The sequence below is a fragment of the Zosterops lateralis genome (assembly GCF_965231275.1).
Source record: "Zosterops lateralis genome assembly, chromosome: 27".
In the NCBI taxonomy this organism is placed as follows: Eukaryota; Metazoa; Chordata; class Aves; order Passeriformes; family Zosteropidae; genus Zosterops; species Zosterops lateralis.
In genome coordinates this window covers 6387236-6454349 of record NC_139787.1, presented here as the reverse complement: position 1 = coordinate 6454349, position 67114 = coordinate 6387236, and the positions used below count along the sequence as shown (strand labels likewise).

Below are 67114 nucleotides of genomic sequence, written 5' to 3'. Positions count from 1 at the left end.
TGCTGCCCCCACTGCCTAAGGCCACCCACCCCCTGCACCAAAAATAGGGAACAAGGCTGAGAAGGTGGAAAAAATACACACATCACTTTGTGATCTTTATTCTCTTCAGTAAATCCCCACTCGGGGCTGCAGCTGAAGGGATCAAGTGGAACTGAAAAATACAAGATCTGGACTGCATAGAAAAAAAAAAAAAACCAACCAAAAAAAAAAACCAACCAAAAAAAAAAAAAAAAAAAAAAAAAAAAAAACAAAAAAACAAAAAAACAAAAACACCACAAAACAAAACAAAACAAGGAAATAAAAAATCCCCAACCCAAAAGCAGAAGATACTTACAGCGTGCAAAGCAGGGCAGGACCTGCACTCTGGGCCCGTGAGGATGCTGGGACGCAGATGGAGAACATAAAATACCAGGGGGGGACCCCTTGCCGGGGTGGGGGAGAAATGAGAGAACTAGAGGACAGCATGGGGTTTTTGTTTTTATATACAAGACACATTTATCCATTAAATTTAGAACACGGTACAAAAAAAACACTTCAACTAATTATTCTTACAATGCTGCTCATATCAATTACTGGTCTTAATCCTAATAATAAGGGGGTTTGCTGTAGGCGACTTGCAGCTTCCACTCCTTTGGATCTGAGAGATTCTGGGGCGGCTTGGATAGGAGAGGGGATAGAAAGGAGTAAAAACCAAAAAAGGCCCCTACGGCAAACGGTTCAGATCTGAATGCAGAGAGAGAGAAAAAAAAAAAAAAAGAAAAAAAAAGAAAAAAATACAAATTCTATATTACATACAACAGGAAAGTGGCTGAAGACAGACAACGCAGAATTGCCTGCGGCCTGCCCTGCTGAGCCCTGCTGGGGCTGGAAGCCCGGGCCCTCCCCACTGCAGGGCTCTCTCCTCCCTGGGATCCTTCCTCATCATCGGGGTCACTGGGATTCTCTTCTGGAAGCAAGTGGTGGTGAGGGGGCCCAGCCTCAGTTGGCACCCCAGCTGTAGCTGTTGTAGGCGGACTTGTTGGCCTGGGATTTCTGGGGGATGGAGCTGCCTTGGCTGCGCTGCCCGGAGCCGCTCTGTGGGAAAGGGCAGAAGGAGAAGCAGGTGTTGAGTGCAGGGGAACCACTCCCACCCTACTCCACAGGGCAACACTGACAACGCATCAGCCCCAGAAGAGGGCCCTGTCCAGGTGCTCTGGGCAACAGCTCCTCGGCAGCTGCTGATCCACCTTAGCCCAGCTGAGCTCCCTGGCACTGGGGCTGCCTCCAGCACCTCACAGCTACATCGTCTGTGCCCCAGCACCCTCCCTTGGCTCCACATCTTGCTCCAGGCCAGCAGTGCACAGGGCTGTGGGTGGCTTGCGTGGCCGCTGAGCAGTGGGGAGAGGGGAGACAGGGAAGGCTTGGTACAGGTTGTGTCTGCGCGCAGGTTTGTGTGTGTGTGTGTGTGTGTGTGTGTGTGTGTGTGTGTGCACGTACTGACTGAGGACTTCTCTCCTCGCCTTGTGGGGCCATGGGGGAGAAGGAAGGGGCTATATGATCCTGGGGAGCCTTAGGAGTGGGGGCAGAGCCCAGGGCAAGTGCAATGCATTTTCTGAGAATTCATTACCTGATCCTCCTGCTGGCGTTGACAGCACAGTATCATCTGCAAATATGGAAGCTGTTGCAGTACCAGGATATGTAAAATAAAGGGACAAACTATGACAATAGAAATCCATAGTTACACCTGAAAGCTCCTGCAGGGTCATGGCTCTGGCGAGTAAGCCCTTTGGTGGTGGCCTGTGGAGCTGCTGCTGAGGATGGGGGAGGTTGGGGTGCCACAGATGTGTCTGCGTGAGAGGGCACTACCTGGCCAAATCTGGTGCAGCCCAGCAGCAGGGGGGTTGTGCTAAGTACCCACCCTGCCAGAGTGCACCCCAGGCCTTCCTTCTCACCTCATCCTCTTACCAGCCCTGTGTGTATGTGCAGGTGTGAGCATGTGCATGTCATTCTGTGTGTCCGCCGCAGAGCATGAGGGAGGGAGGCAAGGAGAGAGGGACCAGCAAAGTAAAGGGGGAGCAAGAGCCCTAGGAGATACCCCAGTAAGGGGCTGAGGTGCCAAGAGCATTGCTTACCTGCCCATCCTGCTGCAGGTGATGGTGGAGGATCTGCGAGTGAGGCTGCTGATGCGGGGTCAGGATGTGCATGAAAGGGGTGGGGGGATATGCTGCTGCTGTTGCAGGGTTGATGGGGCCGCCGCTGCCCAGCGCTGAAGGCAGGTTGAAAGAGGCTGCTGGGGTTCCAGTGTGAAATCCCTGCTTCTCAAAGGATTGCTAAAAAGGAGATGCCAATGGCAGAATAAGGGCTGGGAGCCAGGCTGGCAGTCTGTCCCTCTCCATCTCTACACATCACAGTGCCAAAATCAGCATATGGTACAGAGAACAGAGTCCCTTCCTATGGCTCTTTCTGGGCTTTGAATTGCTGTAAGCTGGGAAAAGTCAAGCATTTCCCTTCTCCCTGACTGACTGATCCAAGGGGAAGAGACCTCATTGCCCAGGGAGGCTATCTCAGAGCTTGGCTTGTCCTCCCCAGCAATGCAGGAAGCACTCACAGACACTAACCTGAGTTTTGGAGTAGACAGAGCCCGAGATGTCTGGCACACCTGTATTACTGGATGTCACAGATACACCTGGGGAGAAGAGAGAGGTGGGTGTTAGGAAGCAGCCAGTGGGTCAGCAGGAACTGCTTGCTGCTAACAGCAGCAGCACCTGGTGGAGAGCTCCAGATGCCAGAGACGATCTGCAGACAGATTGGCCTGGGCAGCCAGGCCCTGGCATGAGCACATGCAAAGCACCCATATAAGTTATTTTGCTCTGGACACACACTGTTTTAAAATGCCTCCGGAAACCAGCTGAAAGGCTGGCTGCCACTCAAGAGAAACAGGGAAAAGAGCAGGTCTGAGGAGAGCTGGGGAACGCAATGGACAGATAGGGAAACAAACCCAGAGCACATGGCACAGCAGCAAGAAGAGTCCAAAAGCTCCTCGGGTGTAAAACAGGCAGTCCCATGTAAAGGCAACTCAGCTGTGGGCTGGGATGGCTGGTGCAGTGACTGACAACACAAGCCCCAGGCTGTTTATAAAAGAGGGTGGCCCAGAGGACACCCCAGCCATCATTTAATGCCTGGAAAAAGTGCTGAAACGAAAGCAGTTTGAAGGACTCAGCACCAGGTGGCCTGGTACAAAGCTGAAATACCTTCACAAAGAGAAAATACTGTCTTGAAGGGCTCTAATGCAGTGAAAAAAGTGACAAAAGGAATTTAAAGACTAGAAGAGGAAGCTAAATGCAGCCCTGTGTAAGTCAGCCAGACACCAAACAAGTACCAAAACAGGCAGCAGGTTCATGACCTTCCTGCATCTTTGAATCAAGGACACTTCCCTAGAAAGTGTCTGCCAAACACTGGTGGGAAACAAGTTCAAATCCAGAACAACTGCTGTTCTGTTAATCACATATAGGCAATTAAAAGAACAACAAACCAAACAATTCAGCAGCTTAAGCTTCTGCTAGTGGTCCAAGGGCCCAGACAGCTGACTGCAAGGCACAGAGGAGGGTGTGAAGTGATCTATAACCCCCAAATGTGTTCCAGACCTGGATGCAGAATAATCCTGGGCCTTTCTAAGGATAATCAAACTATTTGGGAGCAGCACCCCTGGCATTTTGCTCTATTACTGCTGTAAGACAGCAGTCCCCATCACAGCCAGTAAGACTGGGAGCAAGTCCTGCTGCTGTGGAAGGTGCTTTTGTGGGTCTCTTACCAGTGCTGTACCCATGAGAGCCATAGCCACTGGGCTGCTGGAAAGGGGTTGCTGATGCATTGACGCTGACATTCACACCATGCTGCTTGGAAGAGGTAGGAGCAACCTACAGAACAGAGAAGAACAGAATGAGAAGAGGCTTTGCTGTGCCACCCTTCTGTCCAAATCCCACACCTTGCCTCTGGGAAACTCACAGGGAACACAGCGGGCCCATACTGGAAGGTGCTGGGGAGCCCTGGTACCCCTGTGTAGTATGGCAGACTGGTGTAACTGTAGCCAGGAGGCAGCGCCGGGTTCAGGAACGTCTGCTGCGTGGTGTGGTGAGTCTGGGTCTGGCTCTGCTGAGGCTGTGCCAGAGTTGTTGCAGGAGCAGGGGAAGAGGCATCACCACGGCCAAATTTTGTTAAGTCACCTGAAATAGAGGAGGTGAGAGTGAAGAACAGATGCTAGATCCTGGCCCGTTCCAACTCAGCCCAAAGGTGACCCAGACTTCAATCACACCCCCCCCACACCACCTCCTGCCAGTGCTAAGGACTGTGGCCTTCAGACCTTTGCACATTGATAAGGTGAAGCTGTTAATTGCTCCTTGGCCCTAACAGCACTACAGATGCAAAGAGAAGCCACAATAGCCAAACCCACAATCTGGCACTGGTTAAACCTGCTAGCAGAGCCTGTACCTCATCCCTCTCCATGCACCACCAGCAGGACTGAATCAACCCAGATCTGTGCCTGGGCTGTGCAGGGATTGGCTAAAGGGCTGGGGGAAGATCCCTGAGCTGATCCTGATGAGCATCTGCTTGGCTCTTCCATGCAAACACTCTTCAAATTCAAAGCTCACGGAGTGCCATGCTCTGAGCTTGGCATTTCAGCCTCACCTGGGCAAAAGCACTTCCACGCAAACCAGCTCCTGCCAAGCTGAGGAGAAGTGGTGTTGGAAAAAGAGTGAACCTCCAAGTGCAACAATTCCTAAAGAATGTGAAACCTCAGCACAGTGACTGTCCACCGTGGTAGTGCATTAACGCACTTACCAAGGTCAGTGAGAGGTCATACGCCTACTGAGTGCTTGGATTGAGTTTGACAGCTCTCAGCTTTCTCACTTGCTTTCTCCATGAGACTGGCCCATAGGAAAAAAAAAACAATTCATAATTTCTTCATATTTTGTGGGGTTTTTCTACTTTTACTCTCATTGCTTGAGAAACACTGCTTACCACCTGCTTCACAAACACCTGGAAAGCAGTCCCCCAATTGCAGGCCTTGCAGAATCTTTCAACCCTTCCTGACTCCCTTTCCAACTGCCCCATTAACACCTACTTTGCCCATCTCTTCTCAGTATCAGACCTTAACACAACCATATGCTCAAAGCGAAGGCAAGAATTTAGCTGTGAGAGGCATACTCCAAACCAAAAGCAGTGCAGGAGGCACAGTGCAGGTGCAGATGTAGCTCCAGCAGACAAAGACACAGGACACTAGTAGAAGCAGCACAAACCCTGATGGGATGGGAATCAGAGCAATCTTTTTTCCCTACCAGAGTATGGATTGCTGCTCAGGCTGCCATCTCTTCCAGTCAGTGGTGTGGTGGGTGTAGGGAATGGGATGCTGTAATAATCCTGATGAATAAAAACAAAAAAAAAGACACTTATTTTATGAGCTCTGTCCAAAATGCAAAGCAGTATCTTTTGGGAGAGAGGAATTTCTGTACTGTAGCTGCAAGATGTGTCTGAGTACTGCAGTTCAACCAGCCACATCCAGGGCTGATCACAACCTACAGAAGCCCCAGCTTTTTGTAGCATGTACCATCCCCCTCATCTGGCTATTAGAAGAACCAGATAAGGTCTACTGGTATGCAGTTCTTAAACTGCCTAGACTTTTCCCCTCGCTTCACAAGAAAATGGCCATGTCCTATTGCTAAACAAAGCCCATTCTCATCAGATACTTAATGTCACTGGCTCCGTCATGGATCAGAGGTGAATCTCTCTATAACAGCCCTGATATTGTAACTCATGCTCCCTGGCTCCACAAGGAATACTGCTGTATGAGTAACGAAGGCTGCCAACTCCCAATGTGCCAAAGAGCAACTGATTAACTCCCCACTGCTGCTATGGAGAGGTGCACCCACTCAGCACCCCATTATGCCAGCTCTTCAGGACTGCTGCTCAGATAGAGACTGCCCTGTCCCTATCCAAGCAGCACCAGTGGAAGTGGCGTGTCTTTGTCATTCTGCAGCACTCACCAACGGGAATCTTGTCTGGAGCATTTGCAAGTCATCATATCCATACACCTGTGGCTAGAAAAAGAGCCAGAGATGATATTAGGGACATGGACTACATAAGGACACCTAATTTTAGATTAAATATTTAGATAAACATGAGATAAAGACAGAAGTAGCCCATCAGCAGTCACATGAGCCACCAGGTGCAGGCAGAGCTTCTACGTAGGTTGATGCTGCCAGAGGTTTCTGTGAGTTGCTCAGAGGAAAGTGCTCCAGACCATAAAGTCACTCAGTATTTCTCTGGAAATCATCCAAAACTGAAATCTATCCTCACCTTTAGGACAGGGTGTGACACACACTCCTAGACTTTGTGGCCCTTGCCCTGACTGTTTGCCTTTTGTCACATTGTGTTTCTAACACAGCTCTGTGCTTTCACACACTGTGCTCTGCCCAAGGACTCTTCAAAGGCTGGAGAGGCTCAGGGAACAGGCACATAGACTCTGCTCTGGGGTAATCACGACACACATTTACCTCCATGGGCACGTGGAAATCATGGAAAAAACAGCAGGTCCAAACTCTGCTTGCCCAAAGCAACCCTGCAGAGCTGCGTCATACATTTTAGTTTCCCCACTATGCTACATCCGTCACTGCTGCAGAGGGAGCTGGGAGAGGGACCTGGTGGCATGACACCACTGCAAAGTTCCACTCACCGGATAGGCATGTAGCAACCCTGGAGCCATGATGTATGGATTAGGCAACAATGGTGGGACTCCAGGAGGGAGATTGGGAGGGGCTTTTCCTGAAAAAGGAAGAGAAAGTTTCACAGTGAAGCAAACAGCAGAAGCTTGCTCTCTTAGCCCTCACACCCTTCTCTGGTACAGCAGTACCCAGGAAAGTACCTGATGTGGTTGCAACAGAGCTGCGAGTTGAGGCTGTCACTGTGGAGTTGCTGCTGAGGCTGAGGCCCAGGCTGCTGACACTGCTGAGGCTGGATGAAACGCTGACAACCGGTGGGGCAGCTGACACCGTGCTGGACGAGGTGGAGAAAGTACTAGCGGAAGAATGGAGGCTTGCTTCACTCTCCACACTCGTGTGCTAGGGAAAGAAGGGAGGAGAGTCAGGGGATCAGGCAGTTGAAACCAAGTGCACAGGTACCACAGGACACTCTCTATGCAGAACATTATGCACCTCTGTCTGCATCTGGATGTTTCTGCAGTAAGCCTGACTTAAGTCCAAAGTACTGACAGCAGCCAATCCCTAATGCTTACAAACATCTCTCATGGTTACATTCCAACACATCTATCTGATGATGAGCAGAGCAGGGCTCAACACCACATGTTCAGCAGCACGATTTATTCTGCTGCAGAAGCCAACACCCAGGAACTGTACTGCAAGAGCCCCAGCAGTAGAAATATTTATTTGGTTCCACTGCATTAGCTACCAGTTTATTCTGACACATGGCTGTGACTCTGCAGCACCTTCAAAGGGCTACTACAGGCTCAGAAGAAGGTGCTGCTCAGTCAGAAACAGGCAGGGTGTCAACAGCCTTGAGCCACAGGTGCACATACAGTATTCTGACATAACCCTCTGCCATCTCTCTCCACACAGCATCCGAACTCCAGCAGGACAGCCAGCAACCTGGCAGCTCCTGTCACAACCGCAGCCCCAAGGTCAGGCACCCCAGCAGACTCCGCCAAGCTGGGCAGAAATGGGGTACTCAGTGTGAGAGCATACCCAGACTCACCAAAAGAGTGGAAGTTGATGTTCTCCCAGAGGATGTGGATGATGACAGACTGTTCTGCTGGGTGGGTAATGCACTGATGGGAGAGAAATAAAATGTTGTCTGACTAAGGTGAGAGAGTCAATATTGGTAGCACCATCCCATTTTTCATCTGCTCAAATGGGATGAGTCACCTTAGTCATCCTCATTACATGAGACAGACTCTGATGTCTGCTATAGATTCCTGCTTCTAGTTCTGCTTCTTCAGAAATCCACCTCTCACCACTCACTCACCTGCTGAGCTGGGCAGTGGTTGTACTGGGCAGCTCCTCGGTGTGGCTCAGGCTGCTCAGAGCTGTTGAGTGTTGGCTGGCTGTTGTCAGCAAGGATGATGCAGACACCCCATCATTGAGAGGTGCAATACTGGGAGCAGAGGGAGAGTCGGACTTCACTGCAGGGCCTGTAGCACCTAAGAACAAAAGCCTTGGGTTAAGGGCAGGTACTGGCAACTTCCAGAGGGTAACACAAGGGCAAGGATCAGAAAGTGATCAGCTAGAGGTGCTGGGGGATTTGGGGGTTCCCTCAGTGCTGCCAAACAGTTACACACTTAAGATTCTATGTCTCACTTTACCCCAACACTACCATTGGCTTTGCAAAGAGCTTCAAGACCTACAGATGAAGTGCCTTCCACACACGAAGCAGGGTAAATTATTGTCATAGGTGACTCCTCAAGGATCTCAAGGATCAGCAGAAAGCTGAATGTTTTATGGCAAGCAAATAAACCAAATGGCAGCAATTAGTCCAGCAAGAAAAGGACTTGCTATCAGCACGTGCTATCATTCAAAGCAGAGAACACGAGTACAAGAGATGCAGGACACCTGCTGTACTCGCAAGACTCTTACCTTCAACAGTCTGTGTGGTTTGTAATGGCGTGGGTTGTACAGAACTGAAACCATTCTGAGGAAGAAGAGAAAAAAGGAGTACTAGGCATTATAGCCATGCATTTCCAGAGGCAGAGTGCCACCTCCCACACTCCCGTCTGCAGTTATGAAAGGTGCTGCTACCAGCACGTGTCACCAGACTGTGTTTTGGTCAGTCCCAAGGTCTAGCCCCATGCCAGCATGGTCCCCCAGTGTATATTAGAGAAATCAGTGCAAGAAGTTTCTCTACTGCTGCTAGTTAGACTGCCTCAACATTCTCAATACAAGTTCATTAGCCAAACCTGATGTTACTGAACCAGTGTGCAGCATATAAGAACCAAACCCTTAACACAAAACAAAATTCTTTGTCTGCATGCCCCTCTCTAGCAGGGTAACTGTACACGACACGACACATGCCCTGCAATCAACTTGACTGCTCTTAACGCCAGTGGTCCAGGCCCAGGCACAAAACACAGCAGCCCGAAGAGAGCTCTCATTAGAGCCCAGGAGCCACACAGTGTGGCTGGAATATCACAGAACCGTTTGATAACTCATTCAGCTTCCCCCAAGACACTTCATACGAGGCTCACTCAGCACAACGCGTGAGCAAAGCTGTTCTCTTACCTTAGCCTGGGTCAGATCTTTCTGGGGTGACGAAGAGATTGAATTTGGGTATCGCCTCGTCTGGGTGGATCTCTGTTCATACAGTGGTCCCTGAGCACTGTTCTGGGAGGTAAATGTTGCTGTCTGTATTGTGCCACTCTGGTAACCAGACTCCTGGCTTTGATTGGACGAAATTGTGGATGAAGATTCACTACAAAAGAAAAAAAAAAGTGTTCATCCATTTTTCTGCCAAACAGCCCTACAATAAGCTGCTGACTCAGACTGGGCTCTTCACTTCAAATACTCAAGATAAAAAGCCCCAAGCATCAGTATAAAGGCTCCACATGAAGCAGCCAAGCCAAGAAACATGCCCAAAGGGCAGGGCTAGCCCAACCATGGACATCCTCACTCAATGCTGTGGCTTCAGCAACACCTCAACACTGAGTAGCTGCCACCACTCAGGTCCCAGTACTCTTGGAGAAGGCACTGGCCAGTTACTAAGGTCAGCCCAACAGAAGACGAACGCACCATCACTGTAGATACACCTACCCCTCTGTGTCCCTATTTGCCAGTCAAAAAGAAGGACAAAGCACTCATATTCTGTTTATCAGAGACATGGAGCAGTTGTACTGAGGATGCTCCTCCTGTGTTTTCAACAACACCATTTAAGGGCTGCAGGAAAACTGCTTTGTGTGCAAGTACCGCAGGCCAAAGAGCCACAGAGCTGCCCAATGAGTCTGCTGGCAACTTGTGCTTTGCTGTGGCATACATTGTCCCCCCTTTGTGACCAAAGCACAGTCAGAAAGGGTCTACTAGTATGCACGACAATTCAAGTCCACAGGACCAGAGAACTTCTAAAGCTGCCTGCTTGGATTAACAGGTTCCTGGTCCTCACCTGGCCGAGCTGGTGTAGAGGCTGCTCTGAGACTGGCTAACGGCGACACTGGTTGTGGGTGTTGATTCGTACTCTGCAAGAACAGGCTCTGAACCAAACTGTAATGCCCCAAACTGCAGGTTTAGCCCTGAGATATCCGATGAGCCAGGCATTTCCACTGCAAGTGCAGGAATCTGCAAGGGAGGAACAACAGAACAGGTCAATCATTCCCAGTGATTAGCCCAGAGAATGACTTTCATACCCAGCACACAATGCCAGTTACAGGCCTGCAGCCCATGAATTACACTGTTCCACCCAGGCAAGTGCACAACTCCATCACCTCCACAAACGCTCAGTGCTAACTGCAGGAAGGCCAAGCCCAGACCTTCCCTCAGCAGCCCAAATGGCAGCTCTAACACAACTTGATGCTCCCTTCCCCACCATTGGTCTGCACCTTTGATGTTAAAGATGTTTTTTTCTTTTGCTGCTTGAGCTTCTGCTGTGCTGGCTGGGGACTTGAGGACTGGTTGTCCGAGGACCCTGGGGACATCTGGGGAACCGGATTGGTTTTGCTAGGCAGTGGTGAGGATGGGGGTGCTGGCGTGGTTGTGGAGGCAGTCACCACAGGCTGTTTCTCCTGCATGAACACTTCTATCATGGTTGAAGTTGATGTGAAGCCCTGACGCTTGGTGAAGGGACTATGCACAGAAGAGTCTGTTGGGTTCTTGAGATCTATGGTACAAGACAGAGGTGAGTTAGCAGAGTTTGTTTCCTTAAAAATAAATCAAAATCTAACACTTACCATGAAAAATAAGTCCTTCTCCTCTATGTTTCATCTTAAAGCCTGTTAAGAGTGTAGAGAACTTAAGCATCTCTGCTCCCAGCCTCATGCTCTCACCACTGCCAATGCCAAGCCTTTTTAAGCACTTCTTCCCTCTGTGGCTTCCACCATCTCTAAAGGACAAAGCCAGCTTGCACGACAGAAGTCCTCCATTCACCAAGAAAAGCTGGACTCCAGAGTCCCCCATGTGGAGACACTGCATGTCAGAGTCCTGCAGACTCTGAAGGACTGACGGCAGTCCTTCCCCTCTCTGTTGAAATTCCTGCATTCCATTGCCTCCTCCTTTACCTGCAGGGACTAGGTATCTCCAAGGAACATCACTGCTTGGGGCTGCCTACCCTCAGGCCTTTGCACCACCTTCCTCTTCTGACTAAGCCTTTCCACAGTTTATTCAAAAACAACTCCTGTTCTCTGTGACTCTCCTCTGAGGCTTCTTGTTCGAGAAGATCAGAAACTGCCATTACTGACTGTCACTAGAACAGGGCTCAATTTTTCTTCAGCTTGGATTTGAAGCAGATCAATTTCCCTATAACAAGCGCAAGCTGAAGGAAATGACACTAGCACTCAACCACTCCAAAACTCAGCTTCTCATCTGAAAAGATCCTCTCAATCCCTGTTTATTCCCTCATGCCAGCCCAGAGACAGAGATACTTCTTGGCATTTAAGGGCAAATCCCCTTAAAATTCCCTTAAAAGGTTATAGTTCAGCAGGGAGAGGAGACTGACAAGAGCTTGTATTTGGGAGCTGTTCTCCAGAGGTGCCCTTTCAGACCTTTTTCTGGCGCAGCTTTACACCAGGAAGTAGCTCTGCAGGCTCTGAGAGGCTCAGAAACAACAGATACCTGGCCCTGAAACTGTCTGGAATGACAGATTCAACTGTTCCAAGTATAAAAGGAACAGTTATAGACTCACACACTATTACATTTTAGTCTCACCTACAGCTCTCTTAATTTTTCCAGCTCAACTAAATTGGTTGTGAACTTGTGAACAGATCCTCTGCTGAATCCTTCCCACCGCTGCTCACAGTGAGCCTCTGCAGTTCTGGGGGAACACGTTCCCCTCTGGGGAGCCGCGCTGCTTCTCCTTACCGTACTGCACCAGAGACGAGGTCTGTGTGGTGGATCCCATGTCCCAGGAAGCAGCAGTGGTGCTCCCAGCAGGCTGGGTGTGCTGAGCTGCCAGCTGCGCCAGCGCCTGGGCTGTCTTGAACTGCTCCAGGAACTGCGACCCTGTAGTACTGCTGCCTTTGGCCTCTCCAACATCTCCAAATCCTTTCCCCAACATGCTCACCTGCAATTTCAGCAAGGAGATAAAGTCAAGGTCTCCCATGGCTTAGAACTTGGCTCAGAGGACAGATACACGTCTGAACATAAGCCCAAACACACTGTACCCTGCTGCTTCTCACTGGGTGTCTCACCTCAACACTCTTGAGCTCCAAATGCACACACATTGCTGGCAGGAAGGGCTCACGTTTCTTTCCCAGCCTCCATCATGTGTGAACACAGGTATGCTCATCTCTTGCCCAACCCACGCCACAGTACAGTGTCACAGGGGGTTACAAAAGAAGTTAACAGACAGGATCTTAAAAAATGTACTACATTATTCTTATGTATTTAGTTGCACTAAAAGAGAGACCAGGAAATCTTGGCTTTATAGTCAGTGTGGTTTTGAAAATCTTTCCTCAACTATCACACCATTAAGTAAACAATTATCTGTTTTTGCTAAAGTTACACAAAGCAGCATCTGCCCAGGTCTATGCACATCCCCAACTCTGACTTAATGTCACCCTTCTCCTGTCAGTGGATACCAGCATTCCATCCCACACCAGTTCCCAACCAGTTCTGTTTCTCAAATTGTTGGAATGGTAAGTCCTGGACTAAAAGAGCTTTTTCTTTCCTTTAAGCAGGAGTGAAGCATGTGTTGCAAATCTGACAAGGGCAGCAGGGGAGGAATTATCACAATTATTTCAAATTGAGCAATGAACTTCAGGCCACTGCTTTTAAAGCAGACTAGCAAATTATTTGGCTCTACCAGCCCCAAGCAGCAGGCATCAGGACTGTATTTCCTATATTACCCAAACAGACAACAGGGGATAAGCAATCTCAGCCAAACACCCGCTGGCAGAGACCAGCATTTCCTTACCATGCTGTGGTGAGAGAAGGAGTTTCCAGAGGCAGGCTGGGATAGAGCACTCTGCTTAGAATTGCTGAACACCAGTGGCTGCGCCAGGGAAGGAGTCTGGGATGACTCCAGGTTTGTTGATTCATTCTCCATAGAAGAGGGTGTCTTTCCTAGCAGGACTGCAAGATCAATTCTGGGTAGACAAAAACCCACTGAGGTTACCAGAAGCTCCCTCTTCCATTAGAACAGTATTGCCTCCAGCCTCACAGCTTTTACTTTATAAATTGAAGAAATCTGCAGAATGTTAACTCGTAACTGCCAGTAGCAACCTCAAAAGGACAGACTGACCAAGCAAGACCCTGCATGCCCTTTGATTTTAAATCATGCTTTACATTAATTTAACACAGCAAAATGCCCCCAAACCTGAAGAACCAGCAACAGAGCCTAGGAAAATTCTAATACAGGATTAGGACCCAAAAACTACTAAGTCAACTCTTCCCTTTAAATCCACCTCATCTCACTCAGAGCTGCTGCATTTTAGCTAGCTAGTAAGGTTTAATTGAATTGAAATTGCTTCAAGACTCATATGCTACTTTTCCCAGGTAAACAGCATCACCATAGGCTCCCACCTTTGTCCAGCTGTGATTGTCACATTCTCAGCAGGCAGAGGCACTGAAGACACATTGGAGGCTGTGAAGATCTTTGTCTCTGACAGCTGAAAGATAAAAAAGGAAAAAAGAATCCAAAAGTGAGAACAGCACCTCATAACAGTCCCTATGACACAAAGCACATGAATGTTTGAGACAAACAGCCACAGAAAAACTCAAGAAATTCAAATGCTTAGACTGAAACTTCTCTAGCATTTGGCTCCCACCAGAATCGGCTTATGTTTCATTTGTTTCTTCTCAGGCAAGTGCACAGATCACCTGCCAGTGGGGGAAAAAAAAAAACCAAAAAACAAAAAACAAAAAACAAACAAAAAAAAATACAAACACCAAACTAATTCTCAAATTCTTCTACAAATTTCCCATAGTCCATAAATCCCCAAGGGCTGCCCTGGGACCTTGGGCTGTTGCTCTGAGTCAATGGCATGCAGCACAGACCTGCAAAAGCCCCTGCACAGGTAGCGAAGTCAACGATAAACTTTGGATCCATAGCTAAGCTTCCAATGATCTAGGCTCACTTGGATAATCAGACCAACAGATCTACTTCAACTATGGAAGGGAAAATAAAATTCCTCAAAAACTGGTGGAGGGTTAGTGATGACCTATGATATAGCCTGAAACATATCTGAACACAAACGGCTTCTATTCCAGACTGAGGAATTGCTACAGACTGCTACAAATTGAACTGCCAGAGTTTAAAAAGTAAATCCAGAACTCCTGGGACCATCTCACACACACTGAAGGTAAGAAAGGCTCTCAGAAGCGCCCTTCTAGCAGAGACCTGACTGAACAAAGAAAAGCTGCTCGTATCTCCAAACACAGCAGTAGTGCTTCCCTCAGATGGTGCCCGAAAAACAAATGCTTCCCATGCCTGCCCATTCTGTTGGCTGAGCCAAAATGAGCATGCAAAACTAACAATCATACTAACATGCCCAACCCTGCTCCCATCTGCAAGAAAAGAAGTCCTTCCTTGATTTGGAGAGAGACTGAAGCCCATTTCAGAAGAAACTTAGAGACAGGCATTAAGAGAACATGCTAACAATGTCCACTCCCTCCTGAAGGAAATGTCAGGCAGAGAACACAAGGTGGTGAGACACATCAAAGAGCTCATCAGAAGGTAAAGTCAAGAGCTTCTTTTCCATCCAAATCACAAGGACCAGAAGAGGCACATGATGTGCATGAAACTGCTGCTGGCGTGATCAAAGGTAAACCTTCCCCAGCTGCCACTCTACTAGAGGTGTAGAGCAAGAGTCCTGTAAGGAGTCAGGCCAGTTTTTGGAAGAATTCCATCTTTCAGTTACAGGAAATGAGAGGACCAGCCTCAATGCCCCAGGAGATATCTTCCTGTCTTGGGCTCCTATGACAAGCTCTATAATACATATCCTGTAGAAGATGCAACAATTACTTATTCATCATAGCTCCTGGAGCTGGGAGCCTGCCTGGGGTTCTGTGGACAGTTTGGGAAGGATGGGTTTTAAGCTCCCCTGGCAGCTCTGTGTATAGAGACAGGACAGCAGCCTGCTGGCAGAAGCACAGAGGAGATGGGTTCAGATAATACCTACATCTTCATTCCAGTCCTCCGTGCCCCATTCTTCTGTCGCCGCCCTCCATGCACCTGTAAGGACAACAACAGGTACAGAAGTTACGGATGCATCAAAGCTCTACCTCCAACAGCTGGGGGAGCACTGCGGAGCTTTGCAGGCAGCCAGGAGGATTTCTATTTGCAAGTCAGACAAGTTAAAGCAGTCAATCTCAACCCACACTTTATGGTCAAGGTACCATGATGGGATCGCCCCTGCTTTGTTGGCACAGGCTGGGATGAAAAAGAGGGACTGCTGGGCTGGCAGATATGGCAATGCACACCCTCCCAATAACCAAAAGGGGAGCTGAGCTCTGCAAGGAAGCCCCAGCATCACCCCCAGCCTCTTTGTGCCATTTCCCTGGCTTCCCCTTGTACTGCAGCAGCTAGTAGGTTTGTGCACCCACAAGCAGACAGTGTTACCCCAGCAGCTCGGACAGAGCACCTCCCTCACTGGCTTCCTGCCAGCTCTGGCACAGAATCTTACCATCCAGGTAAAACCCAAGTTTCTATAAAACTTAAGGATAACTGATCCATTCCCATGATTAATCTTCCACCCCCCTAAAAAAAAAAAAAAGGTCTTGAAACCTCAGCACTCCAGAACCTCCTGTATTCAGGGCAGATGGGATTCAGAAAAGAAAATTTATGGGACTAAGCAATTCCTGCGTTTTCTGTGACCAGTTTCAGAGATAGTTTCAAAGCGTGCAGCTTGAAGTACCAGGGAGAAAAGCAGGAAACCTCAGCTGCAATCCAACACAGCGCAATTTAAGCAAGCAAAAACTTACCGGAAAATAAGAGTTTTGTTGGCTGCATTTTCAACTTGTTCCAATCCTCGCTTCCATCACAGTTTAACCTCTGCACTTTGAATATTATGTGGGAGTTTCAGACTCCATTTAACAACTAAAATTTGGTTTGGGAAGAGAGCAGGAGCTCTCCAAAAACCTCAGAGCATAAAGCCAGTCCCATTTTGTTTTCAGTCCACACAAACCAGATCAAGAAAACCTGAGAGCACCAACAAGGTTAATCCTGAAGACACTTACTGGATGGAACAAGTTGGTATCAGCCCTTTTAATGCACAAAACAAAGCATGTAGGGAAGGAGAGCATTCTGAGCTCTTCTGCAGGACACAGATCTCCCCATATAGACTTCACTTGTGTATTTAAACAACCAGTTGTCTAGACTTGGGGGATTTAGTGCATGAAATAAGTATCAGTGAATTATTCTTTTTTCATTGCTTTTTTGTCTTGCTTGATGAGTTGAGCTAATTCAGAAAGTCTCCCAGGATTTACATTTTTTATATATTCAAGTTTGGAATACAGATATTAATACAACAACACTTGCAAGTGTGCCAGGAGTCTTATGGCACACTACCCCGTCCTCCCCAGCCAGAACCATCAACACATTCAATACAAAACACATCAGAAGTTTAGAAATCTAAATTCCCACAATCCTTAGATTTTTGGTGCCCTCACAGAAGTAGCGGGAAGGCTGCTTTCCAAATTTTCATGGATCAGAATGATCATTCTAGCCTAAGCCTTACCCAAGAGGTGAAGTGGGAGCTGGATGTACCTGCAGCTGGCCCAGAGAGCAGGAAGACAGAAGAGTTTGCCCCAAGAAGAGTTTGTGCACGCAGGAACATAGCATGGGGCTCTTAAGTCTTGTTTGTTTGGAGAAAATAAAAAGAAAAGCAGCACTAAAAGCAAAAGAAAACCCTGCACATGTAAGAACAGCTATTGACAAAGCTTTCCCAGCAAGTCTACTTCTCATATACCAGACACTGACTCAGCACAGCTCAAGCTCCCCACACACAAAGAGGCAGATGGAGAATCAAAGACCTGCGATGTATAACTGGGTATTCACCAGGAACACTCCAGAAAGCTCCCAACTAGCACAGTATGGGAAGTTTCTTTAAAGAAACCAACTGTATCACTGTCCATCAAGCTCTTCTGAAGGGAAGAGCTGCAACAGAAGCAATACTCTGAGCCTTCTAAAACCATTTCAGAAAGGTGGCCTCCTGAACAGCAAGCATTCCTCTCTGCTTTCAGAAAGCCCTTCAAAAAGCTGCTGGTCTTTACGCTCCTCAAACCAAGAAAAAGAGGAAAAAATAAAATTAAGCCAACAACATGTGCAAATATGAATGTGGTGAAGGAAAAAAAAATCTCATTGTGTCTCCAGGCTTTTCAAACCCCTCCCCAAATAGACTCTCCATTTTAAACTGGGAGATAACCATCCAGCTTGCTCCTCCCACAGCCCAGTAGGCAGTCACCTGCCTCTCCACGACTGGATTGCAGGCTTGTCACCCTGCACTAGGAAGACAACAGACCCAAAGGCCCGCACTCTGCACCTCGAAGGAATGTTAATTCAAACAAAGCCAAAGGGCAGCAAAATCACAATAGCAGTGCTGGACTGGATGGCCTTGTGCTGCCTGCAGAAGTTAAAGATTAACCCTGAGGTGAGAACCAGGAAATGCTCCAACATGGTAGAAGCACTCCATATATGTCTGTCTGCTTTTGGGCCCTTGCATGAGAGACTCTTCAGCCTCAACACTTCTCCTCCTGCCTTGACCTTCAAGAGTCAAGTTCTTCTGGAAGGTCCCTTAGGCTCAACTTCAAAAAACCTCAGGTTAGATGGAAGAGACAGTCAAACAGGATGTTGGCCTTACTATGGACATCAAAGGAATTCTCTATAGGTAAGGCATCTCTTAGCCTCATAAGGACAATGGTATAAGAGCAGGAAATAAAGCGGCCAGGCATAGAGCAGCTTTGCCATCAAGCATCCTTGTCATCTCAAAATCCACCATCATCTTCAACTGCAGGGACGTGAAGAGGAGCAACCAGGCAGCCTGAGCATGCCAGAGCAGCCATTGGGCATTGCTCACCCAGCAGCAGCCGTAAGTAGAGGCAAAGTGCAGAGAGAGTTCAGCCAGACCAACTGCCCTTGCAGCAGTGTTGTGACCCTAAGCGGGAACAGCAGGGAGGCCAGCGGAACAGCACAGGGACAACAGCAAGTCACAGCTTTTGGGATGCGAGACAAGGGGAATATGACTGAGCTGCCTCACACTTCTTGCCCTCGGGTGGGATTCTATGTCACCAGCTCTGCAGACACAGAGCTGCTCTGGGCACAACAAGCAATGGCTGAAGTTAAAATTTGCATAATCCACAGGAACTGGTGTTAGCCTCTCCCAATTTACACTCAAGGTGTCAGCATTAGTAAAAGCACAGTTAGAACAAATATCATATATTAATTAAAATTAATAAATTAAGAGAGAAGAATGACATATCCACAGATATTTCAGATTTTTTTTAAAAAAGCTATACAGTAAAGGTATCCAGGGCAGTTAGTGCACCTGGATGTATCGTACCAGGAGCAGTGTCAAATTTTCGGGGATAATTTGACCCCTCACCCCCAATGAAATCAAGCCCTGAAACAAAACAAAACAAAACAACAAAACAAAACAAAAAAAAACCCCAAGAAAGACAACCAGTGAAATTTTGCTTTAAAGAAGTGTAGGTGAATTTCACTGCCCCCATGTAACACCAGTCAAATTGTACTTGTGGATATTATTAATTTAGAGAGACGCCTGTGGCTACTAAATTGGAAACAAAACAACCACACACAACAGAGGCGACCAGTGGTGTTGCACAATAAACTTTACAGCTGTGTTGTAGTACTACAGCAAAACTGAGTTGTTTGTCTGAATAATCTTCAGTCCCCCCTAACCACACTCTAACCCACTTCATTCCACAATTCCACAGAACACCAACACAGGAAAAACAAAACCATCCACACACAAGCCTGTTCCCACTAGACAGTTAAACTTCCAGCACACAGAGCTTGTCCACTCCCATCCTTTTTGAGGAGGCAAGCACACCCACTGCCTCAAACACAATCCCACACTACTCCCTCTGGTTATTTAAAACCCCTTTTCAGCTGCCAAGAAGATCATCACTCTGTCTGCTGGTGTTTCACAAAAACACCCTCCCTTCTACAATAGCTGTTTTCTGAAGGCAAAAATGGAACAAAAACCCAAACCCAAACAAACCCAATGAAAATATAAACGAACCACCCCCAACCTTCTCCCTGACACCAACAGTATGCAGTAAAAAGTATCTCAGTTAATGGGTCTTTAATTCTCTCTTTCTAAATCTATCAGTTTTTCAGCAAAACCAAGAAGTACGGAAGTGGCCTAAAGCACCATTAACACAGGTGTCGATGCTTCTTATACCCAAGACATGGTATTTACTTAAATACTCAGTAATTGTGGAAAAATAGTTTGACTTTGCAGTGGTGCAAGACTCCCCCATAAAAAAGACAACAAACCCACCAATTAGCCCTGCCCTCCCCCACCCCCCCCTCGCAAAAGGCTATTTGCAGTCAAGGACTGTGACCGTCTCATTTTCACACTGCAAAATCTCAGTTCACCTGTGCCTTAATATTGTGCGTACGTGAAACAAAACCCAGAGCACCAGTTTTCCCCTGCAGGAGAATGTGCAGAGGCAGCTGGGCGTTCGGAATCACCCAGAAAACATGTTTGTTTCAAACAGGAAAAGCAGAATTGTTTTCAGCTTGTTTCTGTAACAAAGTCCTATCCCATCATGGTTTGAGCAAGATGACCATGAAAGAAAAAATGCTTCCAGTATCAAAATGAAGAGTAATACATCTGACTGAGTAATTCTCTGGAGAATACACCAACCACTGGGAGACCTTGGATCTGCTTATCCCACTAGTTTATAAAAAACACCTTTTCAAGCAGTAGCATGGTTTCTACAGGAAAACAAATAGAGGTGAGTATTCTTGTGCCTCCGTCGGGCAACATCACCCACAAGCCCACCCCAGAGCAATCATCCAGCTCCCATTTCTAATGTGCAAAGGTTGCAAAGTATGAGGGTCACTGAAATCCATCTCTGAATCAACAACCTGTTCCTGCATCCCTGAGCCTAAGACCTGCCTAGAATGTCCTCACTGCAACTGGATGGATGCAAAATCCACTCATGTTCTCAATACAAACCAGCACACACACATACAAAGACACTTACTTGTGCCATCATCCGGCTCAAAGCTCCCAGTGCTGTTCCACGTGTTGTTGCTATTCCCGTAGTTCTCATCCGTGCTGGCTGGCTCAGCATAGTCAGCTGGGTTGAAAGTTCTGTAAGAAAGATGAGGATGGAAATGTTCACTCCGCCAAAGCATTTTGAAAGCAATTAATTTTATTCAGACCATAACATTATCACAAGTCAGCTCTCTCAGCAGAGAGATGCTTCACCTACACTAGCCATCCCAAACATAAGTTACCATGATGCAGTTTGGGCCTTATTCAAAAACAAAACTAAACAAAACCAAGCAAATAAAAATCCCAAAAACAAACAGAAAAGGAAAACGAGAACAGAAATGACTGACGCAAACAGTACCATTCATGCACAGACTTTTATTTTTGCTGTGGTTTGTGTCAGTGAAACTTACCCCATGCCTTGGGCAGAAAACCTTCCCCCTCGCCGTCCAGAGCCACCTGTAAATATACACACATGCTTTGCTCTACATTACCGGGAAAAGAAACACTTGAACAACATAGAGAGTTCTGATGCCCAGAATACGAAAGGAAGAGAGGATCTTCCTGGGTTGATGGGATTTGCTAGCAACATCTTTTGATGTATGGGAGTGACTTCAGCTGACTGGCAGCATGATTAGCAATCCATGATTCCAGGCTCAGAGGAGGCACAAACCATAAGTACTGGACCCTAGGTTCGAATTTCTGCGGTATGTGAACTCAGTGACAATTCCTAAGCAGCAGATTTTAGGGTAAAAATAATTTCTGTCCCAAGTATTTAAAGTCCAAGCCACCGGTGGTGCTCAGATACACGAGCAAGAATGATGAGGATGCAGGTTCTGTTGCTAACAAGCCATTGGCCCGCCTGCTAAAGTAGTCAACCTTGAGTTTTTCAACTTCTCACCTCTGTAATAAAGCACAATTTTTTTTTTCTAACTCTGTGCACGTGCTGTTTCTAGCATCTTTAAGATGGGAAATCAACATGTAAGCACTAAAAATAAGCACGAGAACCGAAAAATCATGTGCATATTTTCAGTTTGGCAATTCCTCCCAAAAAAGACTTTGGAACCTCAGGGGAGATAGATACACTGACGTAATTCTTCTGCTCCCACCCCCTGGGGATCTCATATTCCATGTGTACCTCGGCCTCGGCCACGTCCCCGCCTCCCTCTTTCCGTGCCTCTTCCAGAAGATCCTCCACTCTTACCACCATCTAGTCCATTCTCCTGGCCCCGAACTGAAAGACAGCAAAGACAATTTCAAGACTCATCCTGCTTTAGTGGAGATACTAGATCAGATCTCAAACCCCAAAATGCAGTGGTTGTGTGGGGGACCACATCACCACATGCTCCCTGAACTTTTGATTTAAGCTGATGGTAAGTGGGCATCACACAAAGAATCATCTCAGACAGGTGAACATTAAACAGATCCACACATGCACATTGGTGGTTTTCCTCACAGATATGTCTGCCCAAAATACTCTTCTGACAACTGTTACAAAGCACAGTGTGCTTCAGTGTGAGGGTTTTATGAGTTATTGAACAGCAGGTCCATACACTCTCTTCCACGGGTGGCACCTCGCCCTCGCCTCGGCAGCCCACCACGTCGTCTGCTGAAATCCCGCTCCCGATCCCGGTTTTCTTTGCTTTCCTCACTGGGTTCTGTCTGTCCACTCTCCTTCTGTCCTGAGACACCTTTCTTCTTTCCAACCATTTCCCAGGAATGCTGAAGGTTGGCAAAGGGGAAAGAAATTAATCAAATTAATCACAGTTAGATCAATGAAAGGTGCAAATTCACTAAGATTAAAACATGCTACAGAGAATATAACAGGGGTCTCCACAAAAATGTTTGCCAGATCAATTTTTTAAGGAGTCTATCAGTTTACGTATAGCACATCTACTTTGTTCGAGCCAAGCCTTCTTAGAGCTGACTAGCATGCAGTTTGAGGTAACAGATGAGTTATTCTAGTTCTGCAAAGATCTACTAAAATTCTTCAATAGAGAGGGCACGATACTTCTACAATTCAAAGCACGGATAAATTTACCTTGCTTAGGGGAAAAAAAGCCTGCCATTTCACACAGGTCACCAGGAGCTCTCAGAATAACCCAGGTAAATGTTTCATAGTGACCTGCAGTCAACATTTGGGTAAGTTCTTTCTGCAGATGTAAAGTTATTAACAAAACCTCTCCCCTAAATATCATCTCAGATGGAGAGAAGCATCACAGAACTTAAGCAACAGGCAGTTCAACTGCAAAATGTTAAAGTGTGCCTCCAGCTCACTGCCATGGGCCTGCACCCATGTATTTTCTGATGGCTGCCGTGGTTTCATACTCAAACTGATGCTGGACACCATTAGAACAATTAAAAAATAGTCTTAAGTCATAGACAATCACCTGAAGACACAACTGGCAGCTGGGTTTGAATGGCAGCATGCCAGGACAATGACAAAAAACCCAGCAACATAGTGGCACAAACTGGCATCAAACCCAAGGCTTCCAAAGTCTTTTTCCATAGGTATCTGGCTCAGAAATAAACTTTAAAATTACAGTATTCCAAGTAAGCACTTTTCAAGTAATTTCTTTTTTTAACCAAATCTAATCTAATGCTAAGGTCATACTTGCTCCCTTACTGTTTGAAATACAGTACATTACCAGTAACTAGCTAAGCAGGTAAGTCGTCCTCAGCACCAGAGCACCCAAAGATCTGTTTGTTATAAGAAAATCTCCTTTCTGGGATTGCTGCACAAACTGGATCCAGGCCAGAAGCAGCTCCAAGATGCTTGACCAATGGCAGTAGAGGGGCTGCCTGTGCTCAGTGATGCTGTAACTGCAAGGCCACCATCCTGGATCAGCAGCAGCCCAGCACTTCCTCTGCCAGCTCCCTGCCTGCCTCTCCACAGCCCTGCCCTGCAAGGCCTTGTGGTGCTCATCCAAAAAAGGAGGTGCTGCTACACAGCACCATGTGCTGCACACTGTCCTGGATGCTACTCTCATGAGCAATGTGTTTCTCTAGGCAATTAAATTGCTGTGATAGCAGCCGTTTGTTCTCTGACTAGAAGTCACTGATTAAAAAGAGATGTGGAGGAGAATACAGTCATGGTAGAGCTGTGCTTTAGCAATGCACATCCCTATCATTCCCTTTTCTAAAATGATTTTCCAAAAGCTATTTTATTCAGTTGTCAATGGAAAGGGCTTTCTAAAGACAAGGAGGAACGCACACTTGTGTTGTACAGAACCTGTCTGAAGTCAAAGCAAGCAGAGAACCAGACCCTGGGGAGCAGCTGCCATACACAAAATATAGTCTGAGTGTCCACATCCACATACACCCAGGGCTTATCATAGGCAAAAAAAATGAGCTAAAGCATAATATTCTAAAATGATATTTAGTCTCTCAACTCAGAGTTGAGTTGGCTCCAACCAAACCAGGGTGCCAGGAAGATATGTGATATCAGCAGTGGTTTGGAAGGATCTCGCATTCATAGGCTTTTTCTTGGGCTGTAACAGTACTTGCATCTCCGCTGTCTTTGTCACAAAATGAATGACATCCTGCATGCAGGCAGAAGGTTCCTCCCAAGCAAGTACTCTTGTTCTTGGGGCTGACCTCAGCTTGCCTGAAGACTAGCACCTGCATGAGAAACAGCAGCCAAGCCCAACTCCACAACAAACAGCAAAAAGGCCCTTGAAACCACGGCACAGGCAGCAGCACAGAAGGCAGTCAGTGCATCACTAAGAAATTAATTTTTAGGGCCAGAGACACACAAAACATGTTGCTCTGACAGAAAGGAAACACAGCTGATGCACACCTGACTTTCAATGCAGGTTACTCAGCCGTGATGGAGAAAGCTACGTTCCTTCACACTCACTGGTGTGAAAGCACATACAGATGCCACTATACTATTGTTTAACTGCTTCAAAAGTAATAGGAAGGAAATTATTTCTGCCAGTTTCTCCTCTATTCCTTCAAGTCTAGGGCCATTCTTACAACCCGTGCAAGCCCATAGAGACCAGCGTTCAGCAAGCCAGGTCACAGTCACACTGTCCATGCTCCTGCAGGACTAGTCAGTCATAGTGGCTCTCCTTATCTTGACATTACTGGATGCCTCACCTTCAAATGTGCAGTTACACTGAACTAGGCCTCACCAGATTTACAGGACCTAATCCTACCGTGTCCGGATTGCCCTCCAGCAGCACGTTGATGGCCCTGTTGACATCTCCGTTGCAGTCATGCAGAGCAATCACACACTCATCCTGATTCTTGCCTGTGATGTCGATCAGCTGTAGAGAAGACGACAGCATGGTCAACATGTTCCAAACCAAGATGGCACCAAAATCTCTATGGGTCTCTCAGGAGGCAAGCGAGCTGAATCCCAAACCAGAATTCAACAAAAAATTGAAGGGCTAGAGAATCTCCCCAGCCTTCTCAGTTTAGCTATGTTCCTCAGTAAGAAGTGATTGAGAGTTTTTAAGTTACCAGTTTCACCATGACTCTCCTTTCACTACAACCTCACTGTCTCAGGGTAACACTGTTACCTGCAGAAACAAACTAGAAGTTCAGCAAGACAGAAGTTGGTGCACCTGCATCAAGGCAATGCCGAACAAAAACACAGGCTGGGGGAGAATGGACAGAGAGCAGCCCTGAGGAGAAGGACTTGGGAGTGAGTTAATATGACCTGGCCATGCACACTGGGAACCCAGAAAGCCAGTGCTGTCCTAGGCTCATCCACAGCAGTGTGGGAAGCATGTGAAGAGGGGGATTCTGCCTCCCATTCTGGGGCCCAAGCACAGAAAGGACAAGAAGCTGCCAGAGAGAGTCCAGAGGAAGCCATGGAGATGCTCTGAAGGCTGAAGCCCCTCTGTTCTGGAGACAGGCTGGGAGAGCTGGGGGTGTTGAGCCTGCAAAAGTAAAAGCTCCAGGGAGACTTCAGAGCCCCTTCCAAGGCCTAAAGAGGCTCCAAGGGAGCTGGAAAGGGACTTTGGACACGGGCCTGGAATGACAGGACAGGGGAATGGCTTCCATTGCCAGAGGGCAGGGTTATACAGGCTATTGAGAAGAAATTCTTCCACATGAGGGTGGTGAGACCCTCGTACAGGTTGCCCAGAGAAGCTGTGGCTGCCCCATCACTGAAGTGTTCCATACCAGGTTGGACAAAGCTTGGAATAACTTGGGACAGTGGGAAGTTATCACCATAGCACAGGAGTGGAACTGGGTATCCTTTAACATCCCTACTAACCCAAACCATGCTACGATACAACTTAATGAAGCCAGTCCAAGGAAATTCAGGGAGCAGCCAACTCCCATCCCCCCCAGCATTCATGGTACTCGCTGTGATCTCGCCTTCCTCTCAGAGTTCATCTTCATTTTCCACACTCACTTGTTTCACCTTCTCCTCAAAGTCAGCATCGTTGTGGTCCGAAATCATCTGTGCAAGTCGAATCTGTTCTGCAGTAGCCTAAAAAAAAAAAAATCAGAGAGAGACAGAGCACATCGTCAGAGTGGTGTACTTCCAAACCATCCTCTAAAGGCCACTGTGATACCCCAAGTTCTCTGGAAACTATGGAAAGGAATCAGTACAGAAAAGAGAAGGCACAAACAAGGGTCAGAGAAGGAAAACTCCAGAGAGAAAGTGAGATGAAAAAGGAGCAAGAAGAGGAGTTCTAGAATAAAGGGATATACCGTTGAATGGCCTCATGGCACCAGATGAGCAGCAGTCACCCAAACCACATCTGTTTTGGGGCAGACCTTACCACCACGACCCATTGCAGGTGGCTTCTCAGCCATTTACATTCATTAGAGTGTGTAAGGAACGGACAAGCAGAAATAAAACCAAATCCCAGCTGCAGCTCCCACTTGGAAACAGACATGGAAACCCCAATGTCAACAGCTGCCCAATTAACCAGGGGCTCTGGCAGCAGCACCTTGTGACACATGGAGAGCTCGTTAGGATAGCCCATCCGTTATCCGTACCAGATCAGACAAGAGTGCCAGGTCTCCACCTACAAGCTACCTGGTTTCTATGAACACTTGCCCTTACCTGTGGGCGCTGCTTGTGCTGCGTCTGGCTCTGTGTCTGTGTCTGCTCCCAGCTACCCCGGGCTCGGTTAGTGCCCACCGATGTCATCATTTACAGTATATACAAATAACAGTATTTACAAGGTTGAACTCTGCAGTAGGTCGGGGAGAAGAGAGAATGGACTGTTAGATACCAAAAACAAAAGGCAGCACCAACACTGAACAATCACAAGGGCAACAAAGCCAGAACGGCTGCTGTAGATCCCCACCCTCCCCACAACTTCCCTAAAACCACAGCGAGTCAGGCTGCCAACACCACATGCTCTCAACACAAACCAGCCACTTGTACTTCTTGAGGTTTCTCTCTGGATACCATTGCAGAGTGCTCCAAATGGAATATCACCTGCATCCAGGTGGAAGCACTCAGGGACCAGAAGCCAAAGGAAAATCATAGCCTCACAGACTGGTTTGGGTTGTAAGGGACCTTGAAGCTCATCCAGTTCCACCCCCTTGCCATGGGCAGGGACACCTTCCACCAGACCGGGTAGCTTCAATCTCCATTCAACCTGACCATGAACACTTCGAGAGGTGGGGGAACCATAGCTTCTTTGGGCAAGCTGTGCCAGGGTGTCACCACCCTCACTGTGAAAAAACCTCTTTCTCAGGTAATCTAGATTGACCCTCCTTACGTTTGAAGCCATTCTCTGGATTTGAGGCAAAGAGTTTAACAACTTCTTGTTGAAACACACGTGTGAGCAGGCACAGATACATCATGTGCCCAAGCTGAGGCTGTGGCCATCAAATGGAGCAGGAAGGCTTGAAAAAACCTTCAAAGAAACTTCACTTAGAGGACAGAGCATCTCAGAGCCTCGGACACATCTCCTACTTCCCCTTTTCCTTTCTTGCCTTTAAAACAGGGCAAGCAAAAATGCTCCAGGCTCTAGCAATAAGTGGTGCTACAGGTCTGTGGAATTTTTTGTTTTAAGGAAGAAAACCTGCCCTTGCAGAAGTGCCTATTTTTGCTTACTTAAATTATTCCCTCAAACTGGAAAAATGAAGTTTTTCTTAGTATTTTTTATTAAAAACATACCAAAAAGGTGAACAAGATGTCTACAAGGAATAACGGCCATTAATACTGTTAGATAACACTGCTTGAGGCAAAAAAATCCCAAGAAGAGTTTCAGCGTCCAAAGCAAGCAGAGTTTTCTAACCTCGCATTGGGCCTCAGGGCAGGGGGTGTTGGAAAGGGATTAGTACTGAGATTTTACCCTCTCTAAGTGCCTTCCAGGCACAAAGGATGCGAGAGACATCCCACAGCACTTGTTAGGACTCACAGCTTCTGAGCCCCTGAAATTTCAATAATCACAGAATTCACATTTTTGTATTTCATTACTATGACTGCAAAGCCTTCCCCCAAGGCAGCAGGACCTGCTGCTGTGCCCCAGGCCAACATGAGAAAGAGCCACAGACAAGAGTGTAGAAGCAGGGAGAAAAGTTAAGCAAGACAATCAGACCTGCAGGATCCAATGTGAAACACTGCTGTACGTGAGCAGGGCAGCACAGAGAGAAACATGGCGTGTCAAGCAGTGAAGCTCAGAAACAGCATTAGCAAATAGTGCGGGAAAAGTTGGGGAATCTCTTGTTGAAGTTTGCAAGTACTCGACTGGGTGAGAAATCCCTCCTGAGAGCAGAGAAGTCCCAACAGTGCCTCTACACTAGATGCACAACCCCTATACCTGCTCCCACCAGCACCTGGACTTTCTCTGTAGGCAAGTTTCTGTGCAATTGCTCCTGTAGCTACCCATGAAACCTCACAATTCCCCCATTCACAGCTAGCCATGCCCCATGGCAACTTAACACCACAGTTTTACAGCTGTATAATGCCAAGGTCCCTTATCAGGAAACAATCCAAGATACCTGTGCAGGTACCAGGAGCCCCTGAGATACAGGTGAAGAGCATCAAGCTTGCACTTCTGCCAAGGCAGAGAAGGAAAAGCCTTCTATCCCCTGCGATCCCCTCTGTGCAGGCGCCATTCCTGTGGTATATATATTTTTTTTTCTTCTTGTTCTAAGTTTCACGCACAATTGGTCATACTAAGCCAATCACAGGCCCAGAGGGAAGTGATTCCACACATCCATAGGAACCCAAACTGCAACTTCCCTGGGCCATAGGTCCAGCAGACTGAGTTCAAACCTTGTGCAGCATCCAGGCATTGTTCAGCAGTTGCCATGCTCCGCCCTGGCCAGCTGCATCACTCCCACTGGTAATACAAATGTTTCCTTTAACGTGCAAAAAACCCGTAAGAAAAATATCTACAATCAAAACCTCAGCCAGGCCCTGACTCTGCTGAGGCTGCATGGGTGTCCCCGTGCAGATCACACAGCAGCCTTGAGGAAAGACGACTTGGCTACTGGTAACTTATTCCTCAGTGGAGGAACCTGAGATCAGCTCACCGGCAGCATTGAGCCGCAGAACACAGTCACCCCAATGCCTGCACTAGCCCCAAAGCTGCATGCAAGTTTCCCAGGTCAAAGCTGTTCTCATCAAAAACACTTCATCTCTTCTCTTTAAAGAGCAACCTGCATACGTCCACCAAGAGGTGAAAGAGCAGCTCCAGCCAAAATGAGTGGTGACCAGTCCACACTGGAGCATTAGTGTTAAATGGAGGAGCACCCACACCTTAGGCCAACAGCACTGCACACGGACAGGGCTTACGGAAAACAAGAAGTTTCACAGTTACAGGTTACAACACCTTCTGGTCAAAGACACTGCATCAAATGAAGCATTTGCTGTTACTTCCATTTCTTCTCAGACCACACCACTGCCTTCCCACCAGGTCTAAAGAGGAGAGTCTCAACTACACAAGTGAAGTGTGGAGTCTCCAGAAAATGAGGGGATACAAAAATGTAACAAACTGTTCATTTTATTAGAAATGTCAGGTAAGTTACAGTTTCAGAACCAGGATCTGTAGGTCCCATGGCTATGCCAGACCTGCTGGCTGCCGCTCACCCTGATACATCCCAGTTTCAGTTTCCCTGATGTGTTAATACAGAAAAAATGGTATTTTCATCCCATTCCAACAAAGCTTAGTTAACATGTGCAAAAAGCTCCAAAGCCCCAAACGAAAGGGTCAGAGAAGGCAAAGCACATGGGGCAGAATGAGGACCCGAAAAGAGGGTTATCAATGCAAGACGTTTTTTCCCAAAGCAAAGATATGGTGGCCACAAACCGAGTCATACCGTGTATGCAAAGCACGAGCTTTTAGGGAGATGCTCCCGGATATGCCGTCAGAGACCCCAACTTGGTATCGACGGGCAGCGCTTTGGTGGGGAGACTCCCGGGCCGGAGGGTGCAAGCAGACCCCCCCAGACCGGGACGGAGGAACATGGAGCAGGGCGGCACTCGCGGGCCGGGGCTCCTCCAGGATCCCCGAATCGCTATTGCCCGGGAATTTCACGTGGGCAGTGGAACCACCCCAGCCACAGCCCCCGGAGAGCCAGTGAGGAGCGGTGGCAGCAGCGGGCCTGGAGGCCCGCAAGGAGCCCGGCAGGGCGGGAGCACGGCTCCCATTGTTACCGCCGGCAGCGGCGGTGACGGGCAGGCCCCGAGAGCGCGGCAGGGTCGGAGCCGCCCGACCCCGCGGCCCAGATCACAGCACACAATGAGGTGACGGACCAGACCGAACTGGAGGGCGCCGGCGGGAACTCCTACAGCGTCGCCAGGCCGGGCCCACAACGGAGAGGCGGGCGAGTTGGGGCCGCTTCCGCCCTCATGGCCGCGGCCGCCATTTCACCCCCCCCGCTCGCACCCGGCCCGCCCGCCCGCCTCACCTGCGCCGGCCGCGCGCTACGCCAGCCCCCGGCTACGGCCCGGCCCACTAGGCCGCGCGGGGCCCAGCGGCGGCAGTGGCGGGGCTCAGAGCCGCCCCTGGGGCACCGGACGTAGCGAGACCGGGTGGGCGGGAGGTGGCGAGGCCGGGCGCGGGGCGGGGGGGGGGGGGGCAGCAGGAGCCAGCAGGGACGGGTTCGGGGACCGCGCGGTACCGGAGCCACCGTCGCTGCCGCCGCAACTTTACCTGGGTCCGCCCGCACTGACAACTCCCCCGACCCCGCCCCCAGCACGTGACCGGGGCGGGGGCGGGGCTGCCCGCGCCGAACACGTGATGTACGCGGGGGCACTGTAGCGGCCCCGTACGGATCACGTGATTTAGGCTCCTCTGGTCACGTGGTGTGGGCGCAGAGCGGCTTTGTGGCCGCCATGTTGTGCGGCCCCGGGCCGGGCCCGGCATGGCGGGGGCCGGCAGCAACTGGCTCTCGGGGGTCAACGTGGTGCTGGTCATGGCTTACGGCAGCCTGGTGAGGGCCAGCAGGACAGGGCGGGATGGGCTGGCGTGTCTGTGCGGCCTGGAGTGTCCGCGGAGCCGGACCACGCGAGTTTGTGGAGCCTCCGCGAGGCTGATCCTGGCGCTTCCGTGGAGTTCCCGCGGGCCCGGACCCGAGGAGTCGATAAGGCTCCCGTGAGACATGTCCCGGGCTGCCTGTGGGGAACCCCTCGGAGTCGGGCTCGGGGCCCTCATAGGGCAGGGCCGGAGAGTCCGTGGGCTCCTGGGGTCGGTGGGCGGGGAGAGGACGTGAGTAGGGCATGGGAGGGCGTGGAGCTGACTTGAGTGTCCGTGGGGCTCCTAGTGGGCTGAATATAGAGCTCTGCTCGCCGGGGTTGGAGGGGCTCGGAAGCAGGGGCCGGAGGGCTGGGCACAGGCTGGCTCTGAGACCTATCCCCTCCCCTCCCCCCCCCCCCCCCCCCCCCCCCCCAGCCCGGCACCTGCCTGACCCCCACCCCGCTGTGGCTCCACAGGTCTTTGTGCTGCTGTTCATCTTCGTGAAACGCCAGATCATGCGCTTTGCCATGAAGTCCCGCCGTGGCCCGCACGTGCCTGTGGGGCAGCATGCACCCAAGGTGGGTATTTTCCATTCCCTGCACCTGTGAGCCTTTCCATGCTTGAAGGGACAGGCAGGAGCTGCTTCAGCGTCAGAACTGCTGCCTCAGAGTGGTGATAGGCAGTGGAGAGGGTGCAATTTATCTAGGGCCTGTTCTTATCCTTTTGATCCCACAAAGAAAGTGAGCTGTTTGTAAATGTGTTTTTCCTGCTGTACAGGATTTAAAGGAAGAGATTGATATTCGACTGTCAAGGGTGCAGGACATCAAGTATGAGCCACGGCTGCTGGCAGAGGATGACGGCCGGCTCCTGCAGCTGGAGACACCAGGTACTGTGCCAGAGGTACCATCCTGTACTTGTTCCCCTGGGCCAAATCACACCTTTGACTGCTCATGTTGGTGTCCTGTCACAACATGAAATGGTGTCTCTTCTCCTGTTTTTCCTTTCCTCACTTCCCTCCAAGGTTTGCATAGATCTCAGTTTGTGCTTTCCCTTTACCAGGCTGCTATAACTACCTGTACAGGATGAAGGCGCTGGATGCAATCAGAACATCAGGTAAGAGAGCCTAGGGCAAGAGTGGGAGCAGAAGGGTGCAGAGCAACCCTGAATGAGGGTCCTAGCAGCCCTGTAGGGAGGCTCCAGGTGCTCACTGGGGAGTAACAGTTGCTTCTCCCACTGGTGGCCTGAGAGTTAGCTTGCTCCATGTGCTGAGGCAGTTGGTAAAGGGAGGCAGTGGGCACAGACAGAAATTTATCTAGCCAGCAATTTCTGACCATAGGGATGAGCACAAGCATTTTTACCTGCGCTTCAGCTCTTGTGCCTTTTTCCAGAAATCCCGTTTCAAGTAGAGGGCCGGTACCCAAAGTCTTTAATAGGGAAGAACTTCTGTGCCTACTTGCTGGAACTGCGGAATTCCAGCACCTCCTTCAAAGGCATCCGCAAAGCCTTGATTGACACCTTGCTGGATGGCTATGAGAGCGCCCGTTATGGCACTGGGGTGAGTGCTGATGGGCCCATGGGGCATTCCTGTGCTCTCTGCTGCTGCTGGGACTGAGGTCATGCTGTAACTTTAGCTGGATGCTCCATGGTCTTTTCTGTTTGTATCCAGGTCTTTGGGAAAATGGAATATCTGAAGTATGAGGAAGCTCTAAATGAACTGGCAAACATGTAAGTGCTGTTGCCCAGATGCAGTGGTGGGATCCTGGGCCCCAGTAGCCTGTGGGAAGGTGTGAACAGATATGGGGTTTGGGGCACAGCCATCATCTGAGACAGGGGCTGTTTGTGCCCATCTGTCGCTCTGGGCTCGCTCCTTCCTTGCAGCCCATCTGTTACTGCAGTTTTGGGTTTGTTCAATGGTTGCAGTCAACATACCTGCTTCTCTCCAAATACTTTCAGTCAGGGACTTGCACAGAACCAGTGGCCTTAGATTTCAAGACTTCAGTGAGTGTTGTCATCACAAAAGCAGATTTGCTTCATGTTGGGTTGGGCAGACACAGGCTGAGCAGCCCCTCTGGGGCAGCAGGAGCAGTGGTGGTGCCTTTTCTCTGCCCCCAGGACCAAGGCCCGAGGCAGCAGCAGCCAGCGGCAGCACCAGTCAGCAGTGAAAGACCTAACCCTGTCCCCTGAAGTCTCCAACCCCACCACCATCCAGGTCACCTACCTTCCGTCCAGCCAGAAAAGCAAACGTGCCAAACACTTCCTGGAGCTGAAGAGTTTCAAGGACAACTACAACACGCTGGAGAGCACCCTGTGAGCGTGCAGGGGCCTGGTGCAGTGGGTATGCTGGGTGGGTCTGGGCTGCAGTGCAGGCAGCACTTGAGGAACCAGCTGCGCTCTCAGATCTCCCCCTCACACCATGTTGGAGGTCATCACTCGGCGAGGGCTCCATTCCAACTGCTGTAGTTTGGCCCTCACCAGGAGCCCATTCTGGAGCTGCTGAGCCCATGGGGATCAGCCCCACGGCCTTCTTTGCCACAGGCTTATGACACTCCAGGCTTTGAGTCCTGCACTGTCTTGGACCCTGTGAATAAACTCATGAGCTTGAGCTTATTTATAAAGACATGGATCCCAGCCAGCGCTCTCCTCTGCCTGTCCTTCCCTGCGGCAGCTAGTGGGAGCTGATGTTTGTCCATCCTGTCCGTCTGGGTCTTGGGCACTGGAGGCACTTGTCTGTTTTTTTTCCGAAGGGTGAACACTTTTCCTCATGACGTCATTGTTCCTGCTGTCAGCCCTTTGTGCCCAGCCTGCCTGTGCACCTGGATGAGGTAGAAATAGTTTGGTGCCTGTTCTCAGCACCATGACTAAGCTAGCACTTTGGGCTGAGGTTTCTACTCATTCTCCTGCAGTGAGGCATTTGGGGACATCTTGAGTGGACGAAGCACTGTTAAATGTCCCATCTGTTCTGCTAAGGGGAGGTGTTTGCTCCCACTCTCACCAGCACCTCGCATGCCAGCATCTGCTGAGCTCCTGGGGCTGAAAGCTCGTGGCCCCCACCTTGAGTCTGCATTCTGTCAGGCTGAGGACAGCGCCGGCAGCTCGTCACTGTGGCATGGGTGACACAGAGTGGAGGGTACAGACCTCGGCAGTTTTTAAATACTGTTTAATAAAATGACAGTTTAGCTCAAGTAGAATGTGTGCTGCTGACATCTGACTACAGGACCCCATCCCTACCTGATCTCAAGCTGCATCCCTCCCTAAGCCTCTACAAAGTAACCTAGATTCCATTAATGGTAGCCAGGATGCTGCCATTACTGCTATGGTAACTGAGATACGCAGTTATGGTAACCAGGATGCCACCATTACAGTAACTGGGAGTCTGTTACTGTAACCAGGATGCCATTACTAAGGAGGTATTCCATTAGCACCATAGCAGTTGCAGAGAGCCGTTGCAGGGTCCCTGTGGCACTGGCCATGGCAGTACCAAACAGCCAGAGCTCCTCACTGCAGATGGAGGAGGTCAGACAAGACAGGGATTGGGAAGATGGGAGCAGGTGGGGGGAGTGGGTTGCAGTGTGCCCTGGTCCAGGTTAAACCCCAGCCCACACAAACATTGCTCTTTGTTTGCAGGTCCAGGTGAATGGGAATGCTGGCGCAAGGCTCCTGGAGAGGTAGAGCTGGCAAAGCGCCCTGGGGGCTGAATCCCTTGTGCTGGGGATCTGTGGACGATGACGAGCCCTAGCACAGGGCAGGCTGGGGGGGAACATTTCTGCATCCCTGACCTGCCCACCCTGTGTCTCAATAGCTGTGGGCAGGAGGCGAGGGAGCACCCAAAGTGCTGGGTATCATCCCTTGGGGTGCTGCAGTGGATCATGGAGTCACGGCTGAAGAAGTGTGTGGAGTTGGAGCTGCACCTTGCAGGCAGGGAGCAGGCAGTGGTGAGGCTGGGCATTGGTAGGGTACAGCTGGGGTCCCCTAGCCCTCTGCTGCCAGGGGTGGGTGCCCCCTTGTCGTGCTCCACTACGTCCTGGGGAGCAATGTCCCCCAGCACTGATGACACAGGGGGATTTGTGGATTCAGCACAGTCCCTGTACCTGGCAGATCCGCCGAGACGCCCTGTCCCAGCTCGTCCTGGATGAGCACTTACAGCACCAGCAGGAGCTGCGCCAGCAGGGGAAAGCCTTCTATGTAGAGCGGCTCTGAGTGCTCAGCCCAACATGTGGCATGGCCTGGCATTGCCCAGCTCCTGACTGAGAATAAAACATGTTGAGCAAGACAGGCCATGTCTGCAACATGTGAGGCATGGGACAGCCCAGCATAATTCCTGTGGTTGGGATCCAGACATGTCACCTGCAACCCTGGGTGCCCTGGATTCTGCACATTTCCTCTTGCCCATGGCTGTACCAGGAGGTGGCAGCACGGCCAGCATGCCTCACCAGACTGGGTGCTCCACGCTGGGTCCCTGTCTCAGCACAGGTTCTGCTGCGCCACGCCGTGTGCTGCAGTGCTCCTGGCCATGTGGCACAGCCTTGCAGTAGCAGGAAGAAGAGCCTGGCTGGGCTGGGTGCAATGCTCCCTGTCCCCACTTGCCATCCAGGCACCCCAGGATCCCTGTCTGCTCCCCAGCTGGGAGGGCCCTGTCCCCCACCTCCCATCCCTTCTGCCTGTGCCTGACCTTGGTGTCTCCCAGCCCCAGGGCCCATCAGTGCCTGATCTGACTCTGCTTATTGACAGGGCTGGGGGCTGTTGGGCCAGCACACCCCGCCCATGGCCCTTCATTAGCTTAGCTGTCAGGCTGCATCACATCACCCACTGCCACACACATGCCCGTGGCACTGCTGCTGCCATGTGTGTCCCTGCTGTCCCCAGTGCCACCTCATTGTGTGGCCACCTCAGAGGGCTAAAGCCCCTCACCCCCAAGGCCAGGCTGTATCCCTTTCCTTCCCATGGCACTCAGGATTCTGACTGCCCCATATCCTGTCCCATTGGTCCACCAAACCTTGAGCCCCTACAAAGGCCCCAGTGCCATTCCCAAGGCTGATGCGTCCCACTGCAGCAAAGCACTACTGTGATGTGGGGAGGCTGTGCTTCCAGCACTCCATGATATCCTGTGTACACTTGTCACTGAACACCACCACCCTAGTCCCAAAAGTTACCTCAGTGTGGGTCAGGGTCCAGCCTCTGTCATCCAGCATGAGTGGGGCCACATCCTCAACATGGACAGGCAGCCCCTCCAGCTGCTCCTTGGAAGAGATACTTCCATGAGCTCCAGCAGATCCCCCAAAGTAAGGGGGTGTGAGGCACAACTCTCCTGTGTCCCCTGTGGGGCTTGTCCTTGGGCAGGGTCATGTGCAGCCCCTTGATGGCACAGGGCCTGAAGGCCAGGGCTGGCTGCCCAGTATTGACAGCCCTGCTAATGACAGGCAGTATGACCAGGGGCAGAAGCAGGCGGCGTGGGGCCATCGACTGCATCGACCAGCAGTGCTGGGCGGCAAGGGTGTGAGGGTCCATGGAGGGGGCAGGGGGACATCAATGGGTGGTAATTAATGGGAATGAGGCCACGTGTGCAGGGCCAGGGCTGTCGCTGGCCACATCCCTCTGCTCAGTGCAGCTGAGCGCGGTTATAAACAGCGGCCAAGCAACCTCCAAGCCAGAGCGCAGCAGAGTCCCTCAAGCCAGCCCAGATAAGATGGTGAAGGATGTGGGGCCCGTTTGGCCCTAGCGTTGCCTGCCATGGCATGCTACTCCATGCCAGTGCATGTCATGGTGTGCCGTGACATGCCATGCCAGGAGACCAAGCCTGCACTGCCCTGCTCCAGCTTCATCCCAGCCACAGGATGCCTCCTGCTCCAGCACTGCATCCCAAGCGCCCCAGTACTGGCACAGTTGCCCAGCAGGATCCAGGCACTGAGGTGAGGCTGGGTGCTTCCTCTGCAGTGCCTTGGGGATTATACCTGGATACCACTCCTGCCCCAGCTCTCATATTTCTCTTCTCTTTCTCTTACAGGCAGCTGAGCTCCGGGTCCTCCCACCTCTGTCTGCCCCTGTCTCTGTCTGATATGTTTGATATTAGGTTGTTTTATTGGAAAACCAACTAAATATCAAACATATTCTTACAGCGCCAGGGATGCCCAGCACCGACTTGGCCAAATGCTGCCTGTGCCCTGCCTCAGGCAGGAGGCTCTCTGCATGCTGTCCTGCACCCTCTGCCAATCCTCACTGCCACAATAAAACCTGTCTGCCCATCTCCATGGGACTTGAGAGGGGGAGCCCAGAGCCGTCCTGGGAGTTGGCGGAGGTTTAGGATGGCAGCGGGGTCAGGGCTTGCCACCTGTCCCCCCGCTCACACCAGGGATGATGAAAGTACAAAGGCCCTTGGCCCTGTGCCCAGCACTGCCTCCACTGCCCTGGAATGGGGGTGTTATTTATGGAGGTGCAGCCACTGCTCAGGGCCCTTGGTGGGCACTGTCCTCGCAAGTGCCCTGCCCAGGATGCCCAGACCTGCCACCGGGTCTCTGTCCCCCAGGTCCCTGGGTGCTGAACCCCTTAGGCCCTCAACATCTATCCCTGGGTAAGAGCAGTGGGTCTCTTCCATGTGAGAACCGAACCTGATTTATAGGGCCAATGGGATCTCTGTGCATGAGAAGGCCCATCAGCTGCAGGCGAAGTGTCACCTCTTGCCCTGAGAATTCCTCCCTGCACCCAGGGAATCTGCTCCTCCAGCTGCCAACAGCATCCTCCACCTCAGCACCAAGCACCAGCACGGCTGGAGCTGGGTTCGGGGCTCAGCAGGCTCCCAGAGGGGCTCTGCCCTGCTGCTCCCTGCAGAGCCAAACACTCTCGGCCAAAGCCCTGCCCCCAAAATAGCACCAGGATAATCTTGCCCTTTTCAATGCCACCCCCGGGCAGGGGTAAATGTCAGCCCAGGGCCACCAAAACTCCTAAGCTCCCCCCAGAAAGGCAAATGGAGGGCAAGGACTTTGTGCCAGTTCTGCACAGACCCAGTTGAACATCCTGAGGAAGCGCTCTGGGCACCAGCCAGGGTGTCCCGTTGCATGGGGGGAGGGGGCACCTGGGACAATGCAGGACCCCCTCTCACAGACCTGCTGCTGCTTTTTATAACGCCCCAGCTGTCCTCAGGAACCCAAATAAGGCTGTGATGACCCAGAGCCCTTGGGATGCACAATGGGTCCCGAGCACAGACTTTTTGGGAAGGTGGGGAGGCGGGTCAGCCCAAGAAAGGCAAAGCCCCTGTGCTGGGCAGAGCTGATAAATGGTCAGTGGGGCACAGGCAAAACAGCTACCCTACCCACCCACTGTCTGTCATACATCCCGCTGCCCACCACTGCCTGTGTCCCATCAAGGATGGAGGCCATCAAGAAGAAGATGCAGATGCTGAAGCTGGACAAGGAGAATGCCCTGGACAGGGCAGAGCAGGCAGAGGCTGAGCAGAAGCAGGCGGAGGAGCGGAGCAAGCAGGTAGGGCAGACAGCAAGAGCCCCCCAGCCCAGGGGTGTTGGGGGGTGGCTTCTGCCTGTGTTGGTTCATGCTGAGTCCAGACTCAACAGAGACCCTGCCTGGGGTATGAGAGTGCAACAGCTGCCACTTTTCCAGAGCTCAAGAGCACCCCGAGGGCTGTCCACGGCTTGCTCCCTACCAGCTGGTGGGATGTGGGAAAGGGATGGACACTGAGGGGCAGAGGTGGTCCCAAGGATGGGGCAGGAAGGATGTCATGGGGCAGACCTGAGCCTGGGATGGGACAGGCAGGACTCTCTTGGGATGCAGAGGTTCAGAGTGGTGTCCATCTGTGGTAACACCATTGTTCTTCCAGCTGGAGGATGAGCTAGCTGCCATGCAGAAGAAGCTAAAGGGGACAGAGGATGAACTGGACAAGTACTCTGAGGCCCTGAAAGATGCCCAGGAGAAGCTGGAGCTGGCAGAGAAGAAGGCGGCAGACGTACGTATGGGGTGCAGGGTGGAAGCTGGGTGCTGCCTTGCCCCCCTTCCTGGTGGGACTGCAGCCCTTCCCTACGCCTTGGGAACCCAGAAAGTTCTCTATCAGGCTCAGTGTGCTCCCGGTAAAGCTCTGAAGGTGTCTAGAAGCAGAGAATGGCCCTGTGAAGGACGTATCCGGAGGGCAGAGCCGGGCAGTGAGCAGCCCATCAAGTGCGGGATATGGGGTCCACGTGTCCCCAGGAAGCTCTGAGTCACGGCTGGGGGTGGAGAAGCCCAGCTCTGAGAAAAAGGAGGACGGGGGAGCTCTCATTCCCCTGCGGGTGGGGGCTTATGGGCAGCGTTAGCATTGCACAGCCAGACTATTGTTGTCCGCTGTTTCCAGGAAAACAATGGTGCGAGCGGTGCAGGGTTTCATCCAGTGGCTGCTCTTCTGCCATCACGAGGCATGAGGCCCCGCTCATCACCTGTCAGGACCTGGCAGTCCTTGTGGGGCCGGGATGTCCCGGGTTCCAGTGTCAGAGCAATGCAGCCCAGCTCTGACGCAGAGAAGGCAGGAGCCGTCCTCTCCCACCGTGCTTGTGGGGAAGTGCCTGAGCCCCAGCACAGCACCTGGGCTGCTCTCACTGGGAGCTCCAAAGCCCTGGGACATCTGTCACCCTGCAGCTTTGCTTGCAGGTCCCTGTCACCAGCCCTGCACTGGAATCAGTTTGTGTTGAGCACAACACTGCAGAGTTCTTGGGAGCCCTTTCCCTCCCTCACACCCTTCTTGCCTCCTTCTGTTCCTTGTTGGCATTTTCCCTGCTGTCACCACATCCCCTCTTGTTTCCTCGTGGATCCCCCTCTGTGCACCTGGACCCCCTTTTCCTGGCTGCTGCTCCCCCAGGGTGGCCCATGGGGGTCCCCCACTGTCCCCCTGGCTCTGGGATTTTTGCACCTTGGAAGCACTGAAAAGGCAGAGCTGCCTCCCAGGTGCTTCTAGTCCAACAGAGCTCTTTCAATTCCTACCTCATCCCTGGAAACATGCTGTACCATACGTGCCATCCCAGGCAAATGCTCCTGCAGCCTCCACCTGCCTGGCTGCTGAGGGTTTCAGGCCAGCAGCCCGGAGCCTTTCCCTTCTATCCACATGCTTGAAGCACTGCTGAATAGGCTTTGTGGGGAATGAGAGCAGTAACAGCACTCGGTGATGCGTTTATTGAGCTCTTGGGGGGGCTCCATGATCCTCATGACACTGAAGAACACAGCTCCCAGGTCTGACAAATGCTGATCTTCACAGTGTTATCTGCCCTGAAGACAGAAGGGTTTTCACCTTGGCTCAGGCTGTTGCACCATTGGGATTTCGCACATGGAAGTGGAGTGGGAGCCTGGCGGCCACAGCCCTGTCCTTGGGAAGGCAGATCTGCTCCAGGGCTCCGGGCTCCTGGCCCCGGCAGAGTCTGGGGGTTATCCAGGGGTGGCAGTGCTTGAACCCGCGGCGGGGCCGTGCCCCAATGACGGGCGGGGCCGTGCCCAAATGCCGGCGGGGTTGAGGGAAGTCCGACAACGGAGCAGGGCGGGTGTAAGGGTGGGTGCGTGGGGCAGGGCAGGGAAGCCCGTGTGGGGCCAGGTGGATCCTCCGGGCCCTGTGAGACTGTGCCTGGTCCCTGTGACACATGAGGCCAGTCCCGGTGCCCCCACGCCCATATGGGGCGAGTCCCGGTAGACCCAGGTGGCCGTGGGGTAGACTCTGGTGCTCCCCCCTGGCCCGGTGCCGGTGCCCCGTTCTCGCGTGTTCCCGTCCCACTAGGGCCGATCCCAGTGTGTGTCCCCCGCTCAGTGCCGTTGCCCTCCATTCCCGCTAGTTCCGGTCTCGGCGCCCCCGCCACGCCCCGGGCGCGGCGGCCGCTCCTCATCTCCCTGGTAACGCGCCCGCGGGGCGGGGTGGAAGTGACGTCATTTCCGACAGGCCGTTCCGGGCGCGGTCCCGGTGTCTGGGGGTGGCGGGGCTGGAGCGGAGGGACCGAGCATGGCCGGGGCCACCACTATCGAGGCGGTGAAGCGCAAGATCCAGGTGCTGCAGCAGCAGGCGGACGATGCGGAGGAGCGGGCGGAACGGCTGCAGCGGGAGGTCGAAGCCGAGCGCCGCAACCGCGAGCAGGTACCGCCGGGCCGCCGCGCGGGGGCAGAGCCGGATGGGCGGCGCGCCCGGGGCCGGGGGACGTTCCGAGCTGGGGGAGTGCCAGCGAGATGCCGACCCGGGCCGAAGTGTCCGCTGGGACCGGGGCTCTCCCTCTGTGTCCGTGGCTCTCTCTGGGTCCCTGGGTCCCGTCCGTGGTGCAGACACGAGGCCGGGGGAATCGGCTTGTCGTTGTTTCGCTGTTACCGGTGTCCCGGGACAGACAGCAGCAGGAGGATGCCCGGCCCGGGGAGGCGGAGGTCCCGGCCATCTTGCGCGGCCCCGAGCCCGGAGCTGCGCGGGTAAGATGGAAGGAATGAGCGGGCTCCCTCGGGATATGGCCAGCGCCAGAGCCTTCTGAAGCACTCCCAGACTCCGCATCCGGCCCGGATCCCGGCGAGCGGGGGTCTCCGCTGCCCCTGGGACCGGCAGCCGCGGGGGAAGATGGGCTGGGGTGGCATTGCCTGAAAGGGAGGAGGGATCAACGACAGCAGGATCTGAGCTGGCAGCGCTCGCGCTCACTGCCGGGCTGGGAACACCGGAAAGGCTGGGGACAGGGATGAGGTGACACGGGCAGGACCTCGAGGTGGCCGACTCCTTTGGTCTGGGACACAGGCAAGGCTAGTGGCGTTTGGGGGACAGGGATTGAGATGACACGGGGCAGGTCCTTGCGCGAATCTAAGTGTGAGTCTCGTTGAATTTGCAGTGACTTTGCTGCATTCGAAGCCTGAAGCTGAGCACTCCCCCCTGAGTGCCTGAGCTGTCCGTGACAGTGCTGTGGCATTGCGGGGGATGGATCGGGTTCTGCTGCCCAGGCCCGTGGCAGAAGCTCCTGCCACTCCCAGGCCTCAGCTGGCCCTTTCTTTGCAGCCACATAAGGAATGCTCCTTGCAATAGAGCATTGTCATGGATACAGATGTGTTTCTCCCACCTCCCTGAACCTCCTTCAGGGGAGACAATCAGTGCTCCCAGTATGGTGCCCAGGGCTTGCCTCGCCCTGGGTCCTGGAGAATCCTCTTGAATCTCTTGGGGCAGCAATGGTGAGTCTTGAAGGCCTGGATGAGCTTCTCACTTGATTTGCTGGGCTCCAGGTGTTGCCTGGCTCAGAGCTGCCTTCTTGAAGGAAGTATAACAGGAATGTGCCACTTGTATGTAGCAGGGGTGCCTGGAAGTGACATCCTGTGTTCTGGGAAAGCCTGACAGTTTCATCTGTATCTAGAGAGAAGCAGCAGAACAGGAGGTGTAAGGGCTCTTCTGAAGCAGGGGAGAGACACTTCCTCAAAATGAAGGTTGGTTTTTAGGTGGGTTGAACACTGCCTGCAGGAAATCAGGGCTAAGTGAAGCAGTTCAGAGGGTCAAGAAGTGGAGGCCCACTGTAATGGTGTGTCTCTGTTGCCTGGGAGAAGGAAGGAGGAGATTTTCCACCTTCAACAGTTGGTAGCCCCTTTAATAGGGAAAAGATGCGGGTCAGGCTGCCTCCTTCCTGGTTCTGTTTAAGGTATTGTTGCATTCCTCTTCAGGCAGACCACTTCCCCTTTCAGCAGGGTGGGTGTTAGCTCTGGGCACCAAAGGCGTGTGGACTTCTCCAGAGTTGGGTGAACCTGCATGGGAACTCCTCTGTGCTGTCCCAGCCTGGTCTTGGAACCTGCCAGTGGTGCTTCAGTGCCAGTAGCAGGAAGAGCTCAGACAGTCCCTCTGGGAATGGGACACAACTGCACAGCTGCTGTTGGCCCCACTCTAACACTGGTGCCTTTCATCACTCTGCTCCTCCCTCCTCCGAGCCAGTGAGGAGCAGTGGTGAGGAGCAGTGTGTCCAGCTTGGATGCTTTGTTATGTGCAGCTGGGGTATTTCATGTTTGTCTGTCATGTGCCTATGTCTTTGCAGAAGATCACAGTCCTGCCCTGGAATGGCTGCACTCCTGCCTGCCTTTGTAATCCTGTTGGGGAGCAGGATTCTGGACTCCCCAAGGGGGCTCCCATGGGGTGTCAGAGTCCCTAAAGCATCTGGGCTCTCCTGGGCTTTGGCTGGTATTAATGTGGATGTGGCTGTAAGCAGGGGCCTCATGGCCAATCAGGTCATGCCCCCAGGGTCCCAGAAAGATTGCAGCAAGTCTCTAGTTGACTGTTTAATCTGGGTCTGATCCAGAAGAGGAGTGCCACTGAAGGGATTTTCATCCTTGGCCTTGAGGGGCTTTGTTTTCAGCAACACTGAAGAGCGGTTCCTGTCCTCTACATCTGTCCTGGCTGCATTCTGACTCAACATTGGAGCAAGCCAGAGGGTGATGGCAGTGCTGTATTGCCTTACTGAGCACAAGCAAGTGGCTCTGCCACATGAATGACGAACTGAGCACAAATCTGCATGGTCTGTGTTCCCCACCGTCTCTATTGCCAGCACAGTGCCATGGGGGCTGGCTTGTACCTTGTGGCCTCTTTGGAGGCTGACTAGGACATGGATTGCAGTGGTTGGGGGGTGGGATGGCCTCTGATCTATGCCAGTTCCTTAAAGCCTCAGTCATATTTCTGGCAAATGTTTGCAGGCTGTTAGCAGTTTCACCTGCTCCCAATGTGTATGACTGAACCAAGGCAGCTATTGCTGGGGAACAGCCTCCTCAACCTGTCTCAAGACTGGAGAAAGCTTTTGCTTTTTCTCTGGATTGTTAGTGAGTTGCTGGGTGAAAGGAAGCCTCAAGGACTGCAGGCTCTCTGCTGGGGCTGTGGGCACTGCAGTGACAAGCCATGGGGCTGAGCAGCACCTGTGACCAGCCCAGCCTGCCAGCACCCAATACAGCTTCATCCCTGAACATATTAATCCTTCTCACCTTGTTGATGAGAGGGTTTGCCTCAAGTAACTCATCTCCATATCACACCAGTAAACTGATTCTCTGCTAAGTGGCAGTTGTCACCACGCTCTGGCGTGGTGGATAAACAGGGCTATGATGAATGGTCTGTCAGGATCCCAGCAGGATCCCAGCAGCTACAGAGGCAGCCCTTGGTGTAAGTCACTTCCTCATTAAACTGTCAGAGCAGTGCAGGCTGACAGTGAGAAGTCTGCAGGAAGGCTACTGTTCAGAAAAAGTGTGCAGGAAGTGTTGCAGAGCTAAGTGTGCTGCTTGCCTCTGGGAGAAAGCCTAAAGTATCCTGGGTTTGCTTTGGGCTCCTGTATGCTGCTCCTGACTCAATGGCAAATTTCAGCTGCCCTACCCGAGCTGGTAAAGCTGCACAGGCTGAGTACCCTCCTCTGCTCCCTCCAGGCTGAGGCAGAAGTGGCATCTTTGAATCGCCGTATCCAGCTGGTAGAGGAGGAGTTGGACCGTGCTCAGGAGCGCCTTGCTACAGCTCTGCAGAAGCTGGAAGAGGCAGAAAAAGCAGCAGATGAAAGCGAAAGGTGAGCAAGGACTCCTGCCTGCACTCTGCCAAACATTGAATATTTAGTGCCATCAACTTTTTGTGCTTCCCAGAGTGCAGGAGAAAGATCCCACATCAAGGCTGGATGTGGGAGTCGGTGCCTGCTTATGCAGAGCAGCTAAAACAGTGCTGATGAACCTGAGGCTGCTGATGGCCTTGAGTGTCCTGGAACCTGAGGCTAGGGAGCGAGGAAGTGCCATGTAGAAGAAGGAGAAATAAATGGATTCAGGGACACCATTGTAAAGGTGGCTGCTGATGGGGGAGCTTCTTTTCCATCTGCCTCTGACAGCAGGCTCCCTAACTGGCAGATGTCCCCTGACCTGGCCTGTGATTCAGAGGGGAATGGTCCACTTCCAGCTGTCTGATGTGCTTCCTCGTGCACTCACCATGAGCAGCCTGACCCAGCCGGTGGCCTGCCGTAGAGACAGGCTTGGCTCTTCCTGCTTTCCAGATGGGGAAGTGCTTGACTTGGCTGTGCTGAATCCCTAAGACAGCTGGGCTTGTTCTCAGCAGCATTGCACTTCCCTTTGCCTGGGAACCTGGTGCTCTGCTGGAGAAATGTTCTAAGGAACAGTTAATTCCAAGCAATAGAGGTTGCTGTATTCACATCAGCCCAGCGTCCTCTTTCTTCCTGTGCCACCATCTGCATTCAGAGGAATCATGGCTTATTGGGAAGCACTGTGCTTCCAAGGCTGTGCTGTTAATGCTCTGAAACTCATTGCACTGCTGGCTTGTCAAAGATTGTTTTACATACCTCCTCTCGCTGTGCTTGCTTTTGGGCAGAGGCATGAAAGTAATTGAAAACAGAGCTCTGAAGGATGAGGAGAAGATGGAACTGCAGGAGATCCAGCTCAAAGAAGCCAAGCACATTGCAGAGGAGGCAGACAGGAAGTATGAGGAGGTGAGACTCTTGGGTGCTCTAGTACGACTGACCTGGGCCAGGAGAGTTGAATCCTCTTCCTGCTGACAGCAAACCTAGGAGCAGAGCCTGGCTCTCAGCAGAGCTACATCAGAACTCTGCTTGGTCAAAAGCCTCCAACAGCTCCCGGGCTCCTGCAGGCATTCCTTCCATTCCTTTCACTGCTATGCAGAGCCTACAAGTGCAAAACTATCCTCCTTCCCCTTGACTCTGATTCTCCTTTCCAGGTTGCTCGGAAATTGGTGATCATTGAAGGAGATCTGGAGCGTACTGAAGAGAGAGCTGAGCTTGCAGAGTCGTGAGTAGTCTGCTTATATGTACTTGGCAGGTCTGCCTCTGCATGAGAACTAACATTGCATTGCTAACCTTGTTACACAAGGCCTGAAGCACAGGATGGGTTTAGTTCCGTGAAGGAAAGGGATGAGAGCACTTCCCTCCTTGAAACGGGATTTGCTCCTCCTAGGATATGGAGTTGGTGATACGATTTGCTTTGGGTGGAGATGCTCTGCCCCTTTGCATGGAGAGATTCCCTAGTCATGGAGGCTGGAGAGACTTCTTCTCTTCAGTATTCACCCACACTGCTTTGTGTGTGCAGTCACAAGATCATTCATGTTGCTACAGAGCACAGTGCTTGAGCTAAGTGGCAGAGGCCTCTTGGGTCAGGGGCTAAAGTGGCGTATGGGGTGGGCAAGGGCAGAGTTGTGGTCGAGGCTGATCTCTGGGCCTCTCCAAGAATTTGCAGTAACCACTACAGGCTTCTTCACCGCTGAGCAGAAATCTGGGCTTCCTCTGCTCAGAGCAGAGACACAAATCCTGGTGTTTGGGCTCAGGCTCCTTTCAGGTGTCCAGATGCTTTAGCTTGAGGAGCTTGTCAGGGCCTTTCCGTGCTCTGGGCCTTGTCTAACACATTTGGTGTGTATGCAGCAGCAGCAGCAGCAGCACTGTGATTCCTGCCCAGATATGCATGTTGTGACCATGACTTCTTTGTGTTTCCCCCCACCCCCTTTTTTGCTCTGTGGTGGTGTGGTTTTGGTGCTCCTTTTGACCTTGCCCCCACCTGGCTTGTGCCCTTGTGTGACCGTCACTAACAGTCATTGCCGGGAGCTGCAGGAGCAGATCAGAGTGATGGAGCAGAACTTGAAGTGTCTGTCTGTTGCCGAAGAAAAGGTACTAACCTTTCCCTTCTTGAACCATTAAACCAGAACTCGTGGTCTCCTCACTATGCTCCTCCCCTCAGCTTAACTGCATCTCACTCTCTCTCTCTCCTGGAACATTCTGTATTCTCTGCCCATAAATATCCCTGTCTGAGTGGTGGTGGCTGTCCTTCTGTCCATCAGAACAGCTTCCCTCCATACAGCACACTAATTGAAAAGCTTATTCTTGGAGACTCCAAGTCTGGCAGAAACCTGTGTCAGCATCTCACTGCTCAGCTCTGTGCCCCGTGCATGTGCTGGCAGAATATTTCAAACATGAGCTTGGAGGCAAAAAGGGAACTTGCTTTCTGCACAGGTGTCTCAAAGCAGGGTCTTATCCAGTCTTATCTCAGACAGTCTCCTAAAGAACTTCCTGATCTTCCCTGCACGTGGATTCACTTCTTGTCTCCTGTCTTTCCCTCCCACTTCTTTTCCTTTTTTTTTTTCCCTTTCCTTACAAAACCCCACAGTAAATGTTCCGAGCTGGAGGAGGAGCTGAAGAATGTCACCAACAATCTCAAGTCTCTTGAGGCTCAGGCTGAGAAGGTAGGGCTGCGTGTCCCAGGGCCAGAAACATTGCTGTTGTGCTAGCAGGGTGTGTAAACAGCAAAACACCCACTGGGGTGAAAATGATTCAACTACATCTTAAGCAAGCCAGGAGCGCTGTGCTTGCTCTGCTGGGAGGGCTAACATATTTCATTGGAGGGCCATGGAAGCTGGAGTGTGGGAAGCCTGACTACCCTTCCCTGCCTTGGGGCAGACTCAATCAGCCAGGATGTTTAAGCTGCTAAAATGTTAAGATGAGAATTTTTCTGCATCCAAGTTTGTGTTCCATGCATGATGTGAGATGTGCCACCTGACTCAGTCCTGTTGGACTTGGGTAAGGATGTGAATAACTCCCAGTTAGAAGGTTCTGTCAGAATATGTGCTGCTGTGAGGTGTTTATGTCATCCTCTGTAGTTGTGGGCTCTCTGGAGAGGGAGGTATCTGGGGCTGCTGACTGCTGACTCCTTTTCCACAGTACTCTCAAAAAGAGGATAAATATGAAGAAGAGATCAAGATTCTGACTGATAAACTCAAAGAGGTGAGTGACCGTGTCAGGATGGCCCAGTTGAGTGAGCTGGCCTCAGCTTGACTGGGAAGAGATGTGAAGGGTGGGAAACTCCATATCCTTGGACTGATGCCTTTTGCTGTAGAGTTGTTGCGCTAACTGCTTACTGCTTATTTCTGTCTGGCAGGCGGAGACCCGTGCTGAATTTGCTGAACGCTCTGTAGCGAAGCTGGAGAAGACCATTGATGATCTGGAAGGTACATTCTGGGGATAGGAAAGCAAGGAATGTGTGTTGAGGGAGAAGCTAAGGAGGGCTATCTCTTGGGTAGCTGGAGAGCGGAGAGGCTGCTGTGCTCCTCATTACTTGGAGCATAGTCTGACTTGGCCTCCAAGGTGAGGCTTAGCAAGAGTCCTGCCCTGTGCCTCTGCTCTGAAAATAGTTCTCCAGCTGTGCTGCAGCAGGTCTCAAGCTCTTGTTTCAGACACCTGGCCTTATCTAGATAGCTGGTATATTTTGATAGTGATGTCCTCAGGAATGTAACTAGATCCCTGTGCTCCAGCTTAATCCAATTAATTTAGGAGTGGCATAGGAAAGAAACACCTGAACTTGTAAGAATTGATCACAATAATATCCTTGCATGCAGAACGTCATGCATGTGCTGGCTACTGCAAATGGCGTCTTGCAAGTCAACTGCGGGGAGTCAGTGAGTCTTGAAACAGCCCCTGTGAAGACTCAGACTCCCCAGTGTGAGTCCTGAATCGAGGTTAAATCGCCAGCAGTTCAGTCCATGGAGGAGTCAGCCTGTGCCAAGAAGGGGTTCCTTTCCTCCTCCCACTCTTTCACACAATTCTTCAGGAACACTCCTGAGGCCAGGAACCTTGCCCCAAGCCACAGAAGGAGAAGGTTTCAGCTGCCTCCCCTCCCTTAAATCTGGGACTGTGGCCAGATTCCTTCTGTGAATTGCTGTGGCTGGAGTGGTGGTGCTGGTAAACCAAAACCCTTGCAGGTCTTCTACCTTGACCGCAGGTGTGCCTTTGTGGTGTTTTAGTGCCAGGTCTTGGAGGTAGAAAGCACCATCCTACTGTCTGGAGGCACTCTGGAGGTTTATAATCTAGAAATAGCGATGGTGTCAGCTGAGCTGTTCCAGAACTGCAGCCAAGCAGCAGTCTGACCCACCTCATGATCCAGGACAAGCTTTTATTTGGAACTGCAAAAAGTCTTCCAAATCCCTGTATTCTCCCCTTGAAACCTGTTGATTGAGAGTTGGCTCTGGTCTACAGCCTTGCTGCTGAGGTGACCTAGTTTATGACAACTGACAAAGTACCCCAGGCTCTGTGAGGCTGTTAACAGCATGCCCAGCTATATTATTGCCCAGGCAGCCAGAGCTGGAGCAGACTGTGCCAGCTCTGCAGGGCTCGGGGATGCATCAGCACAGTTCCAGGCCTGCCCCTCCCTGGAGGCGGAGAGCTGCCTGTCTGCTCCATTATCTGATGGAGAACACTGGTGTGGCCAGTCTGCTCCCTGACCTCACTGCATCCTGCAGGATTGGAATTTCCTCTGATGCCCAGCTCTATTACATGACTGACTTCTCCCAAGCCAGTCTTTGCATTGAGACACAGGTGAGAACAAAGTACCTCAATTATCAGCACTCTCCTTAGGTGTAACAAGCTTCTCCCTAAGTGGATGGAGTTTCCTTTCCTTGCTGCTCCTGACACTAGTTCCTGCTGACCTAGCTGGACAGCTTGTTTTTACAAGGTGATGTGGTTTTAGTGCTTGGCTCTGCTGCCCTTGGAGCTGGATTGTAGTCCTGGAACACACTTGTGGGTCAGTTGGTTTTCAAGCAGCTGAAACCCTCCTTTTCATTGTTGAGGATGAACACAGAGCTGTGATGGCTCCACATCTAACTTCATTTTCCTCAGTTCATGAATCCCATCCTGCTTTTCCTGCCCCAGAATTTTGGAAGAACTCCTTTGCCTTCCCTCATTGTTTTCCTTTTGTTCTCCTCCTAAACCTCTTCTAGATGAGCTCTATGCCCAGAAACTGAAGTACAAAGCAATTAGTGAGGAACTGGACCACGCCCTGAATGACATGACTTCCATGTAAATATGAGCTGGCTGGTGTTCGCCTCTCGCTTAAGCAGGCTGGACCACCAGTGCTTGCTTGGTTTGCTGTGGTTTCCATAGTTGGAGAATTGACGGTGCTGTGCCGTCCAGGTTACTTCTACAGATCTGCCCAAGGTGTCCCCAGCATGCCATCCTCTAACTCTAGGTCCTTGTGATCTGCATGTGTAACCAAGTGCTGTGCTGGCCTGAAAGGGTTCTGACTTAAATTTGAGTGCAATTCCCATTCTCACTGAGAAAGGCTTTCTCAGGAAATATTCCTTTGTCATCTGCTGGAGCCATTGGGCCATGGTCTCAGATTCGTTCTGGAAGAGGCTATGGATAGTGCTCAGGTGGATTCCTTAGGAATTGTCACAATAGGCTCGAGATGGGCTGGATCATGAACTGATCTGTGGAAGTAGCTGAACTTGTGTGTTTTTGCAACTTCACTCCTTAGCTTTGTGTTCAGATCTGCAGTGGGTGCTACTAACAACTGCTCCATCTGGTCCTTGCACTAACCCAGGAGAGACCAGGTCCTCACTCCACAGAGAAGAGCCTTAACACAAGTGTCCCAAAGTTTCCTAAGCAGAGTTTGCTGTGCACAAACATTGAAGCTTCTCTTAAAATTGGTGTCTCCTTCTGTCTCACACAGATAGGTCTTGTGATTCCAAACTCCACTTTGGATTTGTCTCTCTGCTTGGTGGCTTGTTCTGCATCTGCACCCGGCATTCACGCTCTCATCATCTCACTCTGAATTCCAGTACCTTTTTCCAGTTACTGTGCACAGGGCGTCCCTGGGAATGGGTGCTGTAAAGAACAGAAGCAGCAGCAGCAGCCCCCCCTCCCCGTTCTGCTGCACTTGCTCCCAAACAAAGCTCCCTCTGTGTGACCTGATGTGCCAGACACAGCCTGCTCTGAGGGGCTGCCCTTTCCGTGTCGGGGGAGCTGGCTGGGAGGATGTTATTCTCATCTGCATATCTTGTGTGGAGCCATAAAGCTCTTTCTTGTATTTCTCTTGTCTCTTGCTCGAGCATGATGTCACCTTTTTTAAGGAAAACAGTTCTTGCATAAATGGCTGTTGCTTTTGAGAAATGGGTTTCTAGTGACCATTTGCTGCTTTAGAATGACTGTTTCAGCATTGCTTTCAAACCAGTGTCACCCTCAGTGGAACACAGACCTCACTAGCATGCTGGATTTTTCTTTGAGGTGTGTTACTGGCTCCCAGATGTGATGGCAGCTCTGCAGACAGGGCCTGTGGGGTCAAACAGAAGGCTGGGGGTTGCAGCAGAGAGCCCTGGAGCTGTGCCTGACTGAAGACACTCCTTATTCCTGCCTGCTTTGGAGGGTTCACCAGCACCAGTTGCCAAATGCTGGCTTGCAGTGGGAGATCACACACCCAATTCTCGTTAGCCAGGGTAATGAAGCCAATAAATACTATGTGAGCTCTGGCTGGTCTCTACTGGGGCACAACTGGTTGAGTGTGAAACTTTTTGCTTCAGGAATGACAAGGCACTGCAGCAGGGCTGTGAGCATCTGAGCCAGGGAATCTTTTGCAGACCCCTCCCCATGCAGGGGCTGAGGGCTGCAGCATCCTTCTAGGAGCGTGGCAAAGAGCTTCCCACTGAGCACTGCCACTGGCAGTGGGCTGTGAATGCCTGGCATGTGTCACCACTGGTGCTGTTGCTAGTTGATCTGGTATGATAAACACTGGTCAGCCTCTCAAAACAGTATGTGCTGCCTCATGGTGGTTAGTCAAATGTTTTTTCCTTTCTGGATCGGTTCATCTGCCACAGTGCCCGAAGAGCCCTTCGTGAGCAGAGTTCTGATGAGATGGGACACTTCCCGTGGTTTTCTCAGGTTTGTGTCCTTCTGGTCTTTACATGACAGCACTGGCAGTCAGGATAATCTAGGCACACTCATCTGCCCCAACTCTGTCTTTGGTGGCAGGTCTGGGTGGGGAAGGGAGGCAGCACTCAAGGAATTTCCAAGTGTGGGCTGACTCTCCTGGGATGTGGGGCAGTAGCTGTGCCCTCTAAGCACAAACCAAGAACCCAGAACTCTTCAGTAACCCAACTGCAGCTGGCGTTGAGGATCTGGATCCTGTGGAAGAGGCAGGGCCTTCTGTAAACATGAAGGCTTCCATTGTCCGTTGTCAGCTCTTAAGACAACGGGAACATCATCATCTGTCAGTGTCTGAAGGGAGGGTGGAACAGGTTCCGCTCAGTGGTGTCCAGCAGTAGGACAGGCAACACATAGAAACTGATGCCCAGGAAGTTCCACTTGAACATGAGAATGAATTTCTTTCCTGTGTTGGTAAATGAGCACTGAGCAGATTGCCCAGAGATGTTGTGAAGTTTCCCTCACTAGAAGTATTCCAGAATGATCTAGATATAATCCTGTGCTCTGGGATGACCCTGCTTGAGCAGGGAGGTTGGACCAGATAATCCACAGCAGTCCTTTTCAACCTCACCCCTTCTGTGATTGTTAGCAGGTGGGAGGCAACCTGCCCTCGGGAAGTGCCTCTCTCCTTATGGGGAGGTCTGGTTGCATCCCGACTCTTGCTGTGGGGAGCTGGTGGCTCTTCTCTGCACAGTGGTGTTCCTGGGAATGTTATCTAAGGCTGGGCTGTGGCAGGCCCTTTCCCCACTCATCTGGAAGGAATCCACTCTGGGTAGTGGATGAGTATGTGAGTGGGTGATGCAATGTTTACCCTAAGAGGTTTTGGAGGCATCTGGTCTAACTGGATTTCTGGGCCTGTGCAGGCTGGTTACTGTGAACCGTGCTGTGATGTGGGAGTGCTGCAAACATAGGTTAACTGACCAGGAGGTCCAGGTCCTAGGGCTCCCCACATCCTGGGGCACTCTGAGTGGCAGATAGCTGGTGAGGCTGCCCTGGGGTTGGGCAGAGAAGGGAGCAGGCCAAACATGGCATAGCTGCTGCAGTCCTGGAAAGGTGTGCTGTTCCTGAAGTCTGGAAAGTTTAGTCATGCTAAACATTCCAGTCTGCTGCCCTTGTGTGGGTGAATCATCAGGTCCCTGTATACAAGCAGGAATGTTTGCTTGAAAGCTCTGAGCTGTTGCACCAAGTTCTACTAAGCACGGTTCATTCTCATCCTCTGCCGCTTGGGAGACCCAGAGTCCCTCGTAGCAATAATAACTGTTGTGCAAGGCATGGGCCAGGATGCTGTATACCCACAATTTCCTCAACTTCCAGATTGTGGTAGGACAAAAATCACTGGCTTCTCTGCCTGTGCCTTGGTCTCTTGGTGGCTTTAAAGAAGAGACAATCAATCAGCATTACTGCCCTCTCCTGCAGAGTGAGGTGCAGTTAGAGCAGGTTCTGAGGACTGAGAAGCTGAGGGTGAAGCTGAAGTTGAGCTTCCCCCTCTGTGTGCAGGTGTTACACTGGAGGGACTGAGTGGAGACTCTGGGTAGGGTGACATGCTTTGACTACTCCATGTAAACCGCTCGACTTTCTGGAATTTTACCCAGCTAGGTCTTGTTCAAGAGCAAAATATTCCAAGATTGAAAGCAATAAGGAATGGTGTAGCTCCCTTTCAGAGGGTGCCTGAGAGTTCTAGGACCTCATAGTACAAGGATTAGAGTGGAAGCCCAGGGCCAAGGCTGTGCTCTAGGCTCACTCCTCCAGCAGAGGCAACACATTATGTGTCACTGCAGGTGGTTCTGCCAGGCTGGAAGATGATGTGTAAGGTTTTTTCACTGCCTGGAATTCCCCCAAGTGCAGGAATTGGAGCTGATAGGCTAGGAGAAGCTGTCCATGCAAATGAGCAAGGAAAGATGCTGAATGTATTCTCTGTAGTGGCCAGTTGTGGCTGACAGGCTGTGTGGCAGGACATTGGCCACCTAGCCCTGAGAAGTGACAGATCCTGGAAGGGGACCAAACATGCTGATGAGCATGAGTGCTTGGCATGAGTCTTGAGAATGTGTGTGGCTGCTAGACCTCTGTGGGGCTATAAGGACAGGGAATGGAGAGGCATAGAGGCTCTAGAGGCAGTGGCAGCTTGTGCCTTGCTCATGGAATTGTTCTGGGGCAGATGTAGAAGAGGACCCTGTGCTCCAAAAGTCCTTCTGTCCTGTACCTGAAGCAGTTGGCTGTCTTCAGTCCTATCTGGGTTGTTAGTGTGGCACCAGGCATGTTATCAGAGGAGTCCTCCAGGCCAGGGATGAGGTGTTGTCATTCTCAGTTCTTGGTGTGCCTGTCCTGCTGTTCAAACCCTATGAATCCCACTGCAGTGTGGTGTGGCTCCCTCTGGAAGCTATTTCTGGTACAGCTGGGGCAGGACTCGCTTCTGCAATGTGCTCCACAGGCTTAAAGCACATCCCAGATCTCTGTCCTTGCTGGGGTCCAGCCCAGCCCTGCCTGCAGGCTGTTCTTCTGATGTCTCCTTTTCCTTTCTTTGCCTTTGCACATCTTTGGCAGCACTTTCACTTCTGCCCACACTTGGTTTCCTCTGTGATCTTCTAAGCTGAAGCACAAGTTAGAGAAAGACAAACCTTTGGGAATAGTCCAGGCTGTCCTCAGAAGCACACATTATGGAGACAGCTTTTTTGATGTGCTCATCTTGGTGCTCTACTAACCTTCCCTTTCTCTCTTTTCTCTCTTCCTCTTGTTTCTCTTATCCTATCGCTGCTGCAGAGCGCCTGTACAGCCAGCTTGAGAAAAACCGCCTGCTCTCTAATGAGCTGAAGTTAACGCTGCATGATCTGTGTGACTGAGAAGGGGCCCACTAATCCCATTAAACAAGCTTATTGCGACCACCAGTACTGTGGACCACAGTGAAATCTGATCATTAAGACTGGCAGACTTGTGAATTTTATGCAATTGCTGCTTTTTAATGAGGCACTTGGATTTATCCTGTAATTTATTTAAGCATTTTTTTAATATATCAAGGTAACCTCTGTTCTTGGTGAAGTCACCCCCAGACTTGGCTGTTTTTCGAGCAGTCTTGTTTGCTTGTCCAGGGGGTCCTGCCTGGCTCCTCCACGGAACCAGAATAGCTACACCCCCCAAGTGAGGGGTGGGGTGAAATTAGACTTACATCTGCTTGAAGCTGCCTGTCAAGTGCTACAATTTAATTCACTATTAGCTGAATGACTGTAGGATTTTGTGGTGCATGGAATGATGGCTTCTACCAATAAATGACTGACCTTGTGGTCTGTGAGACACCGCGCACCTGCAGTACATACCTATATAGGGGACTCCTAACTGAGAAGGTTTTGGGGGCAGCAGTAATTTCCCAGGCCTGACCCCAGTGCAGCTGCAGAGCCCTGAAATGGGTTGGGAAAGCTCACAGACATCTTGACAGCAAGTGCCAAAATGCACAGCTTGAAGCCGTGTCCTGGGTGCCTGCAGGGAGTATTTCAATGCTGCTGTTGGTCATGCTCAAGGAAGGCTGTTCTCTCTCTGTGCACAGTTTGTGGCCCCGGGGAGGTTGGGAGTGGCTTTGGGAATCTGCCTGTACCTAAAAGACATTTTTCTACAGCCTGTCTGTCCAGCGTCCCATCGTGTGGATGTCTCCAGTGATATGGGTGGGCTCACCTTTGGAGTAAAGCCTACTTAGAGCACTAGCTGCTGATCTGCTCTCCTCCTGCCTTAAGGAACATGTGAGAACTGACTGCACAGCTGCCTGTAGTGTCGGGCAGGGTGCAGCTCCATTGCTCCTCACTCTGTCTGTCACTGCCCCAGCTCCTGCCCCACTGCCCTCCAGTCTGGCGGTCTGCTCCCTGCTGCTGGGTTTGGCATCCCTGCCCTGTGCTGCGGGGAAGGGGGGCACAACCAGCTGTAGGTCCAGGGAATGTTTTTCAAGTGTGTGTTGCTCTTGGGTGCCTTGCTAGGCCACATGTGTCAGCTGTGGAGGTGTGGAAGCCCTGGGAAGAGCTGGCTGCAGTCAAAGATGGCTGCATGTGAAACACTGCCTAGAGCTCTGGCTAAAGGTCCACCATGGCAATACTGACTGGGAGCACCAGCAGTATGAGAGGCAAGGGCTACACACAAGCCAGGTAACCTCAGAGCTTCCAGCTGCACCCAGCCAGGCACTCTGGTCCAAGGATCGCTGCGGCAGTGTGTGGGGAAGGGGCTGGCACAAGCTTTCTTTGGCAAAGAACTCACGGTTGTTTGATGCTGATTTGTAATTCTTGACTCTTGCTTCCTGCCAGATAAACTGAAATCCACCAAAGAAGAGCATCTCTGCACACAAAGAATGCTGGACCAGACCCTGCTAGACCTGAACGAGATGTAATGGATCCCTGCCACTGCCACTGCCTCTGCCATGAGATGCCAGCCCAGCTGCTGCTGCCCTCTAACCCTGGGACCAGAATTTATTTTCTGTTGCCAACTTGACGAAACACAAATCTCTGTTCCAGGGTTAGAGGCCACCAGGTTGGGCAGAGCTTCAAACAGCATCATTAAGGGAAATAAACAATGCAATAATGTTTGGAGAGCATGTTTGAGATGTACACATTTTGTAACTACCTTTTTTTGTAGCAACCATTATAAACATTCCAAATAACGTGTGAGGCTGGTGAGCTACACTTCAAAGCTCTTGGCTTTAAAATTTGGTATTAACCTTCAGTTAATCGGCTCTGGGCCACCCTGCTTTCGCAGGGCAGGAAATGGATATGATGAGTCTGGCTGCGAGTCAGAGTAGCCAGGCTGGGGAAAAAAGCCTGTTGGGAAAACTTCCTTTCCAGGAGCTGTTTGCCAAAAGCACGGTTCAGTTTTTCAGCTTTAAGGTAACTCTGTGTTGTGGGTGAAAGGCATCTTTTGGGGGGGGGGTTGATTTGGAGTTTTTTAAGCCAAGCCAGTCATCTGAACAATTGAACCAATTGAACCTTCACAGGGATTGTGTCCCTTCCCCTGCACACCTGAAGGGCATAAGAAGCCACTGTCCGTGTAACCCATTGCTACCCTGGGGCTGCCTTTGCCTTTACTAAGTGCTGACACACCAAGCTTCACTGCTCATCACTGGGTTACACTTAACAGCTTAAGTACAACAGCCTTGTGTTCTTGGAGAAGTGTTTTTGCCTACCTGGAGAGAGGGAGCCAAGCCTTCCCTCCTGCCCAGGACTGCTCTTACTGTCTTAATTGACTACAAGCCATCTCGCTGTGCATTGCTGATGTGTTGTGGTTGTGAGGCGTGAGTGTGACAATGTCACACTTACAGTGTGTAGCTTCTGGTTGGAGCATGCTGCTTGGTTGTAGCAGTTTTTGGGGCCAATCTGGAGACAAAAACCCTATCCAGTGTTTTGATACTAAATTGAAAAATGATGTTACTGTCTTTTGAAATAAAACCTGATCCTTTCACATGGCTGCTGACTGCAGAGCCTTATTATGTGGACTTTTAGGGGATGGGGATGGGGAGGAAGACTAGTGTACATGCCCATTCCTTGAGGGTGAGACCAGGCCTAGGGTAAGTAGCACTTCCCAGAGCAGGAGTGCAAAAGCAGGACTGTGGTGATAAGTTCCTCAGTCAGTTTGGAGACGACACAGTTGTGTGAAAGTGTTAATCTGATGGAGGGCAGGAAGGGTCTGCAGAGGGATCCGTCTAGGCTGGATCTGTAGGCCAAAGCCAATGGTGTGACAGTCAACAAGGCCAAGTGCCCGGTACTGTCTTTAGGTCACCATAACCTGCTGCAGTGCTCCAGGCTTAGGAAAAAGAGGCTGGAGAGCTGGAAAACAACCTGGGAGTGCTAGTTGACAGCAGCTGCACATAAGCCAGTGGGTGGGTACCCAGGTGGGCAAGAGGCCAAGGGCACCTGGCCTGTACTAGCCATGGTGTGGTGGTAGGACCAGGACAGTGCCTGTCCCCTGTGCTAGGCACTGCTGAGGAACCACAAACTTTGGGATCAGTTTGGGCCCCTCATGGCAAGAAAGACCTTCAGGGGTTGGAGTGCAAACAGAAAAGAATGGAGCTGGGGAAGAGGCTGGAGCACCTGGAGCAGCTGAGGGGGCTCAGCCTGGAGAAGAGGAGGCTCGGGGGAACCTTATGGTTCTGCACAATTCCCTGACAGGAGGGTGCAGCCACAAGGGGGTAGGCTCTGCTCCCAGGGAACAAGGGACAGGACAAGAGGAAATGGCCTTAGGTTGTGCCAGAGGAGGTTTACATTTGATATTAGAGAAAATTTCACAGAAAGGGGCCCAGTCCTGTCACAAGGTGCCCCATCCAACCTGGCTTTGAACACTTCCAGGGATGAGGTAGTCACAGCTGCTCTGGGCAACCTGTGCCAGGGCCTCACCACTCGCACAAGGAAAAATTTCTTCCCAACATCCCTGTATTGGTTTTGCACAGCCAGGGTTTTGGCAGCAAGAAGGCCACAGAGGTGGCTCCTGTGGGAAGCTGCTGGAAGCTTCCCACCATGTCCAGCAGAGCCAATGGCTGATGGCTCTGAAGATGGACCTGCTGCTGACCAAAACTGGGCTGATGAAAGAGGTTGGTAAAGCCTCTGTGATGACATATTTAAGAAGAAAATCAAAACAAAGTCACAGATTTTTGCTCTTAATTAGAGAGGAGGAGGAGGTGAAAACATGTGAGGGAAAACAATATGGCAACACCAAGGTCAGTGGAGAAGAGAGAGGAGGTGTTCCTGGAGGCGGAGCCAAGATTCCTCTGCAGGCCATGATGAAGACCATGGTGAAGCAGCTGTGCCCCTGCAGCCCCTGGGGATCCATGGGGGATGCAGAGATCCACCCACAGCCCATGGGGATCCACGAGGGATGCAGAGATCCACCCACAGCCCTAGGGGAGGTGCCCAAGCCAGAGTGGATGGATGCCTGGAGGAGGCTGTGATCCAGTGGAAGACCTGTAGGAGAGAGAGGGCCCTGCTTCCAGGCTGGAGCAGCCTGTCCTTGGAGGAATTCTCCTGTGGCAAGAGAGACCCAGGTCACAGCAGTTTTGGGAGGACTGTCTGCCCTTGGGGAGGGATTCACATTGGAGCAGGTGTGGTATGGCTGCTGCTCATGAGAGTGGATTCATGCCAGAGAAGTTCTCGGAGAACTGTCTCCCATGGGAGAGACCCCACGGTCTCACAGGGGAAGGACTCCTCTCCCAGAGCAGTGGAAGAAAATCTTGGTGATGAACTGACCCAAACCCCCCCATGCCCTGTTTTCCTGCACTACCATTGGGAAGGAAGAAGGGGCTGGGGGAGAAGAAGGTGTTTTAAGGGCATATTTTACTTCTCATTATCTTCCTCTAATTCTGTTAGTAATAAATTCACCTTGCAACTTTAAGCTGAGCCTGTTTTGCCCTTGAAATGTTTTCTCCCAGTCCTTATCTCAATTAATGAAATCCTTTGTTATTTTTTTTCCTCTCCTCTACCCAGCTGTGGCAGGGGAGGGTGAACGAGTGACTCTCCTGGGTGCCTGGCATTGGGCCAGTGTCAAAACATTACAATGCCCTCTGGCAGTGTGAAGCCATTCCCTCTTGTCCTGGCACTCCAGGCCCTTGTCCAAAATCCCTCTCCAGCTTAGTTGGAACTCCTTTAGGCACTGGAAAGCTGCATTTTCCTGAGCTAGGGAAGGTTTAGAGAGCAGAAGGGACCATCTTGAAAAAAAACCAAATCCTGAGCTCAGGGTCTTCCCATGGGGGAATGGACATGGCTGTGGCTGTGAGGCAGGAAGCTCTCACCTGGTTTAGTGGCCTGCCAGTCCAAGAGGCTGCTGCAAATCTAATAGGGAGTGGGACTGAGAGGGCTATTGTCCTGCCTGTGCTGAGCAGTGGAACATAGGGTCGTGCAGTCAGAATAGGAGGGCTGTTTTCTGAGTTCCTACTGTTGACTGGTGTCAACACCAAAACCTGGAGTAGAGGGACCATCAGCTGAGGGACAGTCAGCTGCTTTTACAGAATTAGAACTTGCCCTTAAACATTATGACTTTGAACATGGCTGTCACTGTGTTACGGCACCTTGAGGGATTCGCATTCCTCCAGCAATTCAGCAGTGAGGATGGGCACTGTGCAAGCTAGTGTTGTGCCTAGCACAGCATATTCCTCTCTTTGTTCATCAGAGTCCTCTTTGACACAGAGGTCCAGCTGGATCTGATCTCCCAATGTGTCTCCATCCTCTTTCCTCTTTACTGGTCATAGGTATGACCAATCAGATTTGTAGTAGAAGAGACTGTAAAGGCAAACAGGACGTTTTGGAGCCTGATTCCAAGTTTCTCCAAATGCTTCAACTTCCCTGAGTAGTTACTTGGGTGCTCTGAAGACACCCATATTCTCTTTTGATAAAATGAAAATAATGAGATAATTCCGTCACAACAACGAGGATGTTCATGTTAGCCCATTTGCTCTTCCTAATTGCACTGTGTTGTGGAAGCTGGATTTTTAGGCAAAGTAAGAAAATTATAAGCTCAATTATAAATCCCTTATGTTTCATTTTTCTTCAGGAATATACTCCTTTTTAATTTCATCCATCCCATTGGCAGTGGACAGCTCAGTATTAAGGCAAAAGCAGCTTGCATGCTTTCAAATGCAGTGATTTGAAAACTGAAGTTGGCATTTCTCCACTTGATGGGCTTCTCTCTGAATCACACTCATTAGCTCAACTGCAGACTAACAGAAGTGGGCTGCCGAGCTGGGAAAGCCTAGGTAAGGATTGCCTTTGTAAGACTTCTCTGCTGCTTGCGGTTTTTTCATTGTGTTTGGATTCAGGAATTATTTGTCAAATTATTTGGATATTTAGAGGATGAAGAATGAGAATGCTTCTGCTTCAGTTCCTGATTCCTGCCCAGAAGAGTTTCACAGTGACCATTGCTGCCACTGCACTGTGCCTGCCCTCTGTTCCTCACTGAAATCTGGGCTCTGGCAACAGGAAGATGAATCTGTTACTGAAATCAGCATTGCTGCCTCTCTCATTGCTCTGGGGCAAAGCCTAATGCAACTTTCAGGTTTCCAAGCCAATTTAGGAGTGCTTGCATTTCTTAATGAAAACCATGTTACCAAGTTGTGGTTGATAACTCTTGGGAACAAACCTCCTGTTTTATGTCAGGTTTCACCATCTGGGCAGGAGACAGGAAGACGCTGGAAGTGAAGCTGTATATGGTGGCTATGTAAGTTTATGACACCAAAGTGTATTTATCTGATGGGAATATGTGTTTACTTAACAACGAGCAGCTGCCAAATGGAGTGCTATGGGTAACTGTGCTACAGATTTTAGCACTAATAAGGAAATAGAGTGGGAAGGGACTTAAGCCTCACTGTGATGTTATCTCAGTCTCTCTCTCACACACAATTCTATTCCCATATATTCACCAAAAATCCTCTGTGTGACAAACCACTACAGAAATGCAAAATTCTGGGAGTATTTTTGGAAAATGCACTGGGTTTTCCTTGGAAGGGAACACACTGTCCACTGACTTCTGCCAATTCACAGAACCTGAGAATAACTCACCATTCTAAAACAGAACTGTTTTCTGTTCTGCAGGTAAGAGGCAAAGGTGGTAGTAACTGTCGTCAGTTTTTGGGTTTTTTTCTCTAGTCCCTCAGGTCATATGATAACACTCTTGTTCACATCTATGTGAAAGAAACTGCTCTGTGCTTCAGGTTTTGCCATATTCCACATGGTTCAAAGACTCACAGACTGCTTTGGGCTGGGAGAGACCTTAAAGATCAATCCATTCCACCCCTTTGCCATGGGCAGGGACACCTTCCAATAGACGAGATTGTTTCAAGTCCCTGGATACTTCCAGGGATGAGGTAGTCACAGCTTCTCTAGGCAACCTGTATCAGGGCCTCACCACCCTAACAGGGAAAATTTTCTTCCTAATATCCTATCTATCCCTGCCCTCTGGCATTGGGAAACCATTCCCCCTTGTCCTGGCACTCTAGGTACTTGTCCAAAGTCCCTCTCCAGCTTTGTTGGAGCCCATTTAGGCCCTGGAAGAGGCTCTAAGATCTCCCCAGAGCCTTCTCTTCTCCAGCTGAACACCCCCAGCTCTCCCAGCCTGGCTCCAGAACAGAGGAACTCCAGCCCTCGGAGCATCTCCGTGGCCTCTGAACTCACTATAGCTCCTCCATGTCCTTCCTGTGCTGGGGATCCCAGAGCTGGAGGCAATTCTGCAGGTGGGGTCTCACCAGAGCAGAGCAGAGGGGCAGAATCCCCTCCTTTACCTGCTGCCCACGCTTGGGGATCAGCCCAAGACAGTGTTGGCTTTCTGTGCACTGGTCTGCCAGTGCACATTCTCTATAAGGTTTTCATAGACAATCCCTTCTGCAGTCCCTGTAGCTGTGAGCTGACTCCAAGAGGTCTCAGAAATGTGAGAAACCAGACACTTGGATAGAAAGGCCAAGAAAAATGGAACTACAGCAGCAACTTTTGAACTTTGCTCTGACACAGGAGCAGTGGCAGTTCTCACACAAGCCATGTGCAGCACGGCCTCTCCTTACCTGACCAGGCATAGGTCCCTGCTGCAATTGCTCTGTGCCAAGTAGTGTTCTTGCAAACGATTTCCAGACAAAGTTTTCAAGTGAAGATGTCCTGGGACCACTCCCCAACAGTGGGATGGAGACAACAACAGAATTAGATGTAGTTTTTGAAGCTGATTAAGCTGTTGAGCAAGTTGTTCTGTGCCAATTGGCCTCAGCAACTGGCAATGTAAATTAAATGTGTTCAGGAACTATGAATGTAGTCACAGACTCCCATCTCTAATTTTATACAAAGCAAGACATTATGGAGGCAATGCAGCATGACAGAGTGACAGCTTGATTACCAAAAAAAGAAACAGTGGTTTGATACATGCTATTTAAGCTTAGGTTTTTAAAGTCCTAAGCAATTGATAGAAATCTTCTCTGCTGTATTTCAGGCCTGTTCAGGCCCATATCAAGTGTCTAATTCTGGTGAGGGTGCCCGTGTTTCAGCAGAGGTAGAGTTTTTATTTTGCCTAGTTTGTCATTGGCTAACAGTTCAAAATATGAGCTTTCTGCCTTTGGTGGTAAACTGCTATGTGGGAAGATTGCTCCCTTTTCCCCTAGCTTTAGAATGGCTCTACAGTTTACCTCCCTGTTCCAGGCATTTGTGAACAGGACATGAAGATTTACCTTCCCATCATTCTGTCACTTGTTGTCCTTGCATTTCCACACCATCCCTTGGAAGCCTTGTATCAATATAAACTTCAGGTGTAGTAGACTATGGAGGGCTTCTTGGTGTGAGAACCTCTTCCAGAAGGCAAGTTAATTAAAATCTTTGAGCCAGTTGAGACATAAATGAGGAATCTGAGCACTGATTGGGTCAAACTATTCTCATTTTCCTTTTTTAGTCTTGTAATTACTGTCCTTCCATACTCCTCCCTCCAGCAAACCCAATTTTTTGAGGATAAAGTCACATACTCTTTTCATTTTTCCAGAGATGCAATGCCCCGTCCTCAAGTGTTCTTCCCCCTACCCTGTGCTTTTCCTCCCTCTTCCTCTCTCATGTCCTTTGGTTGCACTGTTCTCCGGTCCTAGCCCTGTATTCCCAAATTGTGTGCTGTTCACTTGACTGTGCAGCAGTCAAGTTCACTTTGATTTTTCCTCTATTGACAGTGGCGTGTAAGAGCAGTCTAAAGAGTTTCACTTTTCCCCTGTTCTTTCCCAGACTTTGGTCTTTGATCACCCAGGGTAAATCGTCTCCCTGTGTCCAGGGTAAGTGGTCTTCCTGTGTCTAGGCTGGGAAAATGGAGTTTATTTGGTTTTCCTTAGGCTGTAAGACTAGCCTGAATGTAGTTCATTTGACTTCTGATGGTCCACTGCAAGACATTACACAATTTTGAAAAGTAATTGGAGATGTTCAGCTGTGAGTGTCCCAGAAGTGCTGCTGCTGAGGTTGCTTGAGGTTTTCTTCATTATTTTTGGGAACAGGGATGAAACACACACCAGGCAGAGCAGCCATGCCCAACACTACACCACAGACATACAGTCCAGTCTGGCTCACTGTGCTCACACTACCCACACACAGCCTGCCTCCCCGGACACCACTCTGTACATGTGCACACACATGTCCCAAGCAGTGTCCCCCTTGCCCAGACCCCCCTCACAGCCTCCCCCACGGCCAGCAGGAGTCACCAGTAATGCCCCCCTCCACCCCTCCATTCCAGCCTACCTCTTCCTCTGGCTGCAGCTGCCCTGTTTTGGTGTGAGGCAATTGGTTCTCCACACCCAGTCTGGGGTCCACCCTTTCACTCCAGAAGACTCCCTCATACACTGGCAGGAGCCCCCAGACCACCCCTGCCTGGACTGTGGCCTGGAAAGAAGAGGTGCCATTTATCAGGGCATAGAGGGTGCCCATCCATTATGGCCATTGAGCTGGGGGGGACCCCATGGCCCCCCAGGGCCATGGGTGGGGGGTGCAGTGGTACCACCCTCACCCAGCCAAATAAAAATAACAAAATCAGATTTTGGTCCTGGCAATACAGACAGGGGAGGGAAGTGGTTGGTCCGTAGGGTGAAATAAGGCATTTTAGGGGATCTCTGGCAGGCAGAACCCTGGAGGCCCCAGGGAGGCTCAGAAGATCTGGTGGGTGTGCCTTAGCTGTGTGTGGATGTTCTGCCTGTTCACCTGCTCCACTCTTACCCCCTAACCACTGCGGTTTGGGCACCCATCCATCTGGACCCCAGTAGACAGTGGGACAGGGGAGCACCAGGCACTCCAGGACGTCCTGAGCAGGGATGGTGTCAGCCTTGGACCCATTGGTGGCTAACCCAATAGGAGCACCTGGGTGTGGCAGGTGGGAAAAAGCCACTTGGGACCAGCAGAGTGGGAATAGCTTGGGGATGGTGGCTGCCTGGAGGTGTCAGCTTGGTCACACAGATCCTGGAAATCTGGCCTTGGAGTAGGACTAGGGCAACTGCATAAAGGTGTGGTTGGACTAGAGGCTTAAATTAAGCAGATCTCTCCTCCAGACCTGCCCCCTCCAGCCAGCAGGCATGGGGATGCAGAGGCTATGTGTGACCATGGCACCCACCAATCCCACAGGTCACTGCACGAGGACATGGTGATGTGGCAGCAACAGGGACAGCAGCAAGGTCATGCTCAGATGGGATGAGGACACAGCAAGGTGGAGGAATTGAAGAAGGGACACAGGAATGAATGGAGGTGTTGGGATAGGGACACTTGTCAGTAGATGAAAGAGTTGGTATAGGGACGCTGGTAGTAGATGCAGCTGGGACAGAGACATGGCAGCATTTGGAGGAGTTGGGACAAGGACATGGCAGTGGATGGAGTAGTTGGCACAGGGACATGTGGCAGCCAGGGTTCAGGGGGAACTCATCCCTGTGGGAAGCCTCACCCAGGGACATTGTCCACATCTGTGCTCCTTGAGGGGCTAAGCCCCCACTATGGGCTGTGATACTCCCCTCACCCCCCACACCAGGCTGTGTCTCTGCCCTGGTATTATGGTCATGACCAGGCCCATGCCCCAGCTCTGCCACAGAGCACCATGCAGCACTTCCAGAATGTTCCAGGAGTGCCCCAGATGACTCTGCTGCTCTCCCCCAGGCCGAACCCTGCCAAGGGGCCATAGCTGCTCCAGTTCCTGGCTCTGAGGTGGCAGATCCATACCCAAGAGGGATGCAGAGCCCTGCGGTGTCTGGCTTTCTCACACCATGGAGTCACATAGGAGATGGAGTAGGAGGCATTAAGAGGGGAAGAAGGGTAAGAGGACCACAGCATGTTGTCCTCCCTGTCCCCCAGCCTGGAGCAGCTTGGGTTTCCAGCAGTGTCCCTTGCACTGTCCCCTGCCGTGGCCAGCCTCACCTTTCCCAGTTCTCTGTTTTTCAGCTCCTCTAATAGAGCAGCTGGGATTAATCAGAGCCAGTCCTGTGGGATCCTGTGCCTTCAGGCCCTCTGAAGCTGCTGGTCCCCAATGCCATGGATTTGACATGTATACTTTTATGCTCTGAATACCTTTGCTTTGCCCCTGTTCAGCTACAGGGTTAGAGGTGACACCACAGTGGCAAGGTGGTATTGGTGGGGCTGTGGCTGGGGAACAGCCTGCCCGGTCCATGAGGAGACCCCGAGGACACAGCTCCCCCCAGCAGATCTGAGGACATGGCAAGGGACAACCTCTGTCCCCAGAGTAAGGCAGGTAGGACAAGAAGCCTCAGGGCTCCTCCAGCCCTGGGGCAGCTCCTGTCTCACAGCCCTGAGGTGAGGGAAGGATGGAAAACACTGTCTGCTCCACAAATGTCTCTGTTAAAAGTCACAAGGAAATGGAAACCCAAAATTGTGAGAAATGAAGGAGGAGGTTCCCCGGTGTCTTGGGTGGAAAATGCAGGAGATGGGAGGAGCCATTCTCTTGAGGGATAAAGATGGGATCTCCCTTGTCCTGGCACATGAAGGTGGGGGTCTCTGCTACCCTGGAGGATAGAGGTGGGAGCCTCCAGTGAACTGAGGGTGAAGGGATGATGCAGGTGAGTATAGCAATATATCTGTATAACAGGCCATTCTGATGGACCAGCTGAAGTGTTTCTGAGTAATCTTACCAAACTAGCAGCAGCTTTGTTATTAGAGCTCTCAGGAATTCCTCAAGGTTACTGGGAAAACAACTGGATCAAAGATGGGAGCAGAGAGCCTGAGAAAATGTTTACACAAAATGTAAATCCTAGATTTACTAGATGGGGGAAGCACAATGTGATGATGGATGCTTGACCAATTGGATGTCCTGAAGGATGTGTACCTGCCTCATGAAGAAGCAGTTTAGCCAACCCAGAGATCCATGCCCACGTGGACAGTAGACCTAGAATCTATATCTGGCATGTAATGTATACAATAAATGGCTTCTGCTGAAATCATATTGATTTGTTTATTCAATAGTCCATTTCGCCCCTGCATAATGGCGACCATGACATTTCTACAAGTGCATGATATTGAAGCAGACCAGGACTCTTTGATCTGGTGTGAAAAGGGTCTGCAGAGAAAGCAGGCAGGGGGCCTGGCCTGACGCCTCCTCGGCTGGCTGCAGGTGTAGGAGTCAAGGGACTCCACTCGGAGAAAGGGGGCACGAGGCATCCCGAGGAAAGGCTCCGGACAGAAAACTCAGAGTACGAAAGCACAAAATCTTTCGAGGAAAAGCTCCGGAAGAAACATAAATTCAGAATGCTGCAGCGAGTTCATAGGATAAAACAGGTGAGAGGCCGTGGCTGGAGGAGATGGGGAAGGCTTTGTCCAAGGAAGAGGAAGCCACGTTATGCCTCCTCCAAATTATCCTTTCTGAGAAAGGAACTGTATATGACCAGGAGGCCTTAAAGATGTTATTAAAATGGGGCCGGGAGAGAGGACTTTTTGCCACCCCAGGAGCTCCGCGCGGTTGAGTTTTATCCTTCAGAAAACCCCGAGCTCCAGGCTCCATGTGGAGCGCGAGAGCTCTGAACACGGCAGGAACAGGACAACATTCCCTGAAACACAACTCCTTTCCCGGAGCTGAAGTTCCAAGGCCATTCCCTCCCAGCCTCAGTGCACGGGTTTTTGGCAGACCGAGTGGCTTTGCTGCAGCAGGCCCTGTCCGTGGGGCTCCACGGGCACAGGGGAAGTGAGACTGGGTCAAAAAAACTCAAAAAACCAAAGGGATGTTTATTGTAATTTAAAGACTTTGATAGGATC

General features: G+C 50.9%; 3 protein-coding genes across 18 annotated transcripts; 2 read left to right on the top strand and 1 right to left on the bottom strand.

Annotated features, from left to right (window-relative positions):
* Positions 1 to 182: 182 nt before the first annotated feature.
* Positions 183 to 30517, bottom strand: UBAP2L (ubiquitin associated protein 2 like). 2 transcript variants are annotated; one of them, XM_083878978.1, is made up of 28 exons: positions 30451 to 30517; positions 26397 to 26526; positions 25737 to 25814; positions 24529 to 24639; positions 21922 to 22090; positions 21507 to 21602; positions 20782 to 20827; positions 20358 to 20467; positions 15305 to 15357; positions 13707 to 13792; positions 13099 to 13270; positions 12045 to 12246; positions 10571 to 10848; positions 10138 to 10310; positions 9264 to 9453; positions 8622 to 8676; positions 8014 to 8188; positions 7744 to 7816; positions 6899 to 7094; positions 6710 to 6798; positions 6021 to 6074; positions 5316 to 5397; positions 3985 to 4202; positions 3791 to 3896; positions 2598 to 2665; positions 2112 to 2309; positions 1607 to 1657; positions 183 to 1074 (listed from the first exon to the last, which is right to left on the bottom strand). In XM_083878978.1, exons 2-28 carry the CDS (start codon positions 26484 to 26486, stop codon positions 979 to 981), a joined length of 3315 nt encoding a protein of 1104 aa, XP_083735104.1. In that variant the 5' UTR covers positions 26487 to 26526; positions 30451 to 30517; the 3' UTR covers positions 183 to 978. The 2 variants fall into 2 exon arrangements, with proteins under 2 accessions (XP_083735104.1, XP_083735105.1); XM_083878979.1 differs by lacking the exon at positions 1607 to 1657.
* Positions 30518 to 30600: 83 nt separating this feature from the next.
* Positions 30601 to 35003, top strand: LOC310919405 (protein C1orf43). Of its 2 annotated transcripts, none has more exons than XM_083878762.1 (8): positions 30601 to 30730; positions 31230 to 31331; positions 31531 to 31639; positions 31813 to 31866; positions 32142 to 32308; positions 32420 to 32478; positions 32866 to 33060; positions 34378 to 35003. In XM_083878762.1, exons 1-8 carry the CDS (start codon positions 30662 to 30664, stop codon positions 34385 to 34387), a joined length of 765 nt encoding a protein of 254 aa, XP_083734888.1. In that variant the 5' UTR covers positions 30601 to 30661; the 3' UTR covers positions 34388 to 35003. The 2 variants fall into 2 exon arrangements, with proteins under 2 accessions (XP_083734888.1, XP_083734887.1); XM_083878761.1 differs by lacking the exon at positions 34378 to 35003 and adding an exon at positions 33498 to 33935.
* A 3039-nt stretch (positions 35004 to 38042) lies between these two features.
* Positions 38043 to 56855, top strand: TPM3 (tropomyosin 3). 14 transcript variants are annotated; one of them, XM_083879114.1, is made up of 11 exons: positions 38043 to 38226; positions 38579 to 38704; positions 44110 to 44243; positions 45047 to 45164; positions 45410 to 45480; positions 46274 to 46349; positions 47397 to 47459; positions 47614 to 47683; positions 49448 to 49526; positions 51320 to 51383; positions 55030 to 55142. In XM_083879114.1, the coding sequence occupies exons 1-11, from the start codon at positions 38113 to 38115 to the stop codon at positions 55105 to 55107; spliced, it is 993 nt and encodes a 330-aa protein (XP_083735240.1). In that variant the 5' UTR covers positions 38043 to 38112; the 3' UTR covers positions 55108 to 55142. The 14 variants fall into 14 exon arrangements, with proteins under 14 accessions (XP_083735240.1, XP_083735234.1, XP_083735246.1 ...); XM_083879108.1 differs by lacking the exon at positions 46274 to 46349 and adding an exon at positions 46846 to 46921 and having other exon boundaries at positions 38052 to 38226; positions 55030 to 55122; XM_083879115.1 differs by lacking the exons at positions 46274 to 46349; positions 55030 to 55142 and adding exons at positions 46846 to 46921; positions 54183 to 54248 and having other exon boundaries at positions 38053 to 38226.
* The last annotated feature ends 10259 nt before the right edge of the window (positions 56856 to 67114 follow it).

What these genes read in the sequence shown, in the direction of transcription:
- TPM3 (XM_083879114.1), top strand. Translation starts at nt 38,113, where the DNA reads ATGGAGGCCATCAAGAAGAAGATGCAGATGCTGAAGCTGGACAAGGAG. An exon ending in GCAGCAGATGAAAGCGAAAG is followed by an intron (nt 44,244 to 45,046) that starts GTGAGCAAGGAC and finishes GCTTTTGGGCAG; the next exon opens with AGGCATGAAAGTAATTGAAA. An exon ending in AGAGCTGAGCTTGCAGAGTC is followed by an intron (nt 45,481 to 46,273) that starts GTGAGTAGTCTG and finishes CGTCACTAACAG; the next exon opens with TCATTGCCGGGAGCTGCAGG.
- UBAP2L (XM_083878978.1), bottom strand. Translation starts at nt 26,486, where the DNA reads ATGATGACATCGGTGGGCACTAACCGAGCCCGGGGTAGCTGGGAGCAG. An exon ending in TTGAGGAGAAGGTGAAACAA is followed by an intron (nt 24,640 to 25,736) that starts GTGAGTGTGGAA and finishes TCTTCTCTACAG; the next exon opens with CTGATCGACATCACAGGCAA. An exon ending in CATCAACTTCCACTCTTTTG is followed by an intron (nt 7,095 to 7,743) that starts GTGAGTCTGGGT and finishes TTCTTTCCCTAG; the next exon opens with CACACGAGTGTGGAGAGTGA.
- LOC310919405 (XM_083878761.1), top strand. Translation starts at nt 30,662, where the DNA reads ATGGCGGGGGCCGGCAGCAACTGGCTCTCGGGGGTCAACGTGGTGCTG. An exon ending in TCATGGCTTACGGCAGCCTG is followed by an intron (nt 30,731 to 31,229) that starts GTGAGGGCCAGC and finishes GTGGCTCCACAG; the next exon opens with GTCTTTGTGCTGCTGTTCAT. An exon ending in TGGGGCAGCATGCACCCAAG is followed by an intron (nt 31,332 to 31,530) that starts GTGGGTATTTTC and finishes CCTGCTGTACAG; the next exon opens with GATTTAAAGGAAGAGATTGA.